This window comes from Pseudophryne corroboree, chromosome 4, assembly GCF_028390025.1.
Source record: "Pseudophryne corroboree isolate aPseCor3 chromosome 4, aPseCor3.hap2, whole genome shotgun sequence".
In the NCBI taxonomy this organism is placed as follows: domain Eukaryota; kingdom Metazoa; phylum Chordata; class Amphibia; order Anura; family Myobatrachidae; genus Pseudophryne; species Pseudophryne corroboree.
In genome coordinates this window covers 217,589,690-217,661,778 of record NC_086447.1, presented here as the reverse complement: position 1 = coordinate 217,661,778, position 72,089 = coordinate 217,589,690, and the positions used below count along the sequence as shown (strand labels likewise).

The 72,089-nt window shown below is 45.8% G+C and overlaps 1 long non-coding RNA gene across 1 annotated transcript; it reads left to right on the top strand.

Annotated features, from left to right (window-relative positions):
• Positions 1-30,964: 30,964 nt before the first annotated feature.
• LOC134909238 (uncharacterized) lies at positions 30,965-36,639 on the top strand. The gene is made up of 3 exons (XR_010175871.1): positions 30,965-31,123; positions 32,942-33,068; positions 35,613-36,639. It is a non-coding gene; the product is annotated as an uncharacterized LOC134909238 (long non-coding RNA).
• Positions 36,640-72,089: the final 35,450 nt, after the last annotated feature.

The window sequence follows — 72,089 nt, the reverse complement described above, 5'->3', positions numbered from 1 at the left end:
TAATGCACTCCTTGCCCGATCTGTGAGTTTTGGTGGCTGGCCCTCTCTTGGCAGGTTTGTTGTGGTACCATGTTCTTTCCATTTGAAGATGATGGTGCTCTGGGGGATCATCAAAGATTTGGATATTTTTTCATAACCCAACCCTGGCTTGTACTTCTCAACAACTTTGTCCCTAACTTGTTTAGAGAGCTCCTTGGTCTTCATGGTGTGATGCCTCTTGCTTAGTGGTGTTGCAGCCCCTGTGGCCTTTCAGAAAAGGTGTGTTTATGCTGACAGATCATGTGACACTTAGATTGCACACAGATGGACTTCATTTCAATAATTGTGTGACTTCTGAAGGTAATTGGTTGCACGAGAACTTTTGAGGGGATTCGTAGCAAAGGGGTGAATACATATGCACATGCCAAGTTTCAAATTTGTATTTATAAAAATAATTTTTTATATACATTTTTCTCATTTCACTTCACCAACTTAGATTATTTTGTGCAGATCCATCACATAAAATTTAGATTTAAAAAATAAATAAATTACAGGTTGTAATGTAACAAAATAGGTAAAAAGCCAAGAGGGGTGAATACTTTAGCTAGGCACTATACATGTCTGCTTCTGCCACTTTACAGGCTGTGCTTGAATTATGATAGAAGCTGATTGGTTGGCATATTATCCCTCTCCACTTTATCTACCACCAAGCTTTAATAAATCTCCCCTAAGTGCCCACCATAGACATTATAGGGTCTTGTTTGGTGATCAGATTGATTAACATGTAATAAGCCCTAAACTGTAGAAAACTAATGTCCAGAGATGGGTAAGAATATATTTAAGATTCCAAAAATGAAGGGGCACCCAAATTAAAAATAGGGGGATCCTTTCAATTCTTGTGGCACCCCTTAGTACTTTTTGCCTGATAACCCTCTTAATGATACCTGTAACCATGGGGGCACCCACATTTGCAGGTGGGAAGATGCAGCCTCTTAGTAGCTATTGCCGGCTGATTACCTACCACTAGTTAATATTACCCTGTGCTATGAGAAATTAGAGATGTGTGGCTGGCATTGTTAACCTCAATAACATTCATTTCCACTCATTTCCAGTCTATTCTGAACACCTCACACCTCACAATATTGTTTTTAGTCCAAAAGGTTGCACCGAGGTGGCTGGATGACTAAGCTAAGCGACACAAGTGTGCGGCACAAACACCTGGCCCATCTAGATGTGGCACTGCGGTGTCAGACAGGATGGTATTTTTCAAAAACTGGGCCTCAAACAGCACCTCATGCAAAGATGTAGAAGAGGTGCAATGAGGTAGCTGTATAACTAAGCCAAGCGACACAAACAATTGGCCCATCTAGGAGTGGCACTGCAGTGGCATACAGGAGGGCAGATATCAAAAAAAGGCCCCAAACAGCACATGATGCAAAGAAGAAAAAAAGGTGCACCAAGATTGCTGTATGACTAAGCTAAGCGACACAACCACCTGGCCCATTTAGTAGTGTCACGCAGTGGCTGAATGTCGAGAGTGGGACGCAATTGTTCGGTCCACTGACAGCATCTCCAGCACGCCCCTGTCATTTTTTAAAAAAATTCTGCAATTGGTGGACTTATACGGCAGTACCCCTGGACTCATACGGCAGTGTCAGACAGGGTGGCACTTTTCAAAAACTAGGCCCCAAACAGCACCTCATGAAAAGATGTCGAAAAGGTGCAATGAGGTAGCTGTATGACTAAGCCCAAGCGACACATACAATTCCAACTGGAATTATACGTCCAAATCACTGGAATTATATGTCCAACTCACTCTAAATCCCACTGCACTAATGGCGGATACCAGCCGCACGTCTAACACCAACATAAGTGTCAAGGCCTCAGTTATGAGGGCTTCCATCGTCATGTGAAGCTGAACCATTAGTCATGAACATAGGCCAGGGCCTCAGCCGTTCCTTGCCACTCCGTGTCGTAAATTACATATTGGCAAGTTTACATTTCTCCTCAGACCATTTAAATTTCTTTTTTTGAGTCTTTTTACTGAACTTTGGCTTTTTGGATTTTGCATACTATCAAAATGGGCATCGGCCTTGGCAGACGACGTTGATGGTATTTCATTGTCTATGTCATGGCTAGTGGCAGCAGATTCAGCACTAGGAGGAAGTGGTTCTTGATCTTTCCCTATTTTATCCTCCAAATGTTTGTTCTCCATTATTTTACTGGAGTTATACAACACAATATGCGGTACAAGAGAGCGTACCCCTACACCTCACAGGGCAAACCCTGTAAAAATTATTTGGATTAAATATTAATAACCCCTTTATTTGGAGTAAATAATATACAGCACATGACAGCACCACTGAACTTGTATGGCAGCACCACTGGACTGGATTTATACGGAATTATATGGATTTATATGGAATTATACGGCAGGATAACTGGAATTATATGACAATATCACAGGAATTATACGCCAGTATCATGAGAATTATACGTCAGTCTTCCGAGAATTATAGGGCAATATCACAGGAATTATACAGCAATATCACAGGAATTATAGACCAGTATCACGGGAATTATACGCCAGTATTCCGAGAATTATATGGCAGTATCACAGGAATTATACACCAGTATTCCGAGAATTATACGGTAATATCACAGAAATTATACTGCAATATCATAGGCATTATACGCCAGTATTCTCAGAATTATACGGCAATGCATAGGCGGATCCGGGGGGGGGGGGCACTCGGGCCCGTGCCCACCCTGTCGTTTCTGACTTATTTTTTTTCAAAAGGAGAACAGCAGCAGCTACTGCTATTTCCGTCAGTCAGATTTGATAAAAGAGCCGGCAGGCACTAGGACCCGCCGTGGCTCTAACAGCAAGTCCGTCTGGTAACCAATGCCTCCCCCTGCTCAGACCGCAACCTACCTCCCCCATTGCCAGCTGGCCAGAGTCCAGCCCAGGCGCGGGGTTCAAATGCCAGCATCGAGTAAGACTGTTACTTATGACGGCGCAGAAGGCTTCATTAGCCCTCACTGCACTGCACAGTTTCCCAACTCTTCCTCCTCCACTTCCTTTACCACCATGCTAGGTGCAGTCAAACCCAGCCTCAGCTTTGAGAAGGCGGCCCGTGTGATTGTGACAGGTCTGTCCTGCAGATGTCTTATGCTGCTTGTTGGAGATCCAGCTGGCTGCTTCTGCTAATCAAAGATGGGCAGTTTGTGTGCTGCAGTCTGAGTCTCAGTGCAGTGCCCAAAACAAGGTATGCTGCACCTGCCACCACCAACAAAAACTTTAATAATTATATTGTGCTGGGGTGCCTTCCACGCTCCAATAACTAATGGAACAGGTGACCAACATTTCAAGGCCCAATCAGCCTTTTCATCAATATACCAGGATGCGCTTCTACAGCCAATCATTACCTGATGGCGTATTCTGTGAGGCCACGCCACCTGTGATACCACATCCCTTATCTGGAAGCACGCGTGCCTTAGGTGCGTGTAAATATAACTTAACGTTCCCCTATCATGGTGCCCCCCCTTTCATTTTCTTCTGGATCTGCCCCTGCGGCAATGTCACAGGAATTATACGCCAGTATTCCGAGAATTATATGGCAGTATCATAGGAATTATGCACCAGTATTCCGAGAATTATACGGCAATATCACAGGAATTATACACCAGTATCACAGGAATTATACGCCAGTATTCTGAGAATTATATGGCAATATCACAGGAATTATACGGCAATATCACAGGAATTATACACCAGTATCATGCGAATTATACGCCAGTATTCCGAGAATTATACGGCAATATCAGAGGAATTATACGCCAGCATCACGGGAATTATATGGCAATATCACTGGAATTATACGGCAATATCAGAGGAATTATACACCAGTATCACGGGAATTATACGGCAGGCTCACGGGAATTATAAGCCAGTATCACGGGAATTGTAGGCAGTAACACTGGATATATGGCAGCAGAGGACCCCACCACTGTGACTGGTCACTGGACTGATGCTGCACAAGACACTTCCCCTGGTCTAATGCAGGACAACACAGCACCACTGAAAGGGACTTATACAGCTACACTGGATATATGGCAGCAGAGGACCCCACCACTGTGACTGGTCACTGGACTGATGCTGCACAAGACACTTCCCCTGGTCTAATGCAGGACAACACAGCACCACTGAAAGAGACTTATACAGCTACACTGGATATATGGCAGCAGAGGACCCCACCACTGTGACTGGTCACTGGACTGATGCTGCACAAGACACTTCCCCTGGTCTAATGCAGGACAACACAGCACCACTGAAAGGGACTTATACAGCTACACTGGATATATGGCAGCAGAGGACCCCACCACTGTGACTGGTCACTGGACTGATGCTGCACAAGACACTTCCCCTGGTCTAATGCAGGACAACACAGCACCACTGAAAGGGACTTATACAGCTACACTGGATATTTGGCAGAGGAGGACACCACCACTGTGACTGGTCACTGGACTGATGCTGCACAAGACACTACTCCTGGTCTGATGCAAGACAGCACAGCAAAAATGCAAGGGATTTATACAGCAGCCATCAGCACTGCAGCAGAGGACACCAACACTATGACTGGCTGGCCTGATGCAGCATAAGACACTGACTACACTGGACTGGGCTGAGCAGCACAACAGAGCACTAGACTCGCCACCCCACTTTCCCGCCCCCACACAGACACTGAGGACGGAGACACGTCCTCTCACTACACTCTCCGATACTGGAGTGAAAATGGCCGCGACGCGCGGCTCCTTATATGGAATCCAAATCCCGCGAGAATACGACAGCGGGATGATGACGTTTTGCCTCGTTCGGGTTTCCGAGTCAGGCGGGAAAACCCGAGCCTGGCTCGGAACCGGACTTGAATGGTGAAGTTCGGTACGGTTCGGTTCTCTGAGAACCGAACCCGCTCATCAATATGAAAAATATGTTTGTCATATATGGGCAACAGGGGACTATAATTGTACCTGTACACCTGGGGGCCAACCCATATCACCCAGCGCTAGTACTAAGAAAATGTCTCCATAGATGGGTGGGCACATTGTACCATATACCACTCGCACTAATCTGACCCCATGTGGGGGTACACTTGTTTGAAAGAGGGTCAAAAGAGTCTCCTCTTTTAAACAATGTAGCATCTTAGAAACTATTTATGGTGACAATGAAGGAGATTTATCTAATTTTAGAGAGAGATGAAGTGGAACGAGATGAAGTACAAACCAATCAGCTTGTAACTCACTTTACAGAATGTGTTTTAGAAATGACAGTTAGGAGCATATTGGTTGGCACTTTATCTCTCCCCAGTTTTTATCTTTCCGTGCTTTAATAAATTTCACCCCAGTACCTGATACAATACAGAATTTAATTTTTCTCAGACTGACGGGGGTCTAAAGACCACATTCCCCCCTCATATTGTTAAAAAAGAGTCCCCACATTTACTGCAGCAGTTTTGTAGTTTAAAAAATGGAAGGCCTTGTCAGATAATCTTGTTATTTCTACACATAGTAAGCGTTTTATCAAGATGGTGAAAACTTGAAGAAAAAAAACAATACAGTGACATCTTTAAGTGCAGATTTGTTTTGTGAAAACCTGTAAAATTCTCCCCCATTCTCCTGTGAGCCAATGGGAGTTGGGGGGCGGGCTTTTAGAAGATGATAGACAAGTAGAGTGATGTCTCCCATGCTACGGCAGTCGGCAGATCAATGACCCACACAGCGGCGGCTGCTGATCCCTGGATAAGACAGCCAGCACATATATTACATACATCACATTTATATTTATATGTGCTGACCAGCTCCCCCCTTGCAATGTCTGGTCGGTGGTGCAGCCTGTGGACAGCAGCCGTCACTGTTTGGAAGTGAATTTGACATTCAATTTATTCACTGTGATACATACATTGTTAGTATATTTGATTATTTTGTTGGCAGATGAACTAGGATACAGCAACTAATAAAAGATAATTGTAACCCAATAAAAACCGTAGATAGCAGTAATACTCCACTGAGTATAAACGTTGTTATGTAGTCCAAATAATTGTTAGCTGCTCTTCCTCTTCCAAACTGCACAAGCCTCAGATTTACATTACAATTTCTAAAACCAAGAGTGGTAGAGCACTCATTGCAGTATGCAAAATTGACACGCCAATCTTGACCCAAGTACTTGCATATTTTAAATCAATAATTAGATACTTATCTGATTTCAACAGAAATACACAGACCCTCATCAAATCCAGACAAGTCAGACCCTTCTGATCTCAAATATTGACTCATCAGTCTCTGGGGGGGGGTATTCAATTACGTCAGTTTTTTTCCGCCGTATTCAATAGCAGGACCGTTTCCTCACCTAGGCGAAAAATTCAGCAGGAGCCAAAAACATGTGGATAGGTGAATCCACATGTTTTCTCACCTGCGCCGATGAAAACGCGGGCCATTTTCGTCTATTTTGAGGCATTTTTTTCGACAATGCCTTTCCACTAAAAAAAATGAAAGGTGAAAAGGCATTGGTGAAAATTTCCATAAAATTAGTGAATATGGGCCTCAATTGAATAGGCAGTGGGGTGACTTCAATAGCTAGCTCCAAGATTACCGGAGATAATGGAATACACCCTGTGACAAGAACACTGGGATAGTGTTTGAGGGCAGGTATGTTTGTCCCAGGTTCTTGTCTTACATGTTTTAGAAAATGAAAACTTCTAGGAAAATGCTTTTGTTTTGTTAGAACCTTTTCAGTTAGCTGGAAAAGCTGGATAAGGGCCCTGAGAGAGAGATAGGGCGAGTTCCAGACATTGGGCCCAGTTCGGATCTTTGGCCTCACAGAGGGCTAATCAGGGCTTTCAGCTGTGCAAGAGTCTTATAGGGCTTCCAGCCTGATTAATGTGTGCAGACTGCCTGGGAAAACTGCAGGATCTCTGTGAGAGAAACACGCTTCCTGATACAAGTGAGCCATACAGTGTTTACTGGAGAACTCTGTGTTTTTGTTTAGTGATAGTTAGGAACATCTTGTGTTTAGTTAGTGCCGGACAGGCAAGGTATTTTCTTTTGGTGTTTGTTTTATTTTCTGTATAATAAAACTGGCTGGGGCCAGTTGTACCAGAAACTGGACTTGTGTGGTTCCTCAGCTGCTGCAGTGTTACAACTTGGTGGAGAATGTGAGCATGCCGTTCTGCGCATAAGTGAAAGCAGCAGCTTTGTGAGGCCTGCAGAAAACGGTGGTTTATGCAGATACAGCCCAGTGTGAAGTTACCGAGACTCGCCCTGAGGATTTGATATATGTCCTGTGTGAAAGCAGCTACAAAGCCGCCTGAAAAGTCTGTCGACATGGAGGAACTGCTCAAAGCCTTGCTGCAAGCTACAGCGGCTCAGCAGGAGGCCAACAGACAGCAGCAGGTGGCAATGGAGGAAAATTGGAGACTACAGCGAGAGGCCTTAACAGAAGTGATGCAGAGCCTTGCAGCCCGGATTGGAGATATGGCCGTCAGTGCTCTGACCAGCTCTAGTTCTATACGGGCCAGTCACTTCCTGCAGAAAATGACAGAGGCTGATGATGTGGAGGCCTACCTGACCACGTTTGAAAGGACTGCCGAGCGTGAGAACTGGCCGAAAGCCCAGTGGGCCAGTCTGCTGGCACCTTTTCTGTCAGGTGAGCCCCAAAAAGCGTACTTTGATTTAAGCCCTGCTGAGGCTCGGGACTATGATAAACTAAAGACTGAGATCCTGACCCGCCTGGGAGTCACGCTGTCAGTACGAGCACAACGGGTGCACCGTTGGGTGTACGCCATGGAGAAGCCTCCTCGCTCCCAGATGCACGACCTTATTCAGCTAACAAAAAAATGGTTACAGCCAGAGACATTAACTGGTCCCCAGATGGTTGAAAGAGTCGTCATGGACCGCTACTTGAGATCTTTGCCCATGGTCCTGCGCAAGTGGGTGAGCCATGGAAACCCGGGTACTGCTGACCAATTAGTGGACATGGTAGAGAGGTATTTGGCAGCAGAGGAACTACTGATGACCACCCAGCAACCCATAGATCCTCGACAGTGCCCTTCAGTAAAGACTGGTAAGACTGTTCCGTGGGAAAACGTTGCTGGGCGGTTAAGAGAATGCAAGGCTGGAGAGACTCTAAACACTGGCCCTGGAGACAGGCCAATGGGGCTAGAACGGTCTATGCTGCCCAAATGGGTTGATAATCGTGTGATTAAATGTTTTAGGTGTGGTATGCCAGGTCATGTTATTGCCAATTGCCCAGTCACGCAAGAACCCATGCAATGTGATGCTGCCTTTGAATGTCGCAGAATGTCTTTCTTTGCTAGGTTAGCCTGTACTGTGGTACCTTCACCTGAGCTGGAAAAACAAATTTGTGATGTGTTCTTAGAGGGTAACCGGGTAGAGGCCTTGCTAGATTCAGGAAGTTTAGTTACCCTCGTGAAAGCTGGGTTAGTGAACCCCTTAAAGGTCCAGCAAATACCTATTGGGTTAACTTGCATACATGGGGATACCCAACATTATGTCACTGCTGAAGTGAATATAGAAACTTGTTGTGGGTCAGCAATTGTTAAAGTAGGACTGGTCCCCACCTTGGTGCATGAGGCCATAATAGGGAGGGATTTTCCTCATTTTTGGAAACTGTGGGAATCACGGTTATCAACAGATGTGAGAAGTAAAGAGCCAGTTGATAATACCAGTGATTTTATGGATGTACGTGTGTCTTCGGAACTTTCTGACTCTTTGCCTTTTGCTAGTTTGGCTGGGGAAGTGACAGATGGGGAGTCCAGTGAGGACCCTTTGCTGGGAACAGAGACATAGTAGTTAGAACTGAAAGCATGCCTGACCTGGAGGTAAAGAAGGATCTGTTTGCGTCTGAACAGTTAAAGGATCCTACCTTAATAAAGGCTAGAGAGAATGTTAAGGTTGTTAATGGGGAACCTGTGGTACCAGGTGACAGGGTTACGTATCCCCACATGGCCATCTGTAATGAGCTCTTGTACCACATTGTCAAAAGGGGTGAGGATGTGGTGGAACAGCTGGTAGTTCCCCAGCCTTATCGGAGAACGGTACTAGATTTAGCTCATAGTCATGTTACCGCAGGACATTTAGGGGCAGAAAAAAACACTGAAAGAGTTTTACAAAGGTTCTTTTGGCCAGGGGTTTATAAAGAAGTGTCTGAATATTGTTCTTCCTGTCCTGAATGCCAGTATCATGCCCCTAGACCCCATTTCAGAAGCCCACTAGTTCCCATGTCTATTATAGAGGTCCCGTTTGACAGAATAGCCATGGATCTTGTGGGGCCCTTGTTAAAGTCTGCTCGGGGCCATCAGTATATCCTGGTAATTATGGACTATGCCACTCGATATCCTGAGGCTGTCCCTTTACGCACTATCACAACCAAGGCGATAGCTAGGGAGCTGGTGCAGGTTTTTAGTAGAGTGGGAATACCAAAAGAAATTTTGACTGACCAAGGTACTCCATTTATGTCAAGGATCATGAAAGAATTGTGCAAATTATTTAAGGTCACTCACCTCAGGACGTCCATCTACCATCCCCAAACTGACGGGTTGGTGGAAAGGTTTAATAAAACATTAAAAAGTATGTTAAAAAAGGTTGTTGAGAGATATGGGAAAAACTGGGATTGTTTGTTGCCCTACTTGTTAATGGCCATCAGAGAAGTTCCTCAGTCCTCTACGGGGTTTTCTCCATTTGATTTGTTGTATGGTAGACACCCCAGAGGGCTGTTGGACATTGCCAAAGAGACGTGGGAAGGACAGCCCACTCCTTATAGAAGCGTTATTGAACATGTAACACAAATGCAGGATAGGATTGCAGCCGTGGTACCTATTGTCAGAGAGCACATGGAACAGGCCCAAAGTGCTCAACAGAGGGTCTATAACCGGAGTGCCAAGATACGAGAATTTGCTCCTGGAGATAGAGTTCTTGTTTTGGTACCCACTGTGGAAAGCAAATTCCTAACTAAATGGCAGGGTCCATTTGAGATTAGGGAAAAAGTGAATGAGGTTAATTACAAAGCATACCAGCTGGGAAAGAGAAAAGCCGAACAAATCTACCATGTTAACTTAATCAAACCCTGGAAAGATAGGTTGTCTCTGTCAGCGGAGCCTTGCCCTTCGGTGTCTTCACCTCGGTTGCTTCCCGCAGTAAAGGTGTCAGAGACATTATGAGCTGATCAGAACAATCAGGTTAAAGATTTTTTCATCCAAAATAGGGAGATATTTTCAGAGCTGCCTGGCCGAACGACCATAATAAAACATGACATTGTCACAGAACCAGGGGTCAGGGTTCATTTAAAGCCATATAGGATTCCTGAAGCTCAGCGAGAAGCTGTTTCTAAAGAAGTTATAACCATGTTAGAACTTGGAGTCATAGAGGAATCTAACAGTGAGTGGTCCAGTCCCATAGTGCTCATCCCGAAGCCCGATGGTAGCATACGCTTCTGTAATGACTTTCGTAAGTTAAATGAGGTGTCCAAGTTTGACGCATACCCCATGCCCCGTGTGGATGAGCTTATAGAAAGGCTGGGAACAGCCAGGTTTCTCACCACGTTGGACCTGACCAAAGGTTACTGGCAAATACCTTTATCTGATAGCGCAAAAGAAAAAACAGACTTTTCGGTTCCGGAGGGGCTGTACCAGTATAAGATGCAACCTTTCAACGGGTGATGGATAAAATTTTGAGGCCCCATAGAAAATATGCAGCTGCCTATTTGGATGATGTGGTAATTCACAGTACAGACTGGGGGTCCCATTTGGTTAAAGTACAAGCAGTACTGGACTCAATCAGAGAGGCAGGGTTAACTGCTAACCCAAAGAAGTGCTGCCTCGCAATGGAGGAGGTCAAATACTTGGGCTTCACCATAGGCAGAGGTCTGATTAGGCCCCAATTGAATAAAATTGATGCTATTCAAAACTGGCCTCGTCCAGTGAATAAAAACAGGTAAGGGCATTTTTGGGAATAACTGGGTACTATAGACGGTTTATTCCCAGTTTTGCGGCCACAGCGGTGCCGTTGTCAGACCTTACCAAAGGGAAGCAGTCAAATATGGTGAAATGGAACCCTGATGCAGAAAAAGCGTTCCAATCGTTAAAAGTGGCTTTGTGTTCACAACCGGTATTGATAACACCAGATTTTTCAAAAGAATTTGTGGTACAGACAGATGCCTCAGAGGTAGGGATAGGGGCTGTGTTGTCCCAAACCAGAGATGGGGACGAACACCCTATCATTTATTTCAGTAGGAAACTCAATGAGCATGAAAAAAGGTATGCCATTGTGGAAAAGGAGGCTTTGGCCATTAAGTGGGCACTAGATACCTTGAGATATTACCTCTTGGGTAGACAATTCAGACTAGTGGCAGATCATGCCCCTTTAAAATGGATGTATGTAAATAGAGGCAAGAATGCTCGTGTAACTAGATGGTTTCTAGCATTGCAGGATTTTAAGTTTACTGTCGAACATAGACCGGGTACACAATTGGCCAACGCAGATGCATTGTCCCGCATCTTCTGTTTGGGGGCTACAAGTGTTCCGGCCCCTAGGTCGAAACAGGGGAGGGGGATATGTGACAAGAACACTGGGATAGTGTTTGAGGGCAGGTATGTTTGTCCCAGGTTCTTGTCTTACATGTTTTAGAAAATGAAAACTTCTAGGAAAATGCTTTTGTTTTGTTAGAACCTTTTCAGTTTGCTGGAAAAGCTGGATAAGGGCCCTGAGAGAGAGATAGGGCGAGTTCCAGACATTGGGCCCAGTTCGGATCTTTGGCCTCACAGAGGGCTAATCAGGGCTTTCAGCTGTGCAAGAGTCTTATAGGGCTTCTAGCCTGATTAATGTGTGCAGACTGCCTGGGAAGACTGCAGGATCTCTGTGAGAGAAACACGCTTCCTGATACAAGTGAGCCATACAGTGTTTACTGGAGAACTCTGTGTTTTTGTTTAGTGATAGTTAGGAACATCTTGTGTTTAGTTAGTGCCGGACAGGCAAGGTATTTTCTTTTGGTGTTTGTTTTATTTTCTGTATAATAAAACTGGCTGGGGCCAGTTGTACCAGAAACTGGACTTGTGTGGTTCCTCAGCTGCTGCAGTGTTACAACTCCTATACGATCTTCAGTAGCCCACAGATAGCCTGGACACATCTCTTTTTCATTGCTGTAGAACAGCTGTAAGTTCTTGACCCATTCGTTACTTGTTCCCTGCAAAAGGCCTTTTTTTTTATAACTGTGAAATATATAATATTTTTAAGTTTTTGCTTTCTTAAGCCTTATTTTTAACTTCCAGCAGTCTATCACATACCTGTGTACCATTCTAGGTAATTCACTGGACTTGAATTGTTTAACTTTCAAAAAAAAAAACTGTCGAAAAATTGGGGTGCTCTAAAAACTTTTGTGTCAGGACTCGTGACCAGCATCGGTGGTCTAAACACTCACCAGTGTCACTGCAGGTGCGGCGGGGCACTTCTTCGGGTCCTCTGACAGGAGGGCTCCGGCATCTGACAGGCCAGGATATCCTACAGTATCCCAGAGTTTGCTCAGCCTTGCTTCACTCTCTGAGTCCAGTGTTTACTGTGCATACTAGTTTCCAACCTGCAGCACCTTCCCAGACTGATTGCACAGGTGCACAGATTTCAGGTCCCAACAGTGTTCTCAGACCAGTTGCTAACTATTTGTGTGCAGTCTAAGATAGTCCCCGACATTGCTTCATTCCATGATTTCCAGCTGATCTGCACTTTACCAATCTAAGCCTCAGTCCAGCCAGCCAGTTTCCCTGCAGCCAATCACAGTCCGGCAGGGGGTTTAAAGGAAGTCTAGCTGCATGCATTCAGGGCCTGTGCAACTAGTCACAAAGTGTGACAATTGAACCTGTTTAGCTTCTTCCGTGTGGAATTATCAGGCACAGCATATCTTCAGCCAGTAACTAGTCCGGTCCTGCTGTATTCCTCAGCTGGTAACCAGTCCGGTCCAGCAGCATCTTTTCAGCCAGTAGCCAGTCTCGTCCAGCTGTATTCCTCAACTGGTAGCCAGTCCAGTCTAGCAGCATCTCTTCAGCTGGTAGTCAGTCCGGTCCAACTGTATTCCTCAGCCGGTAACCAGTCCGGTCCAGCTGTATTCCTCAGCCGGTAACCAGTCCGGTCCAGCTGTATTCCTCAGCCGGTAACCAGTCTGGTCCAGCTTACTTCAGCTGGTAACCTGTCCGGTACATTACCACTGCGTGGTTCATAACTTTGAACTCATGTCAAAGGCAGTTCTCGCTGCTACCCAAATCCCATGTGAAAGAGCTATACTCAGCGTCCTTGACTCCTGCTCCAAACCTTGTACCCTGGACGTCAGTCATAACCTGACTCAGGTAACCTTGTGCACAAAACCGTGACATTTTGACTGGTAGTGTATAAGGGCAAAATATAGATGAGTATGCCTCCAGTGGGCATCGCAATACAAATCCCAAAGGCTGAATCAGGCCCAGAGCCAGGTCCAGTCATTTATATTAGCATTAACTCCCTCAGTAGAATTGCATTCTGACTGGAAGCAGTTGTGCAGTGATCTAAGAAAGCCTGCAGCATATTTATTTATCATCAGACAGTACTGTTACTCTTATGTCTAAAGCAGTGATATAGGCTGGGCTGCATGTTCTGTTTCTAATTTACTTCTTAAAACACTTTCCCACATTGAGAAGTGAATTAGTTTTAATGTAATGCGTCATTTGTACGTTGGGATAGATTGTGAACAGTGCTGCAGGCACACTCAGACATATTTAAATAACCACAAAATATTACTTCTGGAAGTGAAAGGAGAAAAAAAATCATGTCTAAACCTCTATTCAAGCCACATGTTAGGATGTGACATCTGGTGTTTACTGTTGACATCTCTACAGTATTTATTGTATTGTGTGTACGAGAACAGTCTGGTGGAGTTGCTGGGACTGGGCCTAGTGTAAGCAAAAGCTTTACTTCCTGTAGCGTGCAAAGGCCATGGCTAGGGCTGGATTAAGGTTTCTGGGACCCCTACCAATGAAATTGTGAAGTAAAGCATAATTCAGTCCTCCTTGTTGGAGGGCCTGCCACATTGGCTTCATGCTCCTCATGTGGGCAATCATCCATATGTGGGTGAAAGAGATCTACCAGTCACTTTACTGAAGTGTTGTTGCATTATTTAATATCTTCAGCGCTTTTGAGGAGCAGAGGGTGGTGCTCACTCGAGTACTAGAAGGTGCGATTTGCTACAGCTTTTAGAGTGAGAGCATTCTCTCTGGTCAGGGAAGGGGGGGGGGGAGAGGGAAGGGCAGTCGCTCGAGTGTACTTCTGGTTTCAAGTTCTTCTCAGACCATCAATGCTGTTCCACTGATAGGACACCTTTTCTTCTGGCTCTGGGACAGGCACAATTAGTGCAATAATGTACAAACCATGACACAGCCGTAGATATGGCCCTGTGAGGTCTTCCCCCATGTTGGGACCACTGTTCAATCGCCTTGGCCACTGGCCTCCCTGCTGGTAATCCAGCACGAATCAAGATGTGATTTACAGCAATAAAGTCATTTTGCTACAGCCTTCGGGCAGTTTTATGAGGCAGTTTTATGAAAGTAATGTGTTCTCAGAAACAATCTCTAATTTTTTTTTTCATTCCAACTATTAATAGGGTAAAAGAATTTAGCAAATTAAGTTGCAATACAATATTGTAAGAGGGTGACGGCGGTGCGTGTAGTGCCTGCTGCCGTGCAGGTGTAGGTTCACCACTTACCGGGCGCCGCAATCTCTCACCTTCAGGTACTGGAACCTTCAATGGACCTGGCTGGAATTCCTCCGTCGGACCCGGACACGATGACCTAGGAGGAAGGAGATTGCTGAGTGCTGTCCTCCTGACTGTCGACCGAAACGCCCTCCGGAGCCGAGGAAAATAGTGTTTTCGGGCTAGGTGAGGGTCATCCCAGACGTCCGCCTCAGAGCCCGAATTTCACCTGTTGGCACTCTCGCACCAGGTGGAAATTCTACCTTGCACCGGCGTGCAAGGCTCACCGTTCGCCCTGAAGGAAGGGAGACAGATAGGGACACACAGACAGATGTTACTCACCGTCCTACTTCTTGTACTCTGATCTTCTCCACTTACAGGTCCCTGTAGGGAGGCAAAGAGAGAAACAGCCGTGCAGGGCCTAACCCTAATCTAGTGTGCGTCCGCTACACTAGCTGCATAACAAAGCCCTCAAACTGGCTCAAGTGTAAGTCGTGCAACACAAACTATGCACAAACTCTAAAACAACAATTTGCCCTGCACGGTAACAACACACACATCAGAGTACAACATCAAACGGTGCTGTTCCTATAAGTCTCTACCTACCACTGGAAAGGAGTGGGCGCCACACAGCCTGCCCACCTCCTGCACACTTACTTCTGTGAGCTCGGGTCAAGCGGACCTGCCTACCTAATCACCTCAGGGTGGCCAGGGCCTAGTGCCCGGTGCCACCTTTATTCACCACGGGGGAGCCGCTTATCACCTGGGCCTATTGCCCCCTATTTGCACACAGGCCGTAGGTCTGACTTCCCCCATGGGCCTAGCGCCCCCGCTTAACTCGCTGCTCGTTGGGTGACCTGGGCCTATTACCCAGTGTCACCTTATATCCACCTAATTGCCAAAGTACACTAGGGCCTAATGCCCTCTAATGCTCACAGGCCTATTGCCTGATATGCCCCCGGGCCTAGTGCCCGCCTATCGTGGTGCGGAGGTGGCTTGGGCCTAACGCCCAAACCCCCTAATGGGTATGTTGCCCTTTCCTCCGAACCGGGCCACGGGCCGGGGGGAACCCCGACTACGCACGGCCTCGGACCCAGAGGACCCGATCAAATGTACCCACGGGCCGGGAGGGCCCGACTGAATGCCCACAGGCCTGAAGGGCCTGACTTTACCCACGGGCCTAATGCCCGAACACCCGGTGGTCTAGGGAGGAATCACCCTACAAGAGGGTGGTGCAGGCCCAAGGCCTCTTACCCGCCTCGACGGGAGAGGCTGCAGAGGGGAGCTTCGTCAGCTCTTTTGCTTCCATCTCTCTGCAGCACTCTCCGCCGGACCTCCGCTGCTGGACTCCTGGCTCCGACTCTTCTGCCTTCTCCGTGCCGTCTACCGTTCTCCTTCTTCGCTGGTCCTTCGGCCTCCTCCGGCGCCGCTGCTCCTGGTCTTCTGCAGCTGTCTTCTGGAGCTCTTCCCTGCTCCGGCGCGAAACTGAGCTCCGCCGCCGCCCAGCGCCTGATATAAGCTGCTGGGAGGAGGCGGAGCCATGACGCGGCGGACTCCGATTGGTCCGCCGCGGCGAGCACTGATTGGCCCACCGCGGCGACTCCTCATTGGGCGCCAAGCCGCGACCCGCGACTGGCTCGCGTCCGGCGCCCAGCTCAAATCCTGAGGCGCTGATTGGAGGAACTTGGATCCTCTCGGATCCCAGTTCCTCCGTGCCCCGGCCCGACCGCCGTGCCGCCGCCCGCCGCCACCTAACATTCCCCCCCCCCGTTTGTCCTTTGTAGTCCCTACAAAGGAAGCCTGAAACCAGATAAAATCCGGGTCGACATACCGAGGACCAGGCACACCGCGGCTGGAACGCTGGGACCGCCAAGGCAAAGGAGATACCACAAGCCTGGGGGCCACAGCATCCTGGAGGCTACTGTCATGAGGTGGGACCACTGGGACCCACCAATCTTCATCCAGGCCAGCCCCCCTGGGCAAAGATGTCAACGCGGTGTCCTCCCCAGCCATTGGAGCCGTATCCAGACCGGGGGCACCATCGTCCTCCCCGTCCTCTGGGAACCAACAAGGGCGCAGCATATCCCGATGAAGGGTCCTCAACCGACCAGACCCATCTGTCGCTTCCACCTGGTAAACCGGACCCTCTTCGGTGAGGCGCTTTCGGACAATATAGGGCCACACCTCCCACTTCTCCGCCAGTTTGCCGCCCGGCCGTGTCATGCGGACCAGCACCCGCTGTCCCACGTCAAAAGGCTCCGCCCCTCGAGTTCTAGGGGGTACATGAGTGTGGTCGGCTATCCTCCGAGTTACTTCGTGAGCCACCCTTAAATGCTGCTGATGTTCTGCGACCCAGTCTGAGGGCAATGAGCCCCCTTCCTCCCGAAATTCAGCCAAGTGCAGGTCTTGCGCTTCACGCCCTGGGCGGCCAAACATCAAAAAGAAAGGGGAGTAGCCGGTGGTGCTGTGAACCCAGTTGTTATAGGCCCACACCAGCTCGGCCACATGCTCGGGCCACCTCCTTCTCTTGGTGTCCTCCAGGGTCCGCAGCATCTGGAGCAAAGTCCGATTGAAACGCTCACAGGCACAATTTCCCTGAGGATGATACGGAGTGGTACGGGACTTCCGCATCCCATAAAGTCGACAAAGCTGTTCCATTAGTCTCCCTTGGAAACAAGCCCCTTGGTCTGAATGGACCCTCTCGGGGCACCCAAACTGCCGGATGAAATGCTCGACCATGGCTTTGGTAGCAGACTCCGCCGTCTGATCTCTGGTGGGGACCACGACCGTGAACTTGGTGAAGTGATCCGTCATGACCAGGGCATATTGATGACCACTAACGGACTCCCCAATCAGAACGTAATCGATCATCAACAACTCCAGGGGACGACTCGTCTGAACAGTATGTACAGGTGCATGCTGTGTGTTTGGTTTGACAACCCCACATCTCCGACACTCCTGGCACACTCTCTCCACCAACGTCCATAACTGAGGGGCAAAAAACTGGCGCTGCATCCACTGAAAGGTTTTTGCTGCCCCCAAATGGGCTCCGCCCTCGTGCGCTTCCGTCACTAAAGCCCTTAGAGCAGCTTCCGGCACCACAATCTGTTCCACCATCCTGAGTTCGTGGTGAAGGTACACCTGTCGACGCAGCGTTCCGGCGCAGACGAGTAATCGGTCCCAACTCCGCAGAACCCTTCGACAGTAGAGAGTCAGCCGACTCCTCTCCCACCGGCTAGGCCAATGTCTCTTTTGTTTCCATTGCCGAATGATGCTCAGTCCTGGATCGTTCTGCTGTAAGGAAGCCCACTCTTGTTCCGTGCTCCGGAGCAGAGCAGCGCACTCAACTACTGGTGGCCCTCCCATGGTAACAGGGCCTTCGATCCTGGTCAAGTCCGGGACTTCAGTGCTTTCGTCCTCGAGGTACCTCGAAGTCGGGGGCAGGGGCATAGGAAACCGCGACAGCGCATCCGCGTTCCCGTAACTCTTCCCTGGCCGATAGTGTATTTTATAGCTGAATTTTGCCAACCGGGCTACCCAACGCTGCTCCAGGGCGCCCAGCTTTGCAGTTTCTAGATAGGCCAGGGGATTGTTATCCGTGTAGATTTCCACATGGGTAGCGGTCAAGTACTCGGCGAACTTCTCAGTCACGGCCCAGACGACAGCCAACAGTTCTAACTTAAAAGAGCTGTAGTTGTCCGGGTTCCGCTCTGTTTCCCTCAAACTTCGACTACCATATGCGATCACTCGTTCTTGGCCATCTTGTTCTTGCGAAAGGACTGCTCTCAATCCCTGTAGGCTACCATCGGTGCAGAGCAGAAATGGTTTCTCAAAATCAGCATACCCCAGAACCGGAGCCTCCGTGAGCATTTCCTTCAGTCGCCGAAATGCCTTCTCTTGTGCCTCACCCCAGGCTATCACCTGCGATTTTTTTGTAGTGGGCACCCCTCGAAGCAGGGCATGCAACGGTTTCGCGATTTTCGCAAAGTCCTTGATAAACCGCCGATAGTATCCAACCAACCCCAGGAACGCGCGCAGTTCAGTGGTAGTGGTGGGTGTCTTCCAGTCCTGGACTGCTGAAATCTTGCCGGGCGTAGGGCAGACTCCTTCTCTGGACACCACATGCCCCAAGTACTCCAAGCTCGACTTTAGAAGATGACACTTGCGGGGCTTGAGCTTGAGCCCATACTTCTCCAGGCGCTGCAACACCACATCCAGACGCGTCAAATGTTCCTCCAGAGTGGGGGCAAACACAATGATATCGTCCAGATATATCAGCAGAGCTTTGAAATTCAAGTCTCCCAAACATCTCTCCATCATCCGCTGGAATGTAGCCGGGGCATTGGTGAGCCCAAAAGGCATGCGCAAGAACTCAAACAGCCCCATCGGAGTTGTGAAGGCGGTCTTTTCTTGATCCGGTGGGTAAACCGCCACTTGCCAGTACCCACTGGCCAAGTCCAGCGTGGAGAAATACCGAGCATTCCCCAGGGCCGCCAAAGACTCCTCTATCCTGGGCAACGGGTAGGCATCTCTCACGGTACTGCTATTCAACCGCCGATAGTCCACGCAGAACCGGATGGAACCATCCTTCCGTACCAACACGATGGGCGCAGCCCATGGACTTTTGCTCTCACGAATGACCTGGTTGTCCAACATCTGCCGCAACATCTTCTTGACCTCCTGATAGAGTTTAGGTGGGATGGGACGATACCTTTCACGGATTGGAGGGCTCTCTCCAGTACGTATCTCATGTTTCAAATCTTCCGTATATCCGAAATCCTCCTCATGCCGGGAGAACGCCTTCCGCCGTTCCCACAGCATATGCTCCAACTTCTGTACCATAACGGGGCTACATTCGTCCAGACAGACATCCATCTGTTCTCGGATAACCCGGCAGCACCAATCCGTACTGGGTTCCTCATCCTTATCCAGGCTCACCGCCATGGACCATGGTCCTTGTTCGTCCGTATGCAGCAAGACCTGTCGCCCCCCTGAAACTCCGTCTCGGGCAACAGCCGTTATGTTGGCAATGGTGGCTCCTGCCGGAATTTTCCTGGTCTCGTCCAGGAGATTACACAGCCGAACCAACACCTTGCCGTCCCTTACTACCGCCAGGGTTCGGGCTAGGATGATTCCAGAGTCCATTCCGAGGTAACCATTGGGTTCCACCATCACTTCCAATCCCTCCAAGCGTTGGTGAGTCCGCACCTCGAGGGGAAGGATTTTTTCCTGGCGGGGAGGTAACTCTATCTGTTGCCGATGACCGGTCCGAATTGCCCCCAGGGATTCCTGCCTATGTCCAGCCTCACATATTCTCCCCACCTGCTGAAATGCTTGTTGCACCGGCCGTTGGACACCCATTTCTTTCCAGTACTGCGGACCCCTTTCCTGGAACAAAAGCTGATTGAGATCTTGGAGGACGTTCATGCCCACAATCACTGGTCCGTGACTCAAACCCAAGCTTCCCATGACCAGTATTCCTTTCTTACCGACTGCCTGTCCACAGATCGAGATCTCCATCCACACCACTCCGACAACCGGAATAGGAAGGTTGTTGGCAGCCATAAGGGTAACCCAGCTTTCCAACACCGAATCCTTCAAATGAGAATAATGCTCCAGGAAACAAGCCTCAGACATGGTGGTGACCTGCGAGCCAGTATCCAACAGGCATTTCTGCTCCTTTCCTCCAAGACACCCAACCACAACGGGACACTCACCCACTATATCGGCCGAATCCACTATAGTGGTTCCTCCTCCACTCATCTCCCTCGCGGGTGGTCCCGCTAACGCGAGGGACTCTAGTTTAACGAAGGGTCTTGCCTAAGCTCACTACATTCCCGGGCAATGTGTCCAAACCTATTGCAGCGGTAGCAACGGGGACCCCTACCTTCCCTGGGACGAGCGCCCCCAACATTGGCTCGTGATTCCCTGTGCAGCCGGTGCGGCACCCAATCTTCGGACCCACCCTGACCTCTCTGCCTATGAACCTCATCTCGCAACTGGGAGATCTCTGCTTTCATTTCCAGAGTGACTTTGGCGAATGCCGCCTTAAGGTCTTGGACACAGGCTTCCATGGGGCTGGGTTCTCTGCTGGCCACAGCAGACACCAGTGCCAACCATTGTGGGGCCATGGCATAAGGTCCAAAATTGGCATTTCGATCCCTAGCGACCGCCTCCACTTGGACCTGACTGAAGGTCATCTTCTTGTCGTTGGCAATCTTATCCAACAGGATCTGTCGAATGGGGATACTCCGTAGGCCCAGCGCAAACTGATCCCTCAGCATCACGCTGGGGTTAACCAGGGACCCCAAATCTTCTGGGTCACGCCGCGTGATTTCACTCAACATTTCCTGCAGTGCATTGGCAAACTGGGGTATAGACTCGTCCTCCCTCTGGAATCGGTTGAACAATTGCTGACGCAGGGTTCCAGCAGAAGCCGTGTTACCATAGGCACCCTCGAGGATCGCGAGTACCTCTTCCAACGTCTTCCGCTCCTCTTCTGGAACAAGGATCACAGACCGCCAGGCTTCTCCATCCAGCGTATTCAAAGCCAAGTGCAACTGCATTTCAGGGGGCACCCCATACAGCTGGATGATTCCATCCAGCCTCTTCTTCCAGTCTGCCAACGGCATATTCTGCCCATCGTACCGAGGGGTATGCGTCAATGCCGGTCCAAAATTGAATTTCCTCTCCGTTCCCGGAGGAGCGTTGTTTTCCGTGTCCGACATCCTGCCGACTACGCCAAATGTAAGAGGGTGACGGCGGTGCGTGTAGTGCCTGCTGCCATGCAGGTGTAGGTTCACCACTTACCGGGCGCCGCAATCTCTCACCTTCAGGTACCGGAACCTTCAATGGACCTGGCTGGAATTCCTCCGTCGGACCCGGACACGATGACCTAGGAGGAAGGAGATTGCTGAGTGCTGTCCTCCTGACTGTCGACCGAAACGCCCTCCGGAGCCGAGGAAAATAGTGTTTTCGGGCTAGGTGAGGGTCATCTCAGGCGTCCGCCTCAGAGCCCGAATTTCACCTATTGGCACTCTCGCACCAGGTGGAAATTCTACCTTGCACCGGCGTGCAAGGCTCACCGTTCGCCCTGAAGGAAGGGAGACAGTTAGGGACACACAGACAGATGTTACTCACCGTCCTACTTCTTGTACTCTGATCTTCTCCACTTACAGGTCCCTGTAAGGAGGCAAAGCGAGAAACAGCCGTGCAGGGCCTAACCCTAATCTAGTGTGCGTCCGCTACACTAGCTGCATAACAAAGCCCTCAAACTGGCTCAAGTGCAAGTGGTGCAACACAAACTATGCACAAACTCTAAAACAACAATTTGCCCTGCACGGTAACAACACACACATCAGAGTACAACATCAAACGGTGCTGTTCCTATAAGTCTCTACCTACCACTGGAAGGGGGTGGGCGCCACACAGCCTGCCCACCTCCTGTACACTTACTTCTGTGAGCTCGGGTCAAGCGGACCTGCCTACCTAATCACTTCAGGGTGGCCAGGGCCTAGTGCCCGGTGCCACCTTTATTCACCACGGGGGAGCCGCTTATCACCTGGGCTTATTGCCCCCTATTTGCACACAGGCCGTAGGCCTGACTTCCCCCACGGGCCTAGCGCCCGCCTAACTCGCCGCTCGTTGGGTGATCTGGGCCTAGTACCCAGTGTCACCTTATATCCACCTAATTGCCAAAATACACTAGGGCCTAATGCCCTCTAATGCTCACAGGCCTATTGCCTGATATGCCCCCGGGCCTAGTGCCCGCCTATCGTGGTGCGGAGGTGGCTTGGGCCTAACGCCCAAACCCCCTAATGGGTATGTTGCCCTTTCCTCCGAACCGGTCCATGGGCCGGGGGGAACCCCGACTACGCGCGGCCTCGGACCCAGAGGACCCAATCAAATGTACCCATGGGCCGGGAGGGCCCGACTGAATGCCCACAGGCCGGAAGGGCCTGACTTTACCCACAGGCCTAATGCCCGAACACCCGGTGGTCTAGGGAGGAATCACCCTACAAGAGGGTGGTGCAGGCCCAAGGCCTCTTACCCGCCTCGACGGGAGAGGCTGCAGAGAGGAGCTTCGTCAGCTCTTTTGCTTCCCTCTCTCTGCAGCACTCTCCGCCGGACCTCCGCTGCTGGACTCCTGGCTCCGCCTCTTCTGCCTTCTCCGTGCTGTCTGCCGTCTTCCTTCTTCGCTGGTCCTTCGGCCTCCTCCGGCGCCGCTGCTCCTGGTCTTCTGCAGCTGTCTTGTGGAGCTCTTCCCTGCTCCGGCGCGAAACTTAGCTCCGCCGCCGCCCAGCGCCTGATATAAGTCGCAGGGAGGAGGCGGAGCCATGATGCGGCGTACTCCGATTGGTCCGCCGCGGCGAGCACTGATTGGCCCACCGCGGCGACTCCTCATTGGGCGCCAAGCCGCGAGCCGCGATTGGCTCGCGTCCGGCGCCCAGCTCAAATCCTGAGGCGCTGATTGGAGGAACTTGGATCCTCTCGGATCCCAGTTCCTCCGTGCCCCGGCCCGACCGCCGTGCCGCCGCCCGCCGCCGCCTCACAATAGTTTTGTAACAAAGACTGCTGTAGTGTGTGTCTGAGTTTTACTGCATACAGGAAACATATTCTGCACAAATCACAACTTGCTATAAGAAAAACCTAACAACTCCTTGTCAGACAGGATGGCACTTTTGAAAACTAAGCCCCAAACAGCAAATCAAAAATGTGTGGTTTATAAAGCAGGCCACTGATTAGGGAATAGTGTTGGTTCATAATCAGGTCACAAAGGTTGTACAATCTAGATTTGTGACTCTAATAAAAGGATTTACTGCAATTTAATATAGTATTTATTTTTTTCTATAATGCCATGGGACTATATGACATTCCCCTCCTGAGGAGCACCCGACACACAGTGAGTAAAGATTCGTTAAGCCCAGCGACGTAATAGTTGGCCAACAAATCAGAAGCAGTTCCTTACATCGCTCTGTCAATCACAGCTTATCAGATAGAATAAAAAAAAGTTGAGTCTGACACACATGTTGAAAGCTGCAATGTTTTATAACCACCAGCTGTATATATTATTACCATCTGTCCAGAGGCAGAACTTGCGAATGGTGGGCCCAGTTGCAAAAATATGCCTTGGGCCACCCTCCTCCGCCCCACAGGGAGAAGCAGTGGGTGAAGGGGAGAAGCAGTGTGTGATTGGGGATAACAGGGAAATACAGAGGGTGACAGGGAGAGGCAGAGGGTGACAGCCGTAGGCAGTGTTTGACAGTAGGAGGTAGTCGGTAAAGGTGGGAGGTAGTGGGTGACGGGGATGCTGAGGGTGTTAGTTTGTGACAGCTGGTGGCAGGGGAAGCAGACATAGGGAGGCTGTGGGTGACAGTAAGAGGCAGTGGTTGAAAGCAGGAGGTAGTGGGTGACAGGGGGAGGCTGAGAGAGTCAGTAGGTGGCAGCAGGAGCCAGAGGGTGGCAGGGGGAGGTGGTGGGTAACAGGGAGATGGGACAATGACAGGTGGGTGCTCCGCAACCAAACTCCCAGCAGTGGAGCAGTGACAAACCAGGCTGGCATGCTGGCCTACCTAGGATGGACTGGGCACCCCCCCCCCCGCGCAGCTGCGGCCAGAACAGCGGACAGTGTGTCCGGGTGGAACTCCCAGCTGACTGAAGGGCAGAATGGAGCACACAAGAGGCACAGGACCCAAAAGAGGGGCTGCCGTGCTGGTGGAGATGCAGGGGCCACTGATCTGCTCTTCCAGCAATCCTACGCTCAAACACTCGATCATGGATGAGCTATCCCTACTCATGAGCGACGCAAGGTCGGGCACTGCTGGGTCATCCATCCTATGCTTCACTGAGACGTGGCTGGATGACCTAATTGCCGACTCCACACTATCACTGCCGGGCTACAGCCTCTTCAGGGCCGACCGCGATAAGGACCTCACCGTAAAAAACAGAGGCGGTGGCATCTGCTTCTACATAAACGAAGGGTGGTGCTCCAACGTTACAATCCTAAGTAAATCAAGCAGCCTACAATTGGAGTCGCTTATCATTAACTACAACCCGTTCTACTCTCCCCGAGAATTTGCCTCAACAGTACTGGTGGGGGTGTATATTCCCCAGAAGCAAGCGCAAACAATGCCCTGCAACAGCTAGCCACCAGGATAACAGATACAGAACTCAAATATCTGGACTCACTGCTTGTAGTACTGGGAGACTTCAACATTGCCAACCTGAGCCAGGAGCTACCTAAGTACAAGCAGCAAGTCAAGTGCCATACCAGGGAGGGGCGTACCCAGGATCACTGCTATACCTCCATCAAGACAGCTTACCGGTCCATCCCTCACTCAGCCCTAGGCCTCCCCGACCACTGCATAGTCCATCTCCCCACATACATCCAGAAGCTGAGGACGGAACAGCCAGTAGTCAAGTGCGTCAAATGCTGGACAAGTGAAGTAAAACTGAAGCTTCAGGCCTGCTTTGACTGCACAGATTGGAGGGTTTTTGAAACTTCTGCTACCGACCTGGATGACCTGGATGATGTAATGACATCCTACATCAGCTTCTACAAGGACATGCGTGTGCCAACAAAAACAGTCCGCACCTTCAATAACGACAAGCCTTGGTTCAACTCCCAGCTCAGGAAGCTTAGTCGGGCCAAGGAGGAGGCATACAGCAGCGGGGACAGGGCCCTGTACAAACAGGCCAGGAACTCCCTGTCACGTGAAATCAGGCTGGCTAAAAACCGATTCTCCAACAAGCTGACTAACAACCTTTCGGCCAACAACCCCGCATCAGTTTGGAGAGGTATGCAAGCCATAACCAGCTATAAGAAAACCCGAAAACCCACTGTCATGTACCACGAACTGGCGGATGAACAACTTTTACTGCAGATTTGAGGAGGCCCCCTGTCCCAGTCCTACCCCTTTACCGGGCGAAGCTGACCACCCACTCCCCTATCCTGGTCTCCACTCCCAGGCACTGCGGGTGGATCAGAAAGCGGTAGAAGGAATGTTCAGAGGAGTCAAACCTAGGAAAGCCACAGGCCCAAACGGAGTATCGCCATCTGCACTAAAGAACTGTGCTGTTCAGCTCGCCCCCATCTTCTCCAAGATCTTCAACACCTCACTGGAGATGTGCAAGGTTCCCTCCTGCTTTAAATGTTCAACAATTGTCCCGGTTCCAAAGAGCGCAGCTGCAAAAGACCTAAACGACTACAGGCCAATCGCACTAACATGGCAATGACAGTGTTTGAATGTCTGGTGCTGAACCACCTGAGAGAAGTGACTAACACCCACCTAGACCCCTTGCAGTTCGCATACTGAGCGAACAGGAGTGTCGAGGACGCAGTTAACTTGGGGCTGCACTAAATCCTACAGCACCTAGACTAACCGGGCTCTTATGCGAGGGTCCTATTTGTCGACTTCAGTTTGGCATTTAACACAATCGTCCCCAGTATCCTGCAAGCCAAACTCCTCTCCTTAGGGGTGCGTCGACTTCCTGACAGCAAGGAAACAGGTGGTGAAAGCTGGGTCACTCATGTCTAGTGGGTGCACGATCAGCACGGGGGCCCCTCAAGGATGTGTCCTCTCCCCCCTGCTCTTCTCTCTATATACCAACGACTGCACCTCGGCCGAGCAATCAGTAAAAATGATAACATTTACAGACGACACCACCGTCATCGGCTTAATCAAGGACAAAGGCGAATCTGCATACAGACGCGAAGTGGAATGGCTAACGCAGTGGTGCGGTAGGAACAACCTTGACCTAAATCCCTTCAAAACAGTTGAGATGATGGTGGACTTCAGAAGGAAACCAATTGCCATGCAACCACTTGTATATGCCGACAGCATGGTTTCGTGGGTCGACTCCTTCAAATTCCTAGGGTAAAAAATTTACAGAGACAGAGACTTGTATTCTAAGGGCATGGAGACGATGGAATACAAGGAAAGGCTTGAAAGACTAGACATGTTTACATTGGAAAAGCGGAGACTAAGAGGGGATATGATCAACATCTACAAATATATAAGGGGACAATACACAGAGCTTGCGCGGGACCTATTTTTGGTTAGATCAACACAGAGGACTCGTGGACCCTCGCTCAGGTTAGAGGAGAGGAGATTCCGCACAATACGGCGTAAAGGCTTTTTCACGGTAAGGACAATACGTGTTTGGAATTCCCTGCCTGAGGGAGTTGTAATGGCGGAATCTGTCAACACCTTTAAGAATGGGTTAGATAAATTCCTAATGGATAAGGATATCCAGGGGTATGGTGCATAGTCATGCATTATAGTTACTATAAATAGGGATAAAATGCAACGGCTGACAGCAGCATCAGTCAGAAATTTTAGTCAAATCATCATGCATAGGAGACCACAAATAGGTTGAACTCGATGGACAATTGTCTTTTTTCAACCTCAGATACTATGTTACTATGTTACCTCAAATGGGAACCCAACATAAGCACTGTCGTAAACAAGGCCCAGCAGCGGATGTCCTTCTTGAGGCAACTCAGGAAATTCAACATCCTGCAGTAGCTGCTGCACAGCGATCGTAGAATCAGTCCTATGTTCCTCGATCACAGTCTGGTATGGAGCTGCCAATGAGAGTGACAGAAGGAGGCTAGAAAGGGTGGTGAGGACAGCTGAAAAGATGGTTGGGGCTGACCTCCCTACCGTCCAGGAATTAAACCAGTCAAGGGTCAGGAAGTGAGCAAAGAAAATCGTGGCAGATATGCAGCACCCAGGTCACAAACTGTTTGAACCGCTTCCGTCAGGCAGACCCTACAGGTCCATTCCCGCGAAGTCGACCAGATCAATTAAAAGCTTCTTCCCACTAGCTGTCCACCAGCTGAACAATATATAAAAAGTCTAACATGTATAATATGTCTAATATGTTGAGTCTATCGTACAGTTGCAATGTGCAGTATGAACTCATAAGTGTAATGTTTGTAATGTATGCTACGTTTTTCCACCTTTTTATGCTATGCCCCTTCATGTTGCCGCTTGGCGATGCACTGTACCACAAAAAATCCTAGTGTACGTGAGTACACCTGGCCAATAAAGCTGATTCTGAGAGGCAATAGGTGACCATAGTAGGCAGTGGGTGACACGGAGAGACAGAGCGTGACGAGGAGAGGCAGTGGGTAACAGCAGGAGGCAGTGAGTTACAAGGAGAGGCAGAGGTTGACTGGGAGAGGCAGTGGGTGGCAGCGAGTGACAGCCAGAGGCAGTGGGTTACTGGGATAGAGGCAAAGGATGATAGTTTGAGGCAGAGGGTGGCAGTGGGTGGCAAAGAGTGACTGAAGAACAAGTGGAAGCCAGAGAGTGAAAGGAGTACAAGCTCACAACCCCCACCCACAACATGAAAGCGTTCTGAAAGCCTGAGTCTTACTGTACTATTATTGTTCACTTTTCCAGCACACCTGTAACAGCCCCCCAGTTCACCCTGGTTGTGTCCACACCCTGAATTGGCACTTAAGGGCCCCATACACTAGAACGATTACAGTATGTCCGATTTCAGCCCAATTCGGGCACTTGGCTCGATATAGTGGGTGAAATCTGGCATTTTGGCTGTGTATCCGATCTGATGCACGGCCCCGTGACCATCGGATCGGATCCTCCAGATTGAATGTGCTGCACATTCAAGCTGGTCCGACCCCGCAGGTGTGGCTGGGATTACCCAGGATCATCCAAGATACATCGTATGCAAAAGGACAGCATACAATGTATCTTGGGTGATCCTGCCGCCCGGGAGGCTGCCGGGGTGATCGCCAGCGATGACCTGCGACATGTCAGATGGACATGTCGCAGTACTGTATGGGGCCCTTTACACTGAGCGAGAGCTGTTTCTTCCTCAGCACCGTGACAGCCGCCAGCAGTGTGAATCACCTCCTAGATGCAGTGCTGCTCCCCCCCTTCCCGATACGGTGCCTAGTGGAGCAACGTAATGTGGCTGCAGAGCACCTGCTGCTGCTATGGTGGAAGCTGAATATTACGGCAATGACGGGGGTAAAGAGAGACAGGGGCCCAGCACACAATAACTCTCATGCAGCTTAGCTGGGTAATGGGTGGTTGGTAATCAATCCAGGGGTCCCTAACATATTCTACACAAGGCAAGGTGGCCAGTGTGATCCGGGGAAGAGTGAAAGATGGATTGCAGTGGCAGGGCCACTTGAACAACAGGAGCCCCTGTGCACTGCACCGACATAACAAATGATGTTTCCGCCACTGCATCTGTCTGCAAACCACTGATTTCTCTTCACTTTCAGTGGTAAATTCAGTATCCCAGGATGGATTTGTACAGCGCTTTTTTTCTGATAATTCTCCCTCCCCAGAAACAGAAAGTTCTCCTACTCAAAGATGTATCTAGGGGTCCGAGTGCCCCTGTCAAAGTAAGGGACTGGCGCGCGCCCCCCCACCATATTTGAAATAAGGAAGGCGTGCATGCTGAAAAAGGGGTGTGGTTTTGAAGGGAAGGGGCGTGACCACACAATAGTACCCCAATTCAATAGTAGTGCCCCTTAGTCACATTACACAGCATAGTAGTGTCCCTTTTTCACATTACGCCACACAGTAGTACCCCTTAAACATGTTATGTCACACAGTAGTGCACCATATATACTGTGTGTGTGCTCCTGCTCCACAATGGTGTTGTCACCTCCGGTAAATGCTGGGAATTCTAGGGCTCATTCACGCATGCATGAAAGAAAAAGTATGTAGCCTGAAGATTGTAAATACCAAAATCCTACCGTTACATTGGACTATATGAAATGAATGTTTCACTACAATCGTACACTTTTATGCTGGTGTGCAGCCTACAGCACAGTTAATTGTGAAATTTATATATATAAAGAAATAAAGAAAAATTCACTAAACTTGACCCTTATTCCAGTAAGAGCAGACCTTGCCTGAATAGCTGACAATCCATTTTTGTATTGCCCCTCACTTGTGTATCACTATGTGCAAGAAATACAAGTGACGAGTTATCACTACATAAATGGAAAATGAGGTGAGGTGTCATTACAAAATAGATTCAAATTATTGGCGGCCTCAGATGGTCCCTCCAGGGGCAAAATATATACTACACATTGATCTATTCATACAGTTTTTATCATACTACATAAATGTCAGTTGTTCTGTTATATGCATTGGGTCTTTGTATGGCTTACCTTACATAGTGTAACCTTTGCAGTGCACCCAACATGGCTGACTCACCTGGTATTCTCGTGGATGGAATGAAATGACGGTTATGTTGGGACCTTACTCCTACCATTAAGTTCCTGCAATCATCCCATTTGTGTCAACTCTTGTAGGCGTAACCTATTTCACCCGGGGTGATCCTACGTAGTGCGCCCAAGACATCTGCCTCACCTGGTACCATTCATGGGTGGAATATATAAACCATGTAATTTGTTACCCAAAATGACTTCTCCAACCCTGTATTATGCCTACTCTCTAGGTTTTACTTTTTTATTTATGTGTGGTGTTCTAATTGATGTAATACTAAATCCTTTGTACCATCTGCTATGTTTTAGAAATCTGTAAAGCGCCTTGAGTCCTTTGGCATAGGTGGGTGGTATGGTGGAGTGATTGCATCATTGGAGCCTCTCCACCTGGCAAGATTGAGGAATTGTATAGTGGTGGGCGTGGCTATGATGATGAAATTCAATGGAAAAAAGTACTCTCCTGCCCAGACTGCCAACTTTACTCAGGAAGTGGGCGGCGTCGGCAGGCTCCGGGAGACTTAGAACCCTTCAGATTCCTGAGCCTCCCAGCTGTTCCAGGTGAGTAGGCTATATAGTTGTTAATTACATGGTAAGCGCTAAACTGTACCCTATTGAATTTACCAACTATTATTCTCTCTCTATAATAAGGGTAAAATAATATGTCTGCAAATAGAAAAGTAACACAGACAAGGGTCATGGAGTTCTTAACCTTGGTTCCCAAGAGAACAGATGTGTTTTTATCTGTTCTGATGTCCTTCCAAATGTCCGCAGTGTGTAAGAAATAGACTGAACACAGCCCTTTTGTTTTCTATGTACATACTGTTTTTCTTCTAAGAATACATCATTGTAATTGCAGTGCAAGCTAATTCTGCATATGATCTGTCAAATACATATAAATAGCCCCAGCAGGATACAAAATCCCTGCAAGATAAAGCCTGGATACAGCCATTGGAGCAGCAGGTGGTCACACACTACGTAAGATTGCTCTATGATATTGCGCTTTTAACGAAAGAATCAAATGATTGAACATTCCAAACTGTGTTGCAACATTTATTTGGTATTAGAATTGTGATACTAAACAGCTGGAGGGGAGGAAAGTGAGACAGAACATTGGACAGTGCTGAGTTACACCCAGGCAGCACTAGGTAAGAGAATTGTTCCCTCTGGGTTTGTTTTCTGTCTCTCCTCTGTTTCCAGACGTTTCTGCGTCAGAAGGTTAAGTCCAGAATGATCCGATTATTCCTTGTTTATATCCTTGATTTTTAATTGTTGAAGATTTTTTGCTCTAATCATATGAGGAATACTTGTGACATTCTGTGTACAGGTTATCAGGATAAAATGTGTTGTATGATAAAATGTGTTGTATGGCCTGAGAATAAAACGGTAGTACTTATTTACAAGGTAATTTGGCCAAATGGGTTCCTTCAACCAATTACAGTCAACTATATCAAACCAGTTATCCTTCTCTAATCAAAACACTGAAATCATATAATCACAATTGAACATCTTATCATCTTGGGCAGGACTTGCAAGCTCTATTACGATAAATATCCTCCCACCCATGCTTTTTTTATTTGTCCCAGCCACTATTATTTATTTATTTATTAACAGTTTCTTATATAGCGCAGCATATTCCTTTGCGCTTTACAATTAGAACAACAGTAATAGAACAAAACTGGGCAAACACAGACAGACATAGAGGTAGGAAGGCCCTGCTCGCAAAGCTTACAATCTATAAGATAATAATTGATAACTATCCCAACCAAGATGCTCAAAACTATTCAACAATGATCCTTTGCATTTATACTAACAGAAAGAAGCCCCATGGTGCAACTGTGTATACTAAATAAGTCTCTAGGCGCGTGACAACTGGAGGTACCTATTCTATACTTATAATTTAAAGTCACTCACTTTACACAATATTGTATGTACTGTACCACGCCAACCTGTTTTGCAATTGAATCCACCCTGGTTGAGTGTCACTTAGTTTCCAACTATTGTGTGCTCCCGGCAACATATACCACAGAATGCAAAATGGGTATTTACTATAGTAGTATTGCTTTGAATTGTGGACACTAGCATTAATACAGTTTTATCTACTGTCAAACATATCTGAAAGGGTCCTTTTTTGGAATAACCCTACTTTTTGCAGTAATCCCTAGTAAATCTTTGGAGTAAACCCTAGTAAATCTTCTTATTGGACTAATTATGATGTGAATTTTTGGGCAATTCCCCTCCTAGCAATTTTTTCTTAGTTTGCCAACACCAAAGAGAGAGATTTCATATCCCTCAAATTCTTTAAATGCTAGCAAATGAGGTATCTCTATGACTCCACCCACATTAGAAATGAGTCACCAAAAAAAAAAAAAAAAAAAGAGTATAGAACCAATATGTTCCATGAGATCATCCACCAAAGGGTTGCTTTCATCAAATTTATAGACTCCATGCATTCTATGATGTAGTAATATTCATATGAGGTTAAGTGGGAGCAGGACATTGTGGAGATACTGGGGCAGATGTATTAACCTGGAGAAGGCATAAGGAAGTGATAAACCAGTGATAAAGGCAAGGTGATAAACGCACCAGCCAATCAGCTCCAATATGTAAATTAACAGTTAGGAGCTGATTGGCTGGTGCATTTATCACCTTGCAGTTATCACAGGTTTATCACTTCCTTATACCTTCTCCAGGTTAATACATCTGCCCCTTATTAATTCTTAGAGCAGACATTCCCAATCTTTGTCCACAAGGCTCACTAATAGTGCCGGTTTTACTCCAACTTCAGCACAGATTGTTAAATCAAAATAACTACTGTAAGTCACCTGTGCACAGGCATGGATATAACTAAAGCCTGGACTGTTGTGTGCCTTGAGGACCGAGGTTGGGAATGCCTGTCCTAGAGGAATGTGAGTCTATTATGTGATGCTTTAAGGTGTGATTATTATAGGCCCTTGGTTATCTAGTTGCAGAAGGGGATGAAGGTTCAGCCTCTTGTTCTGGCACCAGACTTCAGCAGCACTCTTTTGTAGTCCCTTCTCCCCACACCACAGCAGAGAGGCAGTAGATCCCAACACTGCAAACCTCACAGAGGTAAGTACAGTCAGTTTATCTTTACTTATGGGAATGGGAATATGGAAAGGTATATGCATTTTAGCATTAGGAAGACAAATATCTGCAATTGTTTCACAATTAATGGCAGTCTTACTAAAGTATCTTCAAATCTATAATCAAGGCTAATACTTTAAAAAAAGGTTGTCTCTATCAATTCTGACTCAGTGTTAATTAATACTGACTGTATAGAACAACACAATGGCATTAGTAGTGGTAATATCACAAAAAACTGATGACTGGAGCCGTGATCTATCGATGTGTAAATTGATAACATCAATCACTAATCCAAATTCCACTTAAATCACGTTATTAGAAACTGTAGTTTCCCAAAATGCAAAAGTGAATAATCCCAAGGCGCAAAAAAGGAACCTATGCAGCCGAATACACACAAGGCGACCACCAAATCCCTACAATACAGACACAATACAAATGTGAAATGTGGTATAACCAGCGCTCAGTCCTGTTTCAACATGAATGTCCAATAATTGTCCAATAAAATAACCTTTTAACGTATCTTATGGAGGTCGATAAACAACTTGGGCAGAGAGTATCAACTTCTGATCTTCACTCCATACAGTTCCTTTCGGTGGAGAATTTACCTCAAATGAAAAATGAAGGTGATATGGTGTAGTATGTCTATAATATATGGTATAACCCACGTGGATTTATAGAAATGAGAACGGTGGAAAGAACTGCGTACTGAAACTCACATAGTGAATAGATGTATGACTCCCATAAAGGTATCTTTAGCCACCAATCGCCAATAGGTAAATGAACCAATCGTGAACACACCTTTACACAACGATCCCAATATGAGGACGTACCGTACTCACATAACGGATAATGGAGGTACTTCCATAAAGGTATCTTTTAGCCACCTATCACCGATCGTGTGAAATGAGCAACAAGTGGGCACACCTTCATACAGTAATCCCTGCAACGGGACGTACCGTACTCACATGACACATGGCAGTTGTAATCCCATAGCAGTTTCTTTATTAACGTCCTCCAGATATATACTACTTATAGGAGGTGGTGGTATGTAGATATGATCTCCCAAATGGAAGAATGCCCACCAAAAAACAGAAACCAAAGAATGGAATTGGTAAATTACCTTAAAAATATTTTTATTACAGAAAAAATGGATAAAAATGAATAAAACAGGGATGACAGGTATATGATGGAACAAAGGTATACCTGATCGGCAAGACCGGCCGTGAATTGCCTAACAAGGAATGCCTGGACCTTCTAATCCCAGTGGTGCAAGAAGAGTTCAATGGCGCTCCTAAACCTGTAGTTTCATTAACTTTTAAAATTATGCAATATACTCTTTATACTCTACAGCCTTAACTTAGCTCAGTAAAGGGATTCTAACTAGCAAATTTCCTGCAAAGCGTATATATGTGTACACACACACACACACACACACACACACACACACACACACACACACACACACACACACACCTCTCTCTCTCTCTCTCTCTCTCTCTCTCTCTCTCTCTCTCTCTCTCTCTCTCCTCTCTCTCTCTCTCTCTCTCCATGGTGAGCTGCAGGCCTATTACTTTCCATCCAGTTTGGAGTATCCCCAATTTAGAAGTCCTTGGGTACACTGTGAGCAAGGCCTGTTTTTCTTAAATGTAAGTAGCCAAGGCCACATTTCAATACAATAAGACACAACACTGTTGGGGTCCTTTTAAATATTTATATAGCAATACCAGTGTCTGCATTGCAACAGCTCTATAACCTGGCACAAGTATCATTTGTAGTTATTACAATTCACACAATATTGGTTTTATCTCCCCAAATCTGCTGACCACACAATGGGATACACCGCTCACTCAGATGCAATTCAGCCTACACCTTTGTTTGCTTGTGGCACTACAAGTCCCAGATCAACCAGTCTTTCTTCCTCTACTGCATCAGGAATCAGCCTTTGGTCACTTCCTGTAGACACCACGGTAGATCTCCTCCAATCTCCTGGGTGTCTTTTTAACAGTCTGCTCTACACAGTCCCAAGGTAGACTTCTCAGCAGCCTGGCTTCTCCATTATCACATGCAGTGTCGCAGGACCCAAACACAGCCTTGGGTGTCTGTAAGAATGCTGCTCTACACTTAGCTCTGAACTCCAGCAGACCCTTCTTATACAAGATGTCACAGCTCCGCTCTCCTTCCTCTGATGTCACCCGCCAACATCCAACTTTCTTCCCACATGGATTTGCTTATTTTCTCTGCACATCTCTATTGCTTCTGTGCAAACTCCTGCTGTCCACTCCAAGGCCTTGGGGAGTTGTAGTATTAGTAAACACTTTACAAAGGCATCCACAGCCTTGCAGCATGCGGGGTATCACAATTAGGCTCAGATAAGCTCTTAATTGCTCATGTACAGGCATTTTATTATATGATTGCAGTTACATTTATACAGTATTTGTTTTATGTATTATTATGCTGTTGTGATTTTCATTAACATCCTCCTAAGGTATATGAGACAGGCTAATTCATTTGTATGTGTCAATCATACAGTATTTCAAGTTTCGTGTGGAACTCCCAGAGAATACTCACTTAAAGCTCTTTTAAGTGGGAGGTACCATATTAATTATCAAGTACAGTATTACACTATTTTGTTATTTTCTATTCACGATCACATTTGGAAAGAAACTTCCCACCACGCCTGTAAAAGAATTGAGCTGATTAGTTGGTACTTTACAAAGTGTATGACTAAAGATGAACAATGTTGTATCCAGCCATCGTTTCTACTATTTATCAAGCAAGTCAATACCATCCGGCATGGTAAACGAGGTAACATAAGTGTCCATCGGGCAGCAAACAAGAAGAGATACACGGGTATATGCAATTCCGGACGAATTGCGCCTTTTTTTCGACCGTTTTAGGATTCAACATTACTTGACAGCCGAAACCCTCCACCCGGGACCATGAATTCGACATATTCAATACATAACTCATTCGACACTCCCCTTGTCGAATAACGGACCAATCGTCGAGTAGTGGGCGTCCTGGATTCGACTTCCCGCCGTTTGGAGCCCTTTATAGGACTTGTTTGCTGCGTGCTCAGCAGCCATTTTGTGAACCTGCAGGGAGGTGTGTGGAGGTGCAGAGCTAGCAAATTGATTGTTGTTTGCTGTGGTATCGTTTGTACACCCAGCAGGCTTTAATCCAGGACGGACAGGATACCTGTTACCCCGGAGGAGAGTCATTTTTGGAGCGATTTCTACATTTGTAGGTAAGTACCACATGTGGTCTGGCGTTGCATGTATGTGTTTGTGTAGTGGGGGGGTGCCATGAGGTGTACATGTGGCGTTGCTTTGGGGTGTTTGGGGTATGTATATGTGTGCAGGTATGTGTATATAGGTCCTGTTTGGATTACTGCAGGTCCTGCTTGTATCGCTGCATGTTTTTTTTGGAGTTTTATGTTTGGGGGTAGTTTTTCAAAAATTTTTTTCATAAAATGTTTTTTGGGTCATGCTTTTGCATTGTTGTACCTCCAGCATGTGCAGGGATGCTTTTTGGCTTGTTTGGGGTGACTTTTGAGTGTGTCGGTATCTGCCATGTGGCCGACATGTGTTGTCGTTTGTTTCCAAAACATGTTTTTTGCTCCTATTTTAGCACTGGTGCATCCCTGCACATGCTGGAGGTACTTTTTGGCTTGTTTGGGGTGACTTTGAGCGTGTCGGTATCAGCCATGTGGCCGACGTGTTGACGTTTCTTTCCAAAACATGTTTTTTTGCTCCTACTTTAGCACTGGTTGGCCTCCAGCATGTGCAGGGATGCTTGTACAGGGGTTTGGGCTTGTTTGGCTGAGGTTTTTTCAATTTTTCAAATTTTTTTGTTTTGTTCTGTTTGGTCCTGCTTGAGCACTGGGGTTCCAGCAGCATGACGTGTGGTTGCATGTAATTATGTAATGTGTGCTAAATTTGTAAAAATATTTTTTCTTTTTACAACAGAGATGTCCAGGGACAAGCGGCCCCGATCCCCCCCTTCCCCTCACCCCTCAGAAGAATTTTCCCTGCACAGCAATGAGGAGTGGGAGCCAACCCAGGAGTAGGATACGACTGACCAGGCATGCAGTGACCAGCCGCGGTCGTCAAGGGACCAAAGGGAGAAGCAAAAGAAAAGGCCTAGAAAGGTAAATACTGTCAACACCTGCAGACACAATAGCATCCAACTTGACACACCCTAGTTTTCGCACTGCCATGCACACCTACAGGTATCTTTGCACACTGCCAGGGATACTGACACACTCACAGGTACATATCGATCTTATTAAATGCATGTTTTTTTTTATCCCTAAAGGCAAGAAGCCAACCAGAGGATCAGTCGGAGGAGGAAGCCTTTGGTGAAGACGCAGGACAGAAGAAGCCGCATGGACCCAGATACACTGAGGCGGAAAACTGTGCCCTAGTGGATGGCGTCGACAGGTCCTACGACGTTCTGTATGGACCAAGGGCACAGACCACAGCAGCTAAGACCAAGCGAAACATCTGGGATGCCATCGGGAGACAAGTCACTGCAGTATCTGGAAACCGCCAGAGCACCAGAAACTGCATGAAGCGGTACAGTGATTGCCGCAGACAGACCAAGAAGAAGATGGGGATTCAGCACCGACATGAGACAGCTACGGGAGGTGGTCCGGCTCTCAATCTGAAGTGGCTACCCTGGGAGAACGTTATTAAAAGGCGCATGAACCCTGTCATGGTCCAAGGAGTTTGTGGAGGTGTGGACTCAAGCCGTCCTGCTGGCTTTCCCGAGGAGGAAGAACCGCCCAGAAGACGGAAGACGGCGGGAGACAAGCAGTCCAAAAGGAGGCCTGATGGTAAGAATACATTTAGATGAGCTGTACTAAATCCTTCTTTTTTTTTTTATTTATTTGCTAATGTGTTTGTTCTTTTTCCCCAGACACGCCTGCCCAGAGGACATCACCTGCGCGCAGGACATCGGCAGCGCGCGGACCATCACCTGCGCAGCAGGCATCGGCAGCAGTGCGTGGACCATAACCTGCGCAGCAAGCATCAGCAGTGCGCAGATCATCACCTGTGCGCCACACATCATCAGCGCGCAGACCATCACCTGCGCGCCAGACATCAGCGCGCAGAATGTCAACTGCGCGCAAGACACCGTCAGCGACCACACCACCAGCTGGGCGCCAAACTACATCTCCTGCGCACAGGCCATCACCAGCTCGTCATCTCTCCAGGAGCTTTGGGACTGTGACCGAAGAGCCTCAACAAGACACTACCCTTGTGGACCCATCACCCGAACTGTTTGAGTCAACAGGGTTAACGGACGAGACTTTTCTTGGGTTTGAAGACAGCCGTGCAGACGTATCCAGCCATACCCTTGAAAAGTCTCCAGAATTGAGGACAAGTGAAGCTCCTGGAGCAGCGGCACCACAGGATGGAGAAGGTTTTTATTTTTGGGGTTTTTTTGGGGGGGGAGGGGGGGGGTCACCATTTTTGTATAGTTTATTAACTTTATTTTATTTTTTTCTTCTTTTGCAAACAGAGGTGCCACGGACCAGCAGCGGACTTGCGTGGGGGATTGGTCCCTTCTTCAGGCCGGATCTCCTACAGGATTCGTCGGACGAAGAGGTGGAAGTGCAGCAGCCCGCTGTTTCTACATCCCTGTGTGAGTAATTATCAAATTGTGAGCCTTCAAACAAATGTATGAATGTCCTGAAGGACGAAACGCGTTGGGCATTCCATGATCTTTCCCAGATCAACCTCCTGAACCTAAGATAAGCACTTTCTACACATTTACTACAAATCGATGTGTACCTTGTACTTTTAGATTTTTTCTTCTCTTTTAATCACATGTTCCTGTATTTTTTATGCATTTTTTATGAATTCTCATGCTTAAGCATTTTTTTAAATCAAAGTATATCAGTGTTTTTACTCATGTAAAATAAATATGCTCTTTCTTTTTATATAAAAAATCTTTTTTACGTTCCTTTACTGCAGACACCATTGGTCGCTTGTGCCCATATTCTTGGTTTCTATAAATGTATGAATGTGTATACTTATTTCTAATTTTCTTTTCAGCTGCACAATGCAATTGGTGGCAGACGTACAGGAAGGGCAGGATCCCTCAAATGTTCAGAGGGTACACACCCTGGCAGCAGAGGTGACTGCCCACCAGGATAACTACACGAATGTCGTTGAAACCAGACTGGACGCCATTGAGAAGACAATGGAGAAGATGGCAAACGGTCTGGTTGAAATGCAAAAGGCTCTTGCCGACAGCATGGCAGAAACGCAAAAGACCAGATGAGAAGATCACAGGGAGACTATGGACATCCTTCAAGTTCTGGCCACATCCATCAACCGGCTGGTGGATAACACATCATGCCTGGCACACAGCATTGACAACATGTCGGAGAGCCAACAACATTCGGCAGCCAGCCACCAGATCATCGCAACCACACTGCAGATGATGTACGATAAGCTCCCAGAGCCAGCTCATCAACACGCTGGTGAACCACCACATCCGCCATCACAAGCCACACGGACCCCTCCTGCCCTTCCTCCACCACCATCCTGGTATGGACAGTCACAGCTGTACCAAGGATATACAGGGATGTACCCCACCTACCAGATGCCTCCACCACCAACACCGGCCGCATCATCTACACCAGCACGGCCACCGAGTCAACGCACTCCACAGCCGCCCAGGGCATCGACTCCCCATCAGGAGGAAGAAGAGGATCCGGACGGACAACCACCATAAGCCCGGTCGTATTGTTTTATTATTTACTCTTTATGTTTTTCATGTTTCCCTTTCTCCCCCTCCCATTAGTTTTTTTTCTTCTTACTATTGTTTTATATTTGTGTTGGGCTCCCCCACTCCTGACCGGATACTACCAAGGAGATTTATGTCTAGGCATACATGCACGGTGCGTGTGGTAACTGATGAAAGCTCCTTGTGGTTACATATATGATGGACCAAAGAGCTATTCTGATACCACTTTTTTTTAAAAAACAAACTCCTTTTTGTATTGGTGTAAATTAGGCTGTCACTGTTGTGTGAATTTACTATTCACTAGTGTTTATTTTTGGCTTCTTCATAGGATTGGGTGGAAAATTAAAGTGGACGGCGTAGTTCGTGTTGTGCGTACCAAGGTGAGTAAAGCCATGTTTCAATGTATATATTCAAGAAACTTTGGACCGCCTGCCCTTGGGGAACAACACAGTCCAGCAATGGGTCATGCTGGACTGCGTGGTTCCACAAGTGCAGGCGTGTCAAAGTGCTGACCACTGTCTTGACTCTGCCACTTTGGACCGCCTGCCCTTGGGGAACAACACAGTCCAGCAATGGGTCATGCTGGACTGTGTGGTTCCAAAAGTGCAGCCGTGCCAAAGTGCTGACCACTGTCTTGACTCTGCCACTTTGGACCGCCTGCCCTTGGGGAACAACACAGTCCAGCAATGGGTCATGCTGGACTGTGTGGTTTCACAAGTGCAGCCGTGTCAAAGTGCTGAACACTGACACCACTCTGCCACTTTGGACCGCCTGCCCTTGGGGAACAACACAGTCCAGCAATGGGTCATGCTGGACTGTGTGGTTCCACAAATGTTCTTGGGAAAGGAATGAACATGACATCATTAGTGTCTTTACTTAATATGGAATTTCTTTTTTTTTCACAGATATCTACACAAGAAAAGAATGTAAAGAAGAACAAACACTACTTTTTTTTTAGTGATGAGCGGATTCGGTTTTACTCGGTTCTCAAAACGGCATCTTATTGGCTATCCAAAACACATGACATCCGTGAGCCAATAAGATGCCGTTTTGAGAACCGAGTAAAACCGAATCCGCTCATCACTACTTTTTTTGTTTTATTACATTTTATTTTTTAATCCAAAATAAAATACAATTATATTTCTTCAATAAATTTTTAAAATGAGAAGTTTTGTGTGTATTTCTTTAAATTATTAGTAAATAAAATGTAAAATATGGCATTTCAGAGATGCAGTGGTATTGTGTTAGGTCGCCCATGGTACATCAGGGGAACTGTCGTGTCCCTTCACATCCACGCAACTTGGGAAGGATACTCCGCAAGACCTGTGGAAGAGAATAGTATGAGGTTCCAGGTATTTGTGTCATCCAAAGACAAGGTACAAGCAGGTTACATCGGCCTTTGTCCCAAATGCAACCCTCCGGCACTTGAGAAACGACACATCCAAACATTCCCTGACACAGCGTAAGCATTGCTGTGTCAGGGCATGATTGGATGTACAGTTTTACAAATGCCGGAGGGCTGCACTTTGGAAATGCCGGGGTTACTTGGTCAAGAGGGAGTTTTGGCCAATACATCTCACCTGAGGGGGGTTGTCTGCTACATGGCGGAGGTTCAGGTCCACATCACAAGTAGGTCGCCCATGGTACATCAGGGGAACTGTCGTGTCCCTTCACATCCACGCAACTTGGAAAGGATACTCCGCAAGACCTGTGGAAGAGAATAGTATGAGGTTCCAGGTATTTGTGTCATCCAAAGACAAGGTACAAGCAGGTTACATCGGCCTTTGTCCCAAATGCAACCCTCCGGCACTTGAGAAACTACACATCCAAACATTCCCTGACACAGCGTAAGCATTGCTGTGTCAGGGCATGATTGGATGTGCAATTTTGCAAATGCTGGAGGGCTGCACTTTGGACATGCCGGGGTTACTTGGTCAAGAGGGAGTTTTGGCCAATACATCTCACCTGAGGGGGGTTGTCTGCTACATGGCGGAGGTTCAGGTCCACATCACAAGTAGGTCGCCCATGGTACATCAGGGGAACTGTCGTGTCCCTTCACATCCACGCAACTTGGGAAGGATACTCCGCAAGACCTGTGGAAGAGAATAGTATGAGGTTCCAGGTATTTGTGTCATCCAAAGACAAGGTACAAGCAGGTTACATCGGCCTTTGTACCCAAATGCAACCCTCCGGCACTTGAGAAACTACACATCCAAACATTCCCTGACACAGCGTAAGCATTGCTGTGTCAGGGCATGATTGGATGTGCAGTTTTGCAAATGCCGAAGGGCTACACTTTGGACATGCTTGGGTTACTTGGTCAAGAGGGAGTTTTGGGCAATACATCTCACCTGAGGGGGGTTGTCTGCTACATGGCAGAGGTTCAGGTCCACATCACAAGTAGGTTGCCCATGATAGAGTGGGATAAACGGGTCCAATATTTGCGGCAACCCAACAACAGGAAAAAACAGGTGGGAACAGGTCATCAACAGGAAGAAACATTGAAAACATTGCCGGGAAGGTGCGTCAACAGGACGTAAAACTCTGAAATACATAAATAAACATTTTTTTTTAGAATATTACAATCTCAGTTTACACGATAATACAAATATTACAAGTATACTCACAGGCAGTGGAAAAAAAGCTTTGGATCAATGTCCGTCGAGAATCATCTCCTTCGTCCATACCCACCGGTGAATCAGAAGAATGGTTCCCGCATCGGAAAGCCCTGTGACGAAGAGTCACCGGCAAACGGTTTGCGACACATATGTTGTGTAAAATACAACATGCATTTACCATGCCGCAAACCTTTGCCGGTGAGCAGTGGTCGAAGTGGAAATTTTGAAGTGGGGGTATGCAAAAGTCAAGGATGTAATTATGCGCTCGCGTTCCAGAAAAGGGGGCATGGTCACCCAAAAAGGGGCATGGTCACCCAATAGGGGGCGTGTCCCATGTAGTAGAACCCCTTATACTATCTAGTACTGGTGCCCCTTACACATTATAGCACACTGAATGATCCAAAATTCACACTATAGCACACTGAATGAGCCGACAGAGAGAGTGACAGCAGGGACAGCAGCGACAGGGAGAGTGACAGAGGGACATAGGGAAGCAGGGGAACATTACCTAATGAGATGAACAGCGGAGATGCGGAAGGGACTGTGGTTGGCAGCTGTGCAGAGGTGTAGTCGGCAGCGGTGAAGCCCATGGGCAGCGGTTAGAAGGAGACCTTTGGTGCGGCGGCGGTGAGGTACCTCTGACCGCTGCCATTTGTGGTCAGCGGCGGTGAGCAGCAAAGAGCCTAGAGCCAGGGGCAAATGGAGGAATTTTAGAGGGGGGTTTCCGGATACAGTATGTGCAAACAGAGCCGGCCCTAACCAATATGATGTCCTAGGCAAGATTTTGGCTGGTGCCCCCTAGCACCACCGCTGGTTCCGCCTCTGACCTTGCACCTCTTTCCCAGCACCATCACCCCTCACCCATAGCAGTCCTTATTTTGGTGTTTGTACCCCCTATATTTTAAATAGGAACAGTTTGCACATTTGGCACACAGCCCAAAAAGGGGTGTGTTTTTGCTGGCAAGGTGCATGGCCACACAATAGTAACCCCAATTCCAATTACGCCACAGTACTGCACCTTCATTCACATCTGATCATGCGATAGTGTCCATAATTCATATTACATCCCACAGTAGTATCACTTTACCTTATAAACGTTACTCCTCACAGTAGAGCCCCTTATTCACATTACATCACACCCTATTGCTCTTTATTCACATTAGACGATACAGTAGTGCCCTTTCTATACGCAACGACACATAGTAGAGCACCTTATACACATAATGCTACACATTAGTAATGCATTTATACACATAATTCCTCACAGTAATGCCCCTTACACATATGAGACACATTATTAATGTCCTTATAAACATAATGCGCCTTACATATTATGACAACCTTTATTAATACCCTTTTACACATAATGTCCCTTACACATATGCTGCACATTATTAATGCCCTTATACACATAATGACACACATAGTGCCCCCTACACATTTGCTGCACATTATTAGTGACCCTATACACATAATGACGCACATACAGTAGTACCCTTTTACACATATGCCACACATTATTAATGCCCTTATACACATAATGACACACATGGTGCCCCTTACACATATGTTGCACATTATTAATGCAGTTTTACATGACACACATAATGCTCCATACACATATTCCGAACACTACTGCACAACCAACCCACTCACATGCACACAGCAATCACACTGCCACTAACACTGTGACCTCTGCCTCTGCTTGGATACAGATGTGTCCTCATAAATCTTGCCTCAATGCTAACATCTGGCACCTTTTTTAATGAAAATGCATCTTATTTGCATTGCTATGTGGCTAGGATGCACAAGCAGCTTCTACTGATTAAAATGATATGCAGCATGCCTATATACTGTGTGCGACTGTGGCTGTATCTGCATACGAAATGCTACACACATAATATAGGCATGCCGCATATCATTTTAATCAGCAGAAGCTGCTGATGCCCCATAGCATATCAAATGCCCTAGGCAATTGCCTAGTTTGCCTATGCCTATGACCGGCTCTGTGTGCAAACATGAAGGGTGGGAGACAGGAAGAGAGACATGGCAAGAGAGAAAAAGGAACATGAGAAAGAGACATGACAAGATATGGCGAGAGAGTGAGAGAGGCATGGGAAGGGAGAGAGGAAAATTGCGCGGAAGAGACATGTCGAGAGAGATGTGGCAAGAGGAAGAGAGAAACATGGCAATAATGAGGTGGCGAAAGTGAGAGAGAGACATGACGAGACAGACATGGCAAGAGAGACACATGGCGAGCGAGAGAGGCACGTGAGGGGAGATAGAGACATGGTGCGAAAGACGTGGCGAGAGAGAGATATGGCAAGAGAGAGTGACATGGCGAGTGAGATAGTGAGAGAGAGAGGGGCATGGTAAGAGACAGATAACGAGACAGACATGGCGAGAGAGAGAAATGGTGAGAGATGTAAAAGAAAGAGTAAGAGCGCACTACATGGAGAGAGAGCTACTGTGAATGGTGAGTTGGGGAGAGAGCTACATAGAGACCATTGCCCCCCCCCTCCTCCATAAACAAACAGCACAGCTGACCCAAACTGGCCACCCCAGCACCCCCAGCCCTCTATAGACTGCAGCACAACGTGCCAGCAGCAAGCCCGACTGTGACTACCTACCAGAGACGTCGGAACAAGGGGGGGGGGGCAAGGGGGCAGCTTGACACCCCCAAACATGAAGGAGGCGCAGGGGAGCACTTACGTCCGCATCCCCATGAGCGGCTTCTACTTAAAAAGTAGCTTACTGTAGCAGGCAGGGTGCAGTGTCCATTCTCTACTGGCCGGCTGTCTCTTCACACTAATGTATTACAGGGAGTTGGCATGGCTGTAGCCCAGAATGCCACGCTTCCTCCCAGTAATACATCAGTGAAGAGACAGCCAGCAAGTAAAGAAGGGACACCGCACCCTGCCTGCTACAGTAAACTACTTTTTAAGTAGACGCCGCCGCCGCAGAAGTAACCGCTCCCCCGCACTAACACGGGGGAGGGTAGGGTAGGAGGAGAGAGACCGGCACCGCAGCAGGTTTTAATTCTAACTTGCCTGCCTGCCCCCCCATGGCGCCCCTGCTCAGTACAGACATAGCGGAGCTGCTGCAGCCGCGGCTGAGCTCCGGCGGACATACCCGTAGTGTATAGTCACCGCCGATCTTTTGCAGAACAGGTGACTATACACTACGGGTACATCCGCCGGAGCTCAGCCGCGGCTGCAGCAGCTCCGCTTTGTAGTGAGAGTCAAGCTTGCCTCACAAGTCCGGCGCCGGGCAGGGATGGGAGCAGCATCCTTAGTGCAGCGGGATGGCCACTTCCCTCGCCTCCTGCTGCACACGCATTCAATTAATAATAAAAAAAGACTTCCGGGTTCAGTGGTAAGAAGTGGCGGTATACCATACCACCGTATACCGCCTCACTTCGACCACTGCCGGTGAGTACAAAATAGCACCACCGGAAGTGTCTAAGCATCTAAACCGGCTTTTAAGTACACCGAAGGCACGCTCAATTACTCCCCTCGATGCTTTGTTTTTCTCTTGGTAACGTTTCTTTGCTTCACCAACAGGATTAGACAATGGAGTCAAGAGCCAAGATTTGTTGGGATAACCTGCATCGCCTATGGAAATAAGAAAAATGGTGGGTAATATAAAAAATAAAAATAAAAAATAAAATGAAAATAAATAAATAAAAATAAATACAGCCAGCCACCCGGCATTTTTCCTGTTTCGAAATCGTCAAACAGTGATGACTGGCTTAGGATGAAGGAGTCGTGAGACGATTCAGGAAATCCCACAAAAATATTCAAAAATTTCATGTTGACATCACAGACCGCCTGTATATTCATGGAATGGAATTGTTTTCGGTTCCGAAAACATTCTTCCGAATTCCGTGGCGGTCTGATCTGCACGTGGGTACAGTCAATCGCGCCCAGAACATTGAGAAATTTGTGTTCGGTGAAAAAGCCTAATTTGATCTCACGCCATCCGCTGTCCGTATATGGAAATTTGATGAACTGGATCGTCAATTTACGGAAAGCCCTAATGACCTGGGTTATACAGCGTGACAGTGTCAACTGTGAAAAACCGCATGTTTAAGACAAAGTAGGCTGGAATGTGCCTGACGCCAAAAAATGTAACGTAGCCAGCAGTTTCTGGAAACCGCTGACTGCGTGATTGGTCCGTGCCCAAGGTTCCAGGTCGGCCTCCAACAGAGCGTACAGCGAATATATGTCGCGAGTCGATAAGCAATAATTTTGAATCACATCGAACTCGCTGAGATCCTCCAGTTCACGCCTAGTGCGATACTGGCGTGGACGTGGAAATGAAACACGCAATACTGACTCACCCAATGCAGACATTTGCTGACTTTGATCCTGATGTTCACCAGCCCTTTCTTCCTCCATGCTTGCAGCCACCATGAACATCACAATCTGGTCAGAAAAAGGCTCCATTATTGTAGTCAGTACAAAAATAGGATATAAATGTGTTAAAACGCAAGGATTGTCCTAAAAAAACGATTCCACAAGAGAGCTGACTGTAATGGCTCCTTCTCCCTGAAGTCTCAAAACCGGGAGTGAGGATAGAGGAGTGGCTTTGCAGAAGTGTATCCTGGGTAAAAATGTGGAATCATGGGTACATTTCCCTCAGCAGAGTAAAGAAAAAAATATTCTTTTTAAAAATCAATTAAATAATACTTGAGTCAAAAAAGACAAACCAAGTAGATAATCCCTTCAAATATAAATAGATATGCTATTAGCAATCCACAAAGCAAAAAAAAAAAAAAAAAATTTAATTTTTTTTTTTAATCAGCTCTCGCCAGCAAAGTGAAGCGGACTGAAATTGACGAAATGACTGTCGAAAAGCACTGTTGTCGAATCGACATTCTTCAATTGAATATACTTTTGTCGAAAAGCCACATTTTGACCATTGCAGACATGCCGAATTTTGAAAATGTCGATCTGCAAAAAGTCGAATCTGAAACGGCAGGTATTTTGACGAAAAGTACTGTATAGCATTGTCGAATCCAATTCGACAGGTTTTTATTGTCGAAAATGCCCCGTTTTTCGACATTTTCATGAATTCGACCGCAATTGCATATACCCCACAGAAGGGAAAAAAAGGAAAAACATAAAATACAGTGGGCCTAATTCTAAATTGATCGCAGCAACAATTTTGTTAGCAGTTGGGCAAAACCATGTGCACTGCAGGAGGGGCAGATATAACGTGCAGAGAGAGTTAGATTTGGGTGGGGTGTGTTCAAACTGAAATCTAAATTGCAGTGTAAAAATAAAGCAGTCAATATTTACCCTGCACAGAAACAAAATAACCCACCCAAATCTAACTCTCTCTGCAAATGTTATATCTGCCCCCCTGCAGTGTACATGGTTTTGCCCAATTGCTAACAAACTTGCTGCTGCGATCAACTCAGAATTACCCCCAGTGTGTGTAAGTGTGTGTGCATGTGGGGCGACTGCACAGAATACAAGACAAGGGGGGACAATGGCAATGAGACACACAAAAGGAAGGAATGGGGGGGATGGGAGTAAGGTGAGTGATGACTCTCAACAACAATATAATCACAAATCATGTCAGATGCAAAAAGATTTTTAAATATGTGGATATTTGGCACAATATAATACTTATACTGCACTGGGCTATGGTGTATTTTCTACAGTGCATTGCCCAGACCAGGCACTCTCTAACAGTTCGCCAAACCTCTGTGCCAACTGGCCACACCCCATCTGGAGATTGATCACACCCCTAAACACGGGCTCCTACCACTGCATTGCCCCCGGTGGACCCTTCATGCCCCTGTACAACACTGCTGGTCACTTACTCCCCTATAGCCATGGTGAATCTTATAAGGTGTTTCTGATGACCCACACAACTCACAAAACTGCAATTCCATGCCTCTAATTACAAAAGACCAGTGACTATGCAGAACAAACAATCATTAAATTAAACAAAGTAATTGACTCATGACTGTTGTGTAATGAACTGTGGTGCTATAAAAAGCAAAAGAAAAGAAATTGTTGCATTACATGGCAATAGTTGAGCTAAACACAGTTGAATTAAACAGGATTTATTGTCTCTTTTATTGGTGTACTGTATAATCATGTAGGAGTTTGCATAACCTTGTTTCCCAAGAGTAACAAAACTGTAAACAAAGGGTATCACATGGGAGCTGTGTTTTTGTACCAATAGGGCACTACAAACCAATATGTATTCTATGTGGGCACAAAGGCCGTCATTCTGAGTTGTTCGCTCGCTAGCTGCTTTTAGCAGCATTGCATACGCTAGGCCGCCGCCCTCTGGGAGTGTATCTTATCTTAGCAGAATAGCGAACGAAAGATTAGCAGAATTGCTACTAAATATTTTCTTGCAGTTTCTGAGTAGCTCCAGACCTACTCCTAGATTGCGATCAGCTCAGTCCGTTTAGTTCCTGGTTTAATGTCACAAACACGCCCTGCGTTCGTCCAGCCACTCCCCCGTTTCTCCAGACACTCCTGCGTTTTTACCTGACACGCCTGCGTTTTTTAGCACACTCCCGGAAAACGCTCAGTTACCACCCAGAAATGCCCCTTTCCTGTCAATCACTCACCGATCAGCAGTGCGACTGAAAAGTGCCGCAGGATCCACAGCAAATCTACTTAGTTTTTAGTTAAATAACTAAGCGCATGCGCCCTGTGTGCCTTGCGCATGCGCAATTTGCAACAAATCGCAGCATAGTGAAAATCGGCAACGAGCGAACAACTCGGAATGATCCCCAATATAAGAAACCATGGCCCTCATTCTGAGTTGTTCGCTCGCAAGCGGATTTTAGCAGATTTGCTCATGCTAAGCCGCCGCCTACTGGGAGTGAATCTTAGCTTCTTAAAATTGCGAACAATGTATTCGCAATATTGCGATTACACACCTCGTAGCAGTTTCTGAGTAGCTCCAGACTTACTCGGCATCTGCGATCAGTTCAGTGCTTGTCGTTCCTGGTTTGACGTCACAAACACACCCAGCGTTCGGCCAGACACTCCTCCGTTTCTCCGGCCACTCCTGCGTTTTTTCCGGAAACGGTAGCGTTTTTTCCCACACGCCCATAAAACGGCCAGTTTCCGCCCAGTAACACCCATTTCCTGTCAATCACATTACGATCGCCAGAACGATGAAAAAGCCGTGAGTAAAATTCCTAACTACATAGCAAATTTACTTGGCGCAGTCGCAGTGCGGACATTGCGCATGCGCATTAAGCGGAAAATCGCTGCGATGCGAAGATTTTTACCGAGCGAACAACTCGGAATGAGGGCCCATGTACAAAGTGAGCACAACAAAGGAACTGTGTGGAACATAACAGGGGAAGCTGGGTACAGAATGGGCAGGGAAGCTATGTACTAGTGAGACACTATGTTGTGTATTGGACACACACAATATGTCTCCTCTTTTCCTTGAATACCTCCTTTCTCTGAAAGTAAATTGTGTTTATTTTACTTTTCGCCAGACCTGTTTCCAACAAGTTGCTGTATTAATTCTAAAATTACCAATGCCTAGGTGTGAGGAATAAAAATGGCATGGTCTATTTTTGCACATCCAGCTGTGTATGGTACACTGTGCTCTCTGTATACTCTTCATAAATACTGTAACCATAACTATAGGGGTCATTCCGAGTAAATTTAGCACAGCTACGATCAGGCACTCAGACATGCACTCACCCCCCCCCCCCCCCTGCAGAAGTGCAAAAGCATCGCACAGCGGCGATGCTTTTGCATTTCAGGAGTTACTCCCGGTCAGCGCAGCTCCTGTGGCTGGCCGAGAACCTCCTCGCTGCCCAGGTCGCAGCGGCTGCGTGATGTCACGCAGCCACCGCGGCCCACCCCCCCAACGTTCCGGCCCTGCCTTCATTGCCCGGACCCCGCCCCCTAAACGGCGGCTTAACGCCGCCGTCCAGCCCCCTCTCACCCAGCTACCGCCTCTGCCTGTCAATCAGGCAGAGGTGATTGCTACAGTCCAACGGCCTTCGGCCGTCCAGCATGCGCGATAAACTGCAGCGAGCGATCGGGTCAGAATGATCCCCTATTTACCATGCTTGCTATATTTCTATAAAAGCTTATTTTTTTGTACTCGGTTTCCTAATTTCCCTGATAACCTTTACTTTCATCCAATGGTTCCAGTATGCAAAGTAGAGGAATGAGATAATTACATTCTAGTAATGTAAATATAAGGATGCATGTTATGAGAGATGATAGAAAGGAAAACAATATAAAATACTCTTCTCAGATTCATCACACATTGGTCCAGAAAACAGTTTTCTTTCTAATGTTCTAAAGGCACCATAAAGGATTTATATGTAGATTAAGGCACTGCAATGAAATCTGCTCATACTATTGGTCATAATACTGTACATGTGCTTTAAGCAATTATTTATAAGCACCTACTGTATAAAAGTACTATGAAATCAATTTCATAAACTATAGAGGAGGGTGTACCGCACTGTCCTGATCAAACTGTTACAACATGTCAACAAGCTTAAAGTTGGATACACACTGGCCGATATATCGGCCGTACTCTTGAACGGCTGATATATTGCGGGTCCGTCGGCCAGTGTGTACGGCCGATATGTCGGTGAACTCCGTCGTTCACAGACATATCGCGTCGGCCCCGCAGCACAGCCGATGGCCAATATATCGGTAGATATATTGGCGCGCGGCTGTGTGTGTACAGGCAACCATGCTGCGGGAGCCGGCGGTGATCGACAGCTGAACTGGGTGGGAGTGTGTACACACCCGCCCAGTTCATGACGTCAGTCCCCGATGGATTGGGCAGTGTGTATGCTCAACACACTACCCGATCCGTCCATAGATATATCTGACGATAAATTGATCGGCAGATATATCTATCAGTGTGTACCCACCTTTAGATTCAGGGCCTCTAACCCCAGAGGATCCCTTAAGCAACTTTTTTTTTTAATAAGTGAATTTTTCAACAAAATTGATGGCGTTTATCAAGTGTTTGTTATTAAAATAAGGTTATTTAAGTGAAAGAATCATCACTCATCTCGCTTGTGCATTTTAACACCAAAAATCAAATTTTCACATCCTGTTTTTATGTACTGTATGGTTATAACTCATCACTGCTAACACCATGACAACCAACCTTCTAGTACAGCATAGCTGCTATTACAGCTTGGATGTGCGTCGCTTAGTACCGCAGGAGCTGCTGGGAGTTGTAGTCTAGCTCTGTGATTTGTGCTCTGGAAATAGCAGGACACGTGTATCCATTTTAAACTACAATTCCCGACAGCCTGCAGGACTTCACTTTGTGACATTCCCTGGAATGGCGGAGTCTGAGAGGGCCCATCCTAGGAAGAAGGCTGGGAGCAATGAAAGGTGAGAAATAGCACGAGACAAGGAGAAGTCTAATAAGGAAATTTTTGCTTATTGTTGTAATTATTGTTGCTGGTTGCAATTATAATTCAAGTACAATAAATATTGTTTTGCAGAAAACTGCATAAATATCAGCTGGAGGTGGATACAATGGAAAACTTAACATTTTATGTACATTGATTTCTATATATACAGTGATTAACTCTTGAGACACATTCCATATACCAACTGGATGCGGGAGCAGTTATTGAGATGTTTTTGGAGAAACAGTTCACTAATCATACTAGTCATTTTATTCTTACTGCACAGAAATACAATCAGTCATCAGTTCTCCAATTATCCATCTGACACTTATCTTGGCAGCACAAACATTCATGCATGTATTTGTTGTTGATGTTAGAATATCCATAGATGTTGATGGTAAATAGACATGCAGCGGGTAAACATGAACACTTGGGGAATCAGTTGGGTTGCGAAACCTGATACTTCTGAGCATGTTTATGGCCAAAATTAAGAGGGCAATGTTTTTATTAGCGGTGTCTTGCTAGTAAAAGCATTGCCCTTTTAAAAATCGTACATAAACACGCTCAGAAGTGTTTTATGATCCAACTCCTTATAAAAAACTTCTTGGTTCCAGCAATTGGTTGGTTATGTCAAAAAAAAAATTGAGAATGGTACTACTTGAAACAGCCCAAACAACACTCAGCTCTGCCCCTCTCAAGTTTTATATAATTACCTTCAAAGTTTAGTTGATTACAGACATACTGATCACAGGGGAAAATCTAGTGAACTTTTTTCATTATCTTTCTACTATACGAAGATAATACCGATTTACTTTCTCCATCCATTATAGAGTGTAAGCTTGCGAGCAGGGCCTTCCTACCTCTATGTCTGTCTGTTTTTACCCAGTTTTGTTCTATTAGTGTTGTTCTAATTGTAAAGCGCAACCGAATATGCTTCGCTATATAAGAAACTGTTAATAAATAATAATCCATTATAATAAAGAACCCCATGCTATATCCCGAAAAATAAACATCAGTTATTAAAACAGACCCGCTGCATAAACACAGTGGCGGTCTTCTATTAAGCACAGCAGGTACAGAGCAAAGGTGGTCATTCTGTGTTGATCGCAGCCAGCAACTTTTTGCTGCTGCTGCGATCAACTAGTCTACGCCTATGGGGGAGTGTATTTTAGCTTAGCAGGGCTGCGATCGCTTGTGCAGCCCCGCTAAGCTAAAAAAAATTCAAGCAAAACATGACTAGCCCTGGACATACTTACCCTGCGCGACGATCTCTGTGATGCTGGGGCTGGCTTTGACGTCAGACAGCCGCCCTCCGTTCTCCTGGACACACCTGCGTTTTCTTTTCCACTCCCCGAAAACGCCAGCCAACGGTCCGGATCCGTCCAGGAACGCCTTCTTTCTGTCAATCTTCTTGCGGTCGGCACTGCGACCGCTTTCTTAGTTGAGCGCGATGTAACCCAGTGACCCCCATCACCAGGCAACGACGCACGCTGCGCATGTGTATTCCAGACCCGTTCGCACCGCAGCTACAAACCGCTGTGTGCGAACTGGTCGGAACGACCCCCAAAAAGCATTTGCTTCAACAGTGTCTGGGTGGTTTGCTGAGCGCACATGTAAGCCTTACCTCTGTTATTTGGGAGATGGCTCTGCAGTCTATTTGTGTGGGGCCTAAATGCCGGGCCATCTTAGGGGCCTTTGTGCTGGGGTAGGTGGTGGTCACATAATCACAGTGGCGACTTGGCAGCATTCTCTACTTGCCTCCCAGCCTCCATCCAGACAGTGAATGGCTGTCAGCATGCTGATTGGTGTATGACTGAAGCTATCCACAACTCAGAGTGGGGCCCCAGCGCATTGCTTTGCTCAGGGCCTACAATGCTGTTAAGATGGCCCTGCTAAATGCTCACAAGTGCACAGTGCAAATCTGGAAATGTCCCATCAATGTCCAACCTACTTTAATAAGACAAAAAAAAATCTTTTTTTCTTTTCTTTTTTTTTTTTTTTAACAAAAATACTACTTGGTTATCCTAATTTAAATGATTCAGTAGATTGATGCTGATTGACATTGATATTGCCTTTGTTACATGTGGCAATAGCTCGTTTGGTAAACTGTTTATTACATTGCACAGAGGGGGTAATTCAGACCTGATCATAGCAGCAAATTTGTTAGTAGTTGGGCAAAACCATGGGGGTAATTCAGATCTGATCGCTCGCTAGCATTTTTTGCAGAGCTGCGATCAGGTCAGAACTGCCAATGCATAACCACCGCAATGCGCAGGCGTATCGCACAGGTACAAAGTGGTTCATTGCTCTGCGATGGGTTTGTGCGAAGAATCCATTCGCATGGGCGATCGCAAGGTGATTGACAGGAAGAAGGCATTTGTGGGTGTCAACTGACCGATTTCTGGGAGTGGTTTGAAAAATGCAGGCGTTCCCAAGCGTTTGCAGGGCGGGTGTCTGACATCAATTCCGGTCCCGGACAGGCTAAAGTGATCGCAGCGGCTGAGTAAGTCCTGGGTTACTCAGAAACTGCACAAGATCTTTTTGTACTGCTCGGCTGCACATGCGATCGCACACTTGCACAGCTAAAAATAGGATTTTGGTACTTACCAGGTAAATCCTTTTCTTTGAATCTATAGGGAGCACTGGAGTACTCTAGGGATATGGACGGTTCAACAGGAACTAGGCACTGAATAGTTAAACTTTGACTATACCTCCCCTCCATATTCCAGAGTACCTCAGTGTTTTTTTTACTGAGCCGAACTGGAGCTATAGAGGTTGACAATGGAGAAATACATATAACCAAAAACGAACAACAATAAAGTTGACACAAACGAAACTGACAACTAACAGTTGACACCAACCCGATAGAATTTCTAATTTGAAACAGTCGGTAAGAGTGTGTTACCATAAAATTCCCTGCACTTACCACAACCAGGCAAACAACTGCTCTGGGTGGGCGTCCAGTGCCCCCTATGGATTCAAAGAAAAGGATTTACCTGGTAAGTACCAAAATCCTATTTTCTTTTTCATCCACTAGGGGTCACTGGAGTACTCTAGGGACGTACCAAAGTTTCCCCCCTGGGCGGGAGAGCTGTTTGGCACCTGTAACACTAGACGGCCAAAGCTAGATGCTGATGCCGCAAAAGTATCAAACCTGTAAAAGCGCACAAACATGTGCACTGAAGACCATGTAGCCGCACTGCAAAGCTGTGTCGTAGAACTCCACGACCAGCTGCCCATGACATTCCCGGAGAACGTGTGGAATGAGCTGTTACTGATGTAGGCGGCTGTAACCTAACATGAAGGTAAGCCTGACGTATGGTCAGTTTTATCCATCTGGATAAGGTCTGCTTAGAAGGTGGCCAACCCATCTTGGCCGCATCATAGAGAATAACAACGTATCCGTCTTAGGAACTGTAGACGTTCCGAATACATAAACTCGTAATGTGCGTACCACAACCAAAATTCCAGAATCTCCTGTTAACACAGGAACTACTATTGGATGATTGATGTGAAAAGAGGACCCTACTTTTGGCAGGAAAGCGGGATTCGTCTAAAATTCCGTTCTGTCATTATGAAACACTAAATACGGTGGCTTGCATGACAAGGCACCCAAAACTGAAACCCGCCCTGCCGAAGCTAAGGCTAGGAGAGAAATTGTTTCCCAAGTGAGAAACTTAATATCCACTTGTTGTAAGGGTTCGAAACAAAAAGACTATGTAGCCATGTAATAAATAAATAAATAGATAAATATTTATATAGCACCTATAGAAAAAAAAATATATATATATAATAAAGTAATGTAAGTGAAATTCATGTATGTGGTTATAATAATATCTATGTTCAATGTTGGTAATAGTTGACATGTGGTTTATAGTAATAGACAGCTGGTCTGACTGACTTACAGCTGAAATCTGTTATAGGCTGAGTTCGTACTTGCCGCTCCAAGCTGAATGGAGATAGCCTGCAAGGGCGGCAAGAACAGTGCCTCGAGACATCTATCTGCTCCACACGCCACGGTAGTAACAGTCTGCCGGGCGGGAAGCAGAGACTCACGCGCTCGCTGTTCTAACCGCGAGCCGCTGGAGACGGGGAGACGCGCTGATTGGCGCCGGGGATGAGAGGCCACCAATGGGGATCTGCCGGTCAGCACGAGCCTAGTGAAGGAGAGAGATAAAAAGGGGGCTCCTCAGCGCTGACCGGCAGTCTGCAGATCCCTCGGTCAGTGCGCTGTTCCTACTCGCTATCCCTGCCACTAAGAGCTGTACATTGGGCAGTGGATGAGCAGTGGGACTGTGGCCAGTACCTGAGCAAAATCCTGGGTACAGGTGCATTGGGTAGTGATGCTGAGGTTTCCCTGGCTGCCACTCATTCTCGCTGTAAACATTCAGTGAGCGGCAGGGAGACTGATGCAGCTACATCCTATGCATGCCTATGGGTACTATAGCGATGCTCATGACTACACTCACAGCCACTTCACTTGCTGTAAACATAGAGTGGACTGTGGGGAAGGTTTATGAGGCAGCAAGCTAGGTACTAAGAGCCAGGTACACCACGGTATCTCTGTCTGCCACAACTATACGCTGTATACATCAGTGGCAGGCAAAGCAGAGAGAGCCATTTGGTGTTTATGCCATCCTGAGCCCAACCAGGTCAATGCAGCAGCTGATCACCCTACTGCGCCAGAGAGAGAGAGAGACCCAGGTGTAGTTGGAACCAAACTACTGAGGACAGAGTTGAGGGAGAGACAGTGTCAGCCATACCAGCTCAGAGCATTGTAAAGCTGTTTCAGAGGAAGTTGTGAGTCCAGATATCCGAGGATGGGTGAGAACTAAAATTTGCATTCACCTGCAGTACTCACAGACATTTAATCCATATTATACCATTAGCTCATCTTGAACTTTGACATTTAATGAGCTGCACGGAAGGATTATAGAGCACTAATACACAAGCCATCTTTAATACAACAAGCCACCCTATCCAGTTATTATAAGGAGTGAATTTCCAAGTACTGAGTGTCTATAAGAAAGACATCTGGAGTACACTGACAGGCAGCTCAACAATTCTTTGGTAACTTTAAAAGACACATAAAATTGTATCAGTGCTGTTTGGCTTAACAAAGTAACTATATATTCTGGGAGCACTGCCAGACTTTCCATATATTGGATACAGTAGTAAAGGAAACAAAACTGATACAGATACTGTTTGGCTAGGTAAGAATAATTTACCCTGTGGAATCCACCAAGTCAGAATAACAGGTTCTATGAGAATATATGAAAAATTCAGTTAACATATTAATCTCTAAAATGAGATTGGAAGGAGTTCAACACACGAACTGATTTATTGAACAGCAACAAAAGGATATACCCTTGTAATAATACATATATATATATATATATATATATATATATAATATGAGATATTAAGACTTAAATACAGTTTTGTAATATTACTGAATAGTAACCAAACCCTGATATATATATGAAGTATGTTATGCATAACCTTTAGTATTGCATATCCTGGTGTACACCTAGGAATATTTTTATGTATATTTGCCTAGGCTATATTCGGTAGCTACCAAAAGGTAATTTTTTGTATTGCATGCAAGTAAAACTGTATAGGCCTTGAGGGTAGGATTAGAAGGGGACATGCGACTTACAAAATGTATTTTCTTGTCATATTACACTTTTTGTGATATTATACTACCATCACTATTAAAATAGTTACTTTTGTTTAAACACAAGAAAACAGTGTGTAAGGATATTAATATTAGCTAGGTGTTAATATTATCTATTAAAATAAATATTACTAGCTGCCCCAAGCCAGCCTAATATATCATCTAGAGTTAAGCTTGGGTGGAGGCACTAAATGTCAATAGTTTAGTAGTTTATAGCACATTATCAGTATACGTAACCAAGGGTTACATAGTGGAGGCACTGCTGAGATCCCAATAAATAGGAGTACCCCCATTGTTTCAGCTTAAACTAAAAGGTAGTCAGTATGGAAAGTATAACGGGGAAAGATATTTTCCTTTGGAGTCAGCAGAAAGAGAAAAACCCTCGTAAATGCATAGCTGTAATGGGAAATTTCTCGGAATTCTCAGATGCAGATGTTATTTCTCAAATAGGTACTCTATTTGGTGTAGTACATCCCTAAGTGATTGATAAATGGAGAGGGGAATTGGGAATGGTATGCGCCATTTTGATAGAGACTAAAAATGAATTAGATCCCTATTTAATCCCTGCAATGATGATGGCAGATAAAGATACTGGTAGGCGTTGGAGCATTATTATACCTGCAGTAAGTGAGGGTGATGATAGAATCACAGACGCATCTACAGCGAATGTTAATGTAGGACAAAGAGAGAGTAATGGGAATAGTGCTGAGGGAATAGAAGATAATAATACTCCAGTAAATACAAATGAGGAGAAACTAGGATCCCAATTTGAAACTATAGTGGACAGAGTTGTCACACAGTTAGAACGTTGGCACTATGAAGGAAGTTACCGTAGATTAAGGGTGTTTTCAGGGTTGCAGCCGGTACCTCAAGGGGAGGAAACATATGAGGTATGGAAAGAAGCAGCCGTTCAGCAAACGGAAGAGTGGCAATGTCCTGATCACATAAAACGTCAGAGGGTGGTAGAAAGTTTGCGTGGGTCAGCAATGGGAGTAATCCAAGCAGCAAGGAGAAGTAATCCCAAAGCCACACTTGAAACGTACTTTGAGGCATTAGATTATGCCTATGGAACATTAGAGGATGTAGGGGACCTAATATCCAGACTACACCATACATTTCAGGAGACTGGAGAAAAGTTAAGTACTTATCTGTTCCGGTTAGACAGATTGTTATATAAGATAATAGAGAAAGGGGGAATGAAGAAAACAGAAGTAGATGAGAACAGGGTGAAACAGTTATTGAGAGGTGCATTAACTAAAGACCCTATTGCACAAAAGCTGAGGTGCTCAGAGATAAGTAAATCCCCTCCAACTTTCAATGAATTGATGAAAGAAATTAAAATGGAGGAAACAATGATTGATATGCGGGAACGCACAGTCAAGAAAGTAAAAGTAGTATGTCCAACTGTGGAAAGTAGTACATTAGAGGAAAAGATTTGTAAAATGATCGAAGAACAGAATAAAAAGATAGACCAATTCATATCTTCACAGAGCAGAGCAAATGTACCTCAAAGTAATACTAATGTTAATTATCCTCCAGTGCGAGGTATGGGAAGAGGGTATAGGTATAGACAAAGAGGCTGTTACACATGTGGAGAATTAGGACACAGAGCTGCTGAATGTAGTCAAAGTCTAGGAAACCAAACAAATACTGATCAGGTCACGGAAAGGGGAAACGGACGAGGGCGGCCTGTGACCCCCGCACTGGCCCCCTAGATATCAGCATAAATGCAATGGGGAATTCGTGGTGGAGTGGAGTATTGCCAGAAGGTATATTAGGACCCATCCCAATGACAGAGGCTAGAATTAATGGACATCCTTGCGAGGTACTGCTTGATAGTGGTTCACAAGTATCTATTATATTTGAATCATGGTATAGAGATAAATTATCAGAGGTACCAATAAAACCTTTAACTGGATTAGTGATATGGGGATTAAGTACAGAAAGGTACCCATATTTAGGATACATAGAGACAGAAATTGAATTTATAAATGAGTCCAGTAGAGATGCAGTGTTAATACCATTCATTGCACTTATATGCCCTGAAGTACCTCAGGGAGGAGAGGATGTCTCTATAATTGTAGGAACTAATACACAATTGTATGGTGCCCTTATGGAATGGTGCAGCAGTAAAAAATCACAGTATCCTGTGACCACATCTGTTGCACTTGTACAATCTGAATGTGAGGAAATAAGGGATGAATTTAACATGTGTTTTGATGGGAGTAGTATATCAGAAGAAGAAAGACACAAATTGATTCAAAGCCTGAAAGAGAAAGAGGGGGCATATTCCAGGGGAGAATGGGATTTGGGCAGAGTAAAAGGAGTGGAACATCAAATAAAATTGACAAACGATACTCCATTCAGAGAAAGATCCCGCCGAATTGCCCCAGCAGATTTTGAAGATGTACGAACTCATTTAAAAGGATTAGTAGAAAACCAAGTTATTATTGAGTCTAAGAGTCCCTATGCATCACCAATAGTAATAGCACGAAAGAAAAGTGGAAAGATCAGAATGTGTGTAGATTATAGGACTCTTAATCAACGAACAGTACCGGACCAATATGTAGTTCCTAAAATAGACGAGGCTTTAGACTGCCTACAAGGGAGTTGCTGGTTTTCAGTGCTAGATCTTCATAATGGATTCTACCAAATACCCATGTGTTCAAAGGATAGAGAAAAAACAGCTTTTATTTGTCCTTTTGGATTTTTTGAATTTTTAAGTATGCCCCAGGGGATTAAAGGTGCTCCAGCTACTTTTCAAAGGACAATGGATAAAATAATCGGGGATATGAATTACAGAGAAGTCATTGTATATCTAGATGACATTATAGTGTTTGGTAACAGCTTGGAAGAACATAATAGGAGATTGTTGAAAGTGCTGGATAGATTGATAGAAGGGGGATTGAAATTGTCTCTAGACAAATGTAGGATGTGCCAGTCCTCTGTTAAATACTTGGGGCATATTGTAAGCAAAGACGGGGTATCCACAGATCCATCTAAAGTCGAGGCAGTGAACAAATGGCCACGACCCACAAAATTGAAAGAATTAAGGTCATATTTGGGATTTTGTGGATATTATAGACGGTTTGTACCAAATTACTCTAAAATAGCAAAACCTCTTACTGATCTTACTAAAGGGTATCCTAGTAAACAGAATCAGAGGGGGAAAGGGAAAGTAGGACCCACTCAGCTTAAATTCAAAGTGAATGATTTGTTCGGAGACAGGTGGACATCTGCATGTGAAGAAGCATTTCTAAATTTAAAGCAGTGTTTAACAAATGCTCCCATACTGGCATATGCTAATCCTAAATTACCATATGTGGTACATGTAGATGCTTCACTAGAAGGGATAGGAGGGGTGTTGTACCAGAAATTTTCTGATGAACTTAAACCTGTATCGTTTGCCAGTAGAGGATTGTCAAAAAGTGAAAAGAGGTATCCAACCCATAAATTGGAATTCTTGGCCCTTAAATGGTGTGTAGTGGAGAAATTCCATGACTACCTGTATGGAGTCACTTTTGAAGTGCATACAGACAACAATCCCCTCACTTACATTCAGACCACCGCTAGATTAGATGCTACTGGTCACCGGTGGTTAGCGGCATTGGCAATATATGATTTTAATTTAAAATACCGTCCTGGCATAAATAATATTGATGCAGATAGTTTGTCACGAATCCCAGGCCAATTAGCTGAAAATACCTGTAGTGAAGAGTGGGTAGAGGTACCAGCTGGGGAAATAAAAGGCATGTGTAGAGAAACTTGTGTGGCACTAAATGCAATGCCTAAACATGAAGGATATATATCTATGTTAGGAGCAAAATCAAATGTATTACCTTTATCCTACTGCTGGATAAGCCAAATGGAAATGGAGGGGTTACCCAGAATTAGACAACAGCAAATGAGGAAGGAGCAATGTCAAGACCCTCAAATAGGGTATGTAATTTCTCAATTAACTGGTAAAAGATGTACAAGACATTCGAATGTGAGCAAGAGAGACAGAGATCTGCTATATAGGCAACGTAAAAATTTGATTATGAAAGATGGGTTGCTCTATAGACAAAAACAGAAATTCGGAAAGCGGGAGGGATATCAGTTGGTGCTGCCTAAGAAATTCAGAGAAATGGTGCTGCAAGCTCTACATGACAAACACGGTCACTTGGGAAGTGATAAAACTGCTGGATTAGTGACAGATAGATTTTATTGGCCAGGGATAGAGAAAGATGTTGAAACCTATTGCAAAACGTGTGGAAACTGTATTACACGTAAAACTCTTCCAACAAAAGGGGCACCATTAGTTACTGTTCACAGTAGTGGGCCTATGGACTTAGTTTGTATGGACTATTTAACTTTAGAGGTAGAACCAGAAAAGAAATGTCATATATTAGTAGTAACAGACCATTTTACGCGTTATGCACAAGCATATGTGACACCCAATCAGAGAGCTGTGACAGTGGCTAATACCTTGTGGAAGAAATTTTTTATCCACTATGGATTACCCAACAGATTACACTCAGATCAGGGGAGGGAGTTTGAGAGTAAACTCATAGAAGAACTGTGTAACTGCTGTGGAATTGTAAAGTCTCGAACCACCCCATATCACCCACAAGGGAATCCCCAGCCAGAAAGATTCAATAGAACTTTACTTAACATGTTGGGAACATTGAACCCTTTTGATAAGTGGCATTGGAAGAGGCATATTAATCGGCTGGTCCATGCGTACAATTGTACTAGAAATGAGACAACAGGTCATTCACCTTATTACTTAATGTTCGGAAGAGAAGCAAAACTCCCCATTGACATCAGTTTAGGAGTGACTCCCATTAAGAAATCACCTATCTCTCACACTAAATATGTAGAAAAGCTGCGTCAAGAACTAGATCAAGCATATGAATTAGCAACACAAATTGCTAGTAAACTGGAAAATAAAAATAAAACACGTTATGATAGGAATATAAGAGATGTGGAATTAATTCCTGGAGACAGGGTGTTGTTGAGACGGCTTGGGGTTAATAGGAAATTTAAAATTTCCAATAGATGGAGAGAAGACCCTTTTATAGTAGTTGAAAAGTTTGTGGATTTACCTGTGTATAAAATCAAACCAGAGTCAGGAGAGGATATACTCCTTACATATCATAGACAACATTTGTTACCAATAGGAAGAGAGGTACGCTTGGATGGATGTAGAGGGGATAATAATAGTTTCATTCCAAAAGAAAGTAGTGAAGTAAGTGGAGTGACATCTGAACCAGAAATAGAGAGTGAACTAGAAGAAGAAGATGCAGGGTATGGTTGTTATTATAAAGATATTGACACTACTTTTGATAATGCTATTAAACTGTCGAATATTGAGATGCAGCCTGAACTTATTCAGGAGAATAAAGTTGACAGGGATAGACAAGGAAATGATCCAGAACATGATGTTAGGGACATTTCACCCTTGGAAAATGTATATGAAAGGGAAGAAGAAGAAGAAGATATATTTTTAGACTGTGAAACCGAATCACAGTCGCAACCCAGTAATATTGATGTAATACATGAAGGGAGAACAAGGGAGCGTTCAAAAAGGGTGCGGCATCCGCCTCTAATCCTAACATATGACCAGTTGGGGAAACCAACTGAGACTTATAGAGATACATGGCATTGAAATATTATTTTATGATTATTGATGGTGATCTTGGTTCAAGAGATTTCTTTAGTTTAAGATCACCAGAGGGAGAATGTAGCCATGTAATAAATAAATAAATAGATAAATATTTATATAGCACCTATATAAATATATATATATATATATATAATAAAGTAATGTAAGTGAAATTCATGTATGTGGTTATAATAATATCTATGTTCAATGTTGGTAATAGTTGACATGTGGTTTATAGTAATAGACAGCTGGTCTGACTGACTTACAGCTGAAATCTGTTATAGGCTGAGTTCGTACTTGCCGCTCCAAGCTGAATGGAGATAGCCTGCAAGGGCGGCAAGAACAGTGCCTCGAGACATCTATCTGCTCCACGCGCCACGGTAGTAACAGTCTGCCGGGCGGGAAGCAGAGACTCACGCGCTCGCTGTTCTAACCGCGAGCCGCTGGAGACGGGAAGACGCGCTGATTGGCGCCGGGGATGAGAGGCCACCAATGGGGATCTGCCGGTCAGCACGAGCCTAGTGAAGGAGAGAGATAAAAAGGGGGCTCCTCAGCGCTGACCGGCAGTCTGCAGATCCCTCGGTCAGTGCGCTGTTCCTACTCGCTATCCCTGCCACTAAGAGCTGTACATTGGGCAGTGGATGAGCAGTGGGACTGTGGCCAGTACCTGAGCAAAATCCTGGGTACAGGTGCATTGGGTAGTGATGCTGAGGTTTCCCTGGCTGCCACTCATTCTCGCTGTAAACATTCAGTGAGCGGCAGGGAGACTGATGCAGCTACATCCTATGCATGCCTATGGGTACTATAGCGATGCTCATGACTACACTCACAGCCACTTCACTTGCTGTAAACATAGAGTGGACTGTGGGGAAGGTTTATGAGGCAGCAAGCTAGGTACTAAGAGCCAGGTACACCACGGTATCTCTGTCTGCCACAACTATACGCTGTATACATCAGTGGCAGGCAAAGCAGAGAGAGCCATTTGGTGTTTATGCCATCCTGAGCCCAACCAGGTCAATGCAGCAGCTGATCACCCTACTGCGCCAGAGAGAGAGAGAGACCCAGGTGTAGTTGGAACCAAACTACTGAGGACAGAGTTGAGGGAGAGACAGTGTCAGCCATACCAGCTCAGAGCATTGTAAAGCTGTTTCAGAGGAAGTTGTGAGTCCAGATATCCGAGGATGGGTGAGAACTAAAATTTGCATTCACCTGCAGTACTCACAGACATTTAATCCATATTATACCATTAGCTCATCTTGAACTTTGACATTTAATGAGCTGCACGGAAGGACTATAGAGCACTAATACACAAGCCATCTTTAATACAACAAGCCACCCTATCCAGTTATTATAAGGAGTGAATTTCCAAGTACTGAGTGTCTATAAGAAAGACATCTGGAGTACACTGACAGGCAGCTCAACAATTCTTTGGTAACTTTAAAAGACACATAAAATTGTATCAGTGCTGTTTGGCTTAACAAAGTAACTATATATTCTGGGAGCACTGCCAGACTTTCCATATATTGGATACAGTAGTAAAGGAAACAAAACTGATACAGATACTGTTTGGCTAGGTAAGAATAATTTACCCTGTGGAATCCACCAAGTCAGAATAACAGGTTCTATGAGAATATATGAAAAATTCAGTTAACATATTAATCTCTAAAATGAGATTGGAAGGAGTTCAACACACAAACTGATTTATTGAACAGCAACAAAAGGATATACCCTTGTAATAAAATATATATATATATATATATATATATATATATATATATAAATATGAGATATTAAGACTTAAATACAGTTTTGTAATATTACTGAATAGTAACCCAACCCTGATATATATATGAAGTATGTTATGCATAACCTTTAGTATTGCATATCCTGGTGTACACCTAGGAATATTTTTATGTATATTTGCCTAGGCTATATTCGGTAGCTACCAAAAGGTAATTTTTTGTATTGCATGCAAGTAAAACTGTATAGGCCTTGAGGGTAGGATTAGAAGGGGACATGCGACTTACAAAATGTATTTTCTTGTCATATTACACTTTTTGTGATATTATACTACCATCACTATTAAAATAGTTACTTTTGTTTAAACACAAGAAAACAGTGTGTAAGGATATTAATATTAGCTGGGTGTTAATATTATCTATTAAAATAAATATTACTAGCTGCCCCAAGCCAGCCTAATATATCATCTAGAGTTAAGCTTGGGTGGAGGCACTAAATGTCAATAGTTTAGTAGTTTATAGCACATTATCAGTATACGTAACCAAGGGTTACAACTATAAGAAATCTAAACCCAGATTCAAGTCCCATGGCGCAGTAAGTGGAGTGAAATGGAGGCTGTACTTTGAGGACACCCTGCATAAAGGTGTGTACCGACGGCAATAGAGCCAATCTTCTTTGAAAATAAATTGACGATGCAGATATCTGCACCTTTAGTGTGGATAAATGCCGACCTCCATCTAACCCCATCTGTAGACATAACAAAAGACGGGATAACTTGAAAGATGATGTCGGAAACTTATGAACTTCACACTAACCTATATAGGCACGCCAAATTCTGTAATAATGAGCTGCCGTAACCGGCTTCCTAGCTCGTAACATGGTTGGTATAACCTATTCTGGAATGCCCTCTCTTTTTAAGAGGGCTGTCTCAACAGCCACTCGTCAAACGCAGCCGCGCTAAATCGGAGAAAAAGAACGGACCCTAACTTGTAACAGGTCCGGACGCAGTGGGAGCGGCCAAGGAACGTCCGTGAGTAGACCGCAGAGATCCGAAAACCAAGCTCTCCGAGGCCAATGAGGCGCCACTAGTATGACTGTGACGGACTCTCTTTTGATCCGTTTTAGCAACAGAGGGAGCAGCGGAAAACGGTGGAAACAGATACACGAGACAGTATGGCCACTTGATTGTGAGAGCATCCACCGCCACTGCCTTTGGATCTCTCGTTCTGGACACATACTGGGGCGTTTGATAATTGTGGCGAGATGCCATCAGGTCCACTTGCGGGTAACCCTACTTCTGGACCAGCATGTGAAACACTTCTGGATTTAATGCACATCCTGGATAAAAATCCAGGCAGCTGAGATAATCCGCCTCTCAGTTGTCCACTCCCGGAATGAATACTGCCGACAAAATCACCTCGGCCCAATTGAGGACTCGAGCTACTTCCCGCATTGCCATGCGGCTTTTCGTTCCTCCTTGTTTGTTGATGTATGCGACCACCGTCGCATTGTCTGACTGCACCTGAACAGCCTGAGCCTGCAGCATGTGCACTGCTTGTCGTAGCGCATTGTAAATTGCCCAGAGTTCCAGGACATTTATAGACAGCAATCTTTTGTGATCCGCCCAGAGACCCTGGAGCTGAAAATTTTGAACTACAGCTCCCCAACCTCTGAGACTCGCGTCCGCCGTGAGAATTATCCAATTCCAGGCGCCGAACCGTTTCCCTGCGGTTAGATTCTGTACTTTGAGCCACCAGAGTAGAGACACCCTGGCCCTTGGAGACCACCTCACCCTGCGGTGAATCTGCAGAAGCGAGCCCGACCATTGTTTTTGGCATGCATTGCAGGCAGACACTGTACTCGTTAGGCCACAGCCAACCATTGCGAGCACATCCAGTTAAAAAGGACGTGAGTGAAGTCTTCCGAATTGAAGCGCTTCAAAAGCCGCCACCATTGTGTCTAATAGGCGAATGTACAAATGAACCGAGACTGTGCAAGGCTTGAGCACTAATTGTACCAGATGACGAATGACCTGTACTTCTGTTCGGGTAGGTAAATTCTTTGATTTACTGTATCGAGAATCATACCTAGGAATTGAAATTGTTGAGACGGAATAATTCAGGAATTCGCGTAGACAATGGTAGGAAATCAGATTTTCCCCTCCACTCGGTCTGCGATCTATTCTCGTTTGGAACGTAGCCAAAGTGGACGTTGAGCGCCACTAGCGAAGCTGAGACGCAAGAACCAACTGCCAACTTCACAGAAGCTGTAGGCAGCAAGAAGTGTAAGGTAGTCTTTATTTAGGGCAAACCTGAACTGGAGCACCCTGCCACTACAGCCTTGTTACCTCAAACCCTTACCAAAGCAGGGCGAAGCAACAGCCCTACTGCTGTGTAGGGTACACTCCGATAGGTAGTTAAACGCCCAATAATTGCAATTGTCTCTCATTGGAAATTGTTCAGCCTTTGCTGAGAACCTGACGTACTGGCCTGGTGCTATGAGGGCTGGCGGCGAATCGACCGCAACAATCTAGCTGAAACAGTAAATTTTTCCCTCTCAGGCAGTACATGCGCCCGCATTCCCCCCAAAAAGGACCGGTAAGGGTCTGTCTGCGCAGTCGAATTTGTCCGACACACTGTGTGACCGACTCTGCAGCGAAGGTGCTTGTTTGATTATGCATTAGACTTAGTGATCATGTACCCCGACCAGTAAGTACACCACGGAAGTAATCTGTGTATAAACCTGCATTACCGTGCATGTGGTTTCCAGCAATAGTGAATCTTCCTGTAGAGACATGCTGTCAAAAACAATTAATAAATTAAATTCCTAACAACCCCCCGCTCCCCCAGAGGCTGAGTGTTGTAGGGCAGCAACCTCCAGCAAAGACCCAGGAAGTAACGTAAAAAAATGGTGTCCTACCATGTTTTTATTTTTTATTTTTTTATTATATATATATATTACACCTGTTAAACCAGGATCTGAACCAGTGTCCATTCAATCACAATGTTCACTGTGGGCGGGAAGCCTAACCACTTGGCTACAGAGCCACCTGTAAAAATAATAAGCAAAAGCTGCTGTTTAAACATCAACTCTGGTGATGAAATGGTTGCTGTAGTGACTTGCAATCCAGATGGTACCTGAACCCACAATCCCTGGTTTAGGAGGGCAGTGTCCTATCCATTAGGCCACTGGGGATCTGGGGAGGTGAGGCCTGAACTCACAATGTTTGCAGGGCTCAACAGATACTATTTAATAAGCACTGTGTGCTGACCAATTGCGCCACTGTAGTCTTGCCAAAATAGATTTTTAATGTCAGCATATTATATATATATATATATATATATATATATACACACATATATACACATATACAACCATGTATATTCACACATACTCAGACCTTATAAATATATATATATTTCATATATGCATGCATACACACATACACATATATATTATATACCCATATACATATATCCAGATATATCCTGATTCAGAAGTATAATAATTCTTAGAAGTCTGAAACTAAATGTGACCACTCACAGGCTTAAAAACCTGAGAAGTCTGCTGCTTAACCGCAGCTTAGTTAATGGGTCCCGAATCCAGTGTGGTGTGGCTGTAGATTTAAAAACACCTACAGCACCTTGTATTCCCAGGTGGCTAACCAGGCCCAACACTGCTCAGCTTCCAAGATCAGATGAGATCGGGCGTATCCAATTGTGGTGTGGCTAAGTGAATTAAGCAAAGCTGCTGCAGGTGAGCCTGAACTCGCAATGCTTGCAGTGCTCCACAGATACTGTTTTATAATCACCATGTGCTGACCAATTGTGTAACACATCTTACTTTACAACAGTGAACAAAGCCAGTATTTGGCTGACCACAGCCATGATTCAGATTTGCAGTCTTTGGGATAATATCATTATAAACAGTTATGATAAGAATAATAGTCTTTGCTGGTGTCTTACTCATTATACCGACAGACAATACAAAATACAACTTGCGCGACTCAGTAAATAGCACTAAGGAGTCTTTACAAAATATATATCTGGCCAAGTGCAGTACACGTCAGCAATATGCCTGGTTCCAAATTCCCCTTAACACCCCTGCGCCTTCAATGGAGGAGAAATGTAATACAGGAAATTCTGGAAAAACAACAGGAAAAATGGTTAAATATGCAGACTTATAATTATGTAAGCAGATTTAATAAACATACTATGTTGCATTCAAACCTGCACATATATGAGCAACATGTATCCTGTTTAACAAAGACTTAATAGCCTATTGTAATACATATGCAGCGCTGCTGTATTCTAGTAAACATACTTCTTTTATCAACAAGAGTTGGATCATGAGATTTTATCCAGTGATCCTGACATTTCTGTGTGCAGGGAACATCACTGTGGCATCAAAGTTACTCACATTTGTGTGCCCCCCCCCCCCGTGCTCCGTGTATCGTTCTCTATACACGGAGTCGGGCTATGGTGGAGAGGGAGCTGGAAGCATAAACAGCAGCGGCCACACACACACACACACACACACACACACACACACACACACAGTATCCCACACAGCAGGGCGGCAGCGTGAGCTGACCGCCCCGTTCAACATACCTGGACCCTGTGGTGAGGGCAATGACGGGGCTTCTCTGTAAGCACTGTCAGCCTTTTACTGCAGGTGACCTGCACGTGGTAGTGAGGGAGCTCTTCTAGAGAGGTCCGACACCCACAGCTGCTTCAGCAGCTTTCCTATCCCAGACCCTCGCATTCTTGGAAGGTGGAAAGGGATTCCAAAAAAAAAATAATCAAAAAATTCAGTCATTGTGGATCAACTTCCACAAGCCTAGTCTCGGTGAGCACCGAAAAAACACTGAGGTACTCTAGAATATGGAGGGGAGGTATAGTCAAAGTTTAACTATTCAGTGCCTAGTTCCTGTGGAACCGTCCATATCCCTAGAGTACTCCAGTGACCCCTAGTGGATGAAAAAGAAATACACTCCCTGGTGGGCGGCAACAATGTGAACGCAGGACTGCAAAAAACAGCTAGCGATTGATCAGATCTGAATTACCCCCCCATGTGCACTGCAGGTGGGGCAGATATAACATTTGCAGAGAGTGTTAGATATGGGTGGGTTATTTTGTTTCTGTGCAGGGTAAATACTGGCTGCTTTATTTTTACACTGCAATTTAGATTGCAGATTGAACACACCCCACCCAAATCTAACTCTCTCTGCACATGTTATATCTGCCCCTCTGCAGTGCAGTGCAAATAAAGCAGCCAGTATTTACTCTGCACAGAAACAAAATAACCCTTTTGGCTAAGATCAAGTGTCGTACCTGCTCGAGGGAAACACTTGGTGGAGTACCTGTTTTTACACTAGGAGCGCAAAAGGTTCCGAGTGTGGAATGGAGAAACATCTTGTGGAGTACCATGCCAGGGTGTGGCAATGCCTCTGGTTGAGAGTGGAGAAAAACTGGGCTTAGTATCCGTTGCCTTCTTAGGGGCTGAAATAGGACCTCTTACTTGGAGCGGGAACGGCCTGGTCTAGTATCTACTATCCTACTGGGGTTTGACCCTGGCACAGAGTGGGTATGAAGCTCGGTCTGGCTGAGAGGTCGGGAGCAGCCTGAAGCTCGAGGTGATATGTGCCCCTGGTGCAGGAAGAGCCAGGGGTGCCCGAATATGCACTGGTGATGCCTGCCCACCTTTGCACTAGCACGGCACTTTGCACATTCACTTCCCCAACTTCTGCTGCATTTTTTTCCTTTGCCCTGGCCTTTCAGCTAGGGCAGAGATTATTTTTTATACCCCCCTTCTGGCCGGAGGGGGGATAAAACCACCGCAATGTGTAAAACAATCCTTTTGCATAGTGGAAATGGATGTTCAGCCATCCGCTTAGTAAAAATGCCCTACCGCCATCAGGGGCAGTTAAGGATGACCGCCATCCCGTTTAATGTTGCTTAGTCAAGGGAATCTAATTTCTGTACTAGTCTGCAAAAGTACTTTCTACTTTACTAGAAAGACGTCACTCTTCCTCTACGCTTGTACAGAGAGACTGAAGGTGTTCCTAGTGACCCTGTGGAAATGCCTCTATCTGACTTTATAAGCCAGTGATCCTTGGCGGAAAAACTAGGAGCATTACATACAGATATTCAGTGCTTCATAAATGACAAACAGTGGGGGCAGTTATTTTATTAGCTGCAGCAATTTTCAGCCTCAGACATGTTCTTGGTGAATGTATAGGCTGCTGCTTTTTCATGACAGGTCACCTTTAATACCTAGAAAATAAAATGAATCATTCAGTGAAAAAAGATGACTGTGTACTTAGGGGGACATGTACTAAGCAGTGAAAAGAGTGGATACGTGAGCCAGTGGCAACCAATCAGCTGCTCTGTACAATTTTATAGTATGCAAATTATAAATGTTACTTCAATGCTGATTGGATGCCATGGGCAACTTCTCCACTGGCTCACTTCTCCACTCTTTTTACTGCTTAGTACATCTCCCCCCTACTGTATATCGCCTTTTGAGACAATGGCTAAGCCTGGATTAAATCAGAATAATAAATGACTTATCATGTATCTTGGTGCTGTACGAAAGCAGATAGAATGTCAATCTGCATTGATTAAACAAGCAGAGCCAAAGGCCACACTAGTGGCAGTCTACAGGGAAATATTTGTACAAATGATGAGGGATACAGCAGTATCTCCCCGCTAATGCATTCACCACTTATTGACCTTTTCCCAGTGGACTAAAATTAAGTGCTGTTGGTTGAACCTAAAATAGTTTGACAGAAATGAGTCACAGAAACTGGAAGGCTAAACAATCACAGATGCCAACATGCGATAACCGTTAATATGAGACAAGCCTTTTTATGAATGGATGCTTCTTAACCCTTCATCCTGAGGCTAGAGAAACCTGTGATAAGAACACACTCTGTATCTAATATTCTAGCTGTCACAGAATATTACATTCAGCAGAATTATCATTTCTGTTGCTATACGCAGTTTGAGTGGTTTTTATCTGTTAATAAAACCTATAATATTTTTTTATTTTATGAATGCAACATAAATCTGAGAATTATATTTCTTTCATTTAATTTACACAGCTTTCTTACATCTAAAACACACAAAAAATAAAATCTAAATTACAGCCATTGTTCTTGTTAGTTTCAGAA